General features: G+C 48.7%; 3 protein-coding genes across 3 annotated transcripts in view; 1 reads left to right on the forward strand and 2 right to left on the reverse strand.

Annotated features, from left to right (window-relative positions):
• Window positions 1-610: 610 nt before the first annotated feature.
• Window positions 611-57,882, reverse strand: mapk8ip2 (mitogen-activated protein kinase 8 interacting protein 2). Its single transcript, XM_056281531.1, has 14 exons — window positions 57,663-57,882; window positions 34,110-34,215; window positions 13,867-14,097; window positions 13,702-13,780; window positions 13,377-13,580; window positions 10,576-12,850; window positions 9,406-9,614; window positions 8,830-8,905; window positions 7,368-7,540; window positions 6,366-6,475; window positions 5,781-5,903; window positions 4,412-4,482; window positions 4,213-4,311; window positions 611-1,152 (listed from the first exon to the last, which is right to left on the reverse strand). Exons 1-14 carry the CDS (start codon window positions 57,725-57,727, stop codon window positions 1,080-1,082), a joined length of 3,894 nt encoding a protein of 1,297 aa, XP_056137506.1. The 5' UTR covers window positions 57,728-57,882; the 3' UTR covers window positions 611-1,079.
• Window positions 39,325-45,938, forward strand: LOC130113855 (gastricsin-like). Its single transcript, XM_056281532.1, has 9 exons — window positions 39,325-39,380; window positions 39,529-39,670; window positions 40,303-40,420; window positions 41,988-42,106; window positions 42,936-43,135; window positions 43,562-43,678; window positions 43,878-44,025; window positions 45,262-45,360; window positions 45,500-45,938. The coding sequence occupies exons 1-9, from the start codon at window positions 39,325-39,327 to the stop codon at window positions 45,662-45,664; spliced, it is 1,164 nt and encodes a 387-aa protein (XP_056137507.1). The 3' UTR covers window positions 45,665-45,938.
• Window positions 57,883-66,776: 8,894 nt separating the features above from the next.
• LOC130114388 (zona pellucida sperm-binding protein 3-like) overlaps window positions 66,777-71,442 on the reverse strand; it is a 21,232-nt gene continuing 16,566 nt past the window's right edge. Inside the window, exons 2-9 of the mRNA XM_056282252.1 lie at window positions 69,423-69,890; window positions 69,108-69,226; window positions 68,818-68,921; window positions 68,503-68,680; window positions 68,201-68,318; window positions 68,022-68,104; window positions 67,216-67,376; window positions 66,777-66,979 (exon numbers count right to left, since the gene is read on the reverse strand). Of these exons, the coding sequence (XP_056138227.1) occupies window positions 66,918-66,979; window positions 67,216-67,376; window positions 68,022-68,104; window positions 68,201-68,318; window positions 68,503-68,680; window positions 68,818-68,921; window positions 69,108-69,226; window positions 69,423-69,869 (1,272 nt within the window). The 5' untranslated portion in view covers window positions 69,870-69,890 and the 3' untranslated portion in view covers window positions 66,777-66,917. The remainder of the gene's footprint in view (window positions 66,980-67,215; window positions 67,377-68,021; window positions 68,105-68,200; window positions 68,319-68,502; window positions 68,681-68,817; window positions 68,922-69,107; window positions 69,227-69,422; window positions 69,891-71,442) is intronic.

The raw sequence follows: 71,442 nt of genomic DNA on the forward strand, positions 1-71,442 counted from the left end.
ACTCTGCGGACCGGACTAAAGGGAACGGTGCCGTTACGTGTTCCGGCGGTACCGTCAGCGGCTGCGTCTGCTCATGCTCAGGAGGAGAAACACAACTTCTAACAGGCGGAGCACCACGTCTGCAGGGGACTTGAGAGTCATTCGGATTACTTGGTGTCTGAGTATTATTGTACTATCCTGTACGGTCATTTCCAGCTTCTCTCAGTCAGCGTAAAGCTTGGCACCCATGTCACCGATGGAACATATCTTAACATATTTTCCACAATCCCTTCAAATCTCCATTGAGCCCCTTGGCCACTCCAGTCACCTGTTTCTCCATCCTGAAACCCAAACCCGTTCCCTTTCCATCGTGCTCTCTTGTTATTACGCTTGTATCGTCCTTACACCGCTTGTATGCGAGGCGCCGGCATGTCTTTCCTCTCTATACATGTATTTACAACACACACACACATACACACACACACACACACACACACACACACACCTCCTGCGGGACACGGGGTAAGCTTGGACTAAGGACAGTTCACTGTACTCTACTCTGCTCCGGTGCCACCATCAGTAGAAATCAAATCAGCAGTTAATATTGAACAAATACATATTTACAATTCACCATCCGTGACTTGACCGATTCTACACGACGCCGTGGCTGAGCTGCGCGCCGTCCTCCTGAACACGTGTGTTGTGTGGCGTGTCTGTGTACATGAACCCTACCAGCCATGCATTGGAAAGTGAAACAGCAGTAGCAGGTAATATGATTGTTTCCAAACGGAAGAGGAATCTCTATATGAAGAGGTGCACGGCCTCTTACTTTTACATCATAGAAAAAGATAAAAGAAACAGGCAATCAGTCCATCGGGGTGATGGGAACTAAAGGAAAATAAAGAGAGGAACGCTGTCAGTCAGAGGCCTATCATACTGTAGAAATGCAATGAAGAGCCCAGTTTTAGAGAGCAAGGGTAATTTACAATGGAGAGAAGAAAACCCCCACCGCCGTCGCCCTCTAGTGGCAAAGTTGATGAACATACACAAGCTGTGGAGGAGGGTGAAGAAAAAGAAGGCGGTTGTCACGGCAACGCTTCCTATTCCAGGTAGATGTCCTCGGTAGGGCAGGCGTACTCCAGGTGTTCCTGGTAGTACTCCTGGAAGGCTCGTCTGGAGACAAGACCAACACGTCAAGTTATGACTCGAAATGAAAGGAAATACCTTTTTCTCAGCCACACCCGCACCCCAATTCACAAACCGGCGAACAGCGGCCCCATAAAGTATGGGTGATTCTTCAATTAAGGGGCTTTTCTGTCGCCAGGGTAGATTTTCAAGAAGAAAGCGTTATTGTATTTGTCAGAGAGAGGTTGTGTTAGCTATGAAAAACAGACTTGTGTCTCAGCGACGACATTTTAATACTTTTTCAGGATGTTGAAAATTCAAACGTGTCAGAATATCCCTGTTGTGGGCTTGTCCCCAACCCAGACTGCTTAACCCCCCTCTATAATAAAGTCTTAAAATGGGTTAAATTCATTAAAGCTTTACTTTGCATTTTCTCATAATAATTTAAAAAGACATATTTCACATTCATATGGGTTATACATGTGCAGTTTGCACATTTTTATAGTTAAATATGGCTGTCCCTCATACATCTGTCATCACACCCAACACTGGATGGTTATTACACGTGTAAGTAATGATAGGGTTTATATGTCCTGATCTGACAGGATGGTTATTACACATGTAAGTAATGATAAGGTTTATATGTCCTGATCTGACAGGATGGTTATTACACATGTAAGTAATGATAAGGTTTATATGTCCTGATCTGACAGGATGGTTATTACACATGTAAGTAATGATAAGGTTTATATGTCCTGATCTGACAGGATGGTTATTACACATGTAAGTAATGATAAGGTTTATATGTCCTGATCTGACAGGATGGTTATTACACATGTAAGTAATGATAAGGTTTATATGTCCTGATCTGACAGGATGGTTATTACACATGTAAGTAATGATAAGGTTTATATGTCCTGATCTGACAGGATGGTTATTACACATGTAAGTAATGATAAGGTTTATATGTCCTGATCTGACGGGATGGTTATTACACATGTAAGTAATGATAAGGTTTATATGTCCTGATCTGACGGGATGGTTATTACACATGTAAGTAATGATAAGGTTTATATGTCCTGACAGGATGGTTATTACACATGTAAGTAACGATAAGGTCTATATGTCTGGATCTGACAGGATGGTTATTACATATGTAAGTAACGATAAGGTTTATATGACCTGATCTGACAGGATGGTTATTACACGTGTAAGTAATGATAAGGTTTATATGTCCTGATCTGACAGGATGGTTATTACACATGTAAGTAATGATAAGGTTTATATGTCCTGATCTGACAGGATGGTTATTACACATGTAAGTAATGATAAGGTTTATATGTCCTGATCTGACAGGATGGTTATTACACATGTAAGTAATGATAAGGTTTATATGTCCTGATCTGACAGGATGGTTATTACACATGTAAGTAATGATAAGGTTTATATGTCCTGACCTGACAGCATGGTTATTACAAGTCATTACCAAACACGTTACTAGCTGAGTATTTTAGTTCATAAATAAGAAACCTCACTTTATTCACGTATATTCATTGTACATTGTATGCTAGCTAACAAGTTAGCTTAGCAAGTCTAAGACTTAGCCAACTTTTTCTCCAAACAGTGAAAACTGTCATGACCATCACGTGTCATGACGTCACATGTTGCTGTTACAACTTTGAAAAGAGCATCATGACGTCACACTTATTCTGCAGGACGATCAAAGCTACACTAAGAAGTTTCTTCCACACCACTTAATAATAGATATAATATAATATAATATGATATGATATTAGATATAATAGAGCTTCTGAAAAAGAACAAAACAGATTTTAAAGAAATTTATCATTTATGTTTTTCAAAATGTTGAAAGCCGAAAGTGCCCCAAATTGAAGAATCACCGGTGTACTACCTATTCTGCAGGTAGCTGCACTAGCTGTCCATCTTTATATTCCTGCACTGAATGCTGAGCAACGTGCAAACAAAGCATACTGTGATCATAAAGGTGGGGAGAATACAGACATTGTTTTGTCTTTCTAATATTCCAGTAAAGAGATGGCTGTGTGACAGCTTTTGTGTTTGTCATTGGGATGCCCCCGACTCCCCGGTCAGGTCTAAGTCGATCAGTGGAACCGTCCGGTACACCTTCTCCCGGCTCGGCTGATGTCTTACGACACTGAACCATCAGCATGCTGAATGATTTAAACCCAAAATGCCTGATTCAGACTAAGATTAAAAACACTGAGTTTGCAGTGATGACTTCACCTCTAGCTCACACACGCACACATGCAGTTCTCTCTCTCTCTCTCTCTCTCTCTCTCTCTCTCTCTCTCTCTCTCTCTCTCGCTCTCTCTCTCTCTCTCGCTCTCTCTCTCTCTCTCTCTCTCTCTCTCTCTCTCTCTCTCTCTCTCTCTCGCTCTCTCACACACACACACACACACACACACACACACACACACACTCATGGGAAAATGTGTTGCCGCCCACCACTCACAGATAAAATAAGAAAAGGCTTTCTAAGCAAGAAGCTGGCTCAATACTTTATACCCCCCCGCAGTCGCTTTTCTTACTGTTTTTTTCTCTCTCCATCAATTCAAAAGAGACTTGTGGGCAAGATGCACTTAAACCCACTTTGAGCTCTGTCTTCCAGATCAGTACAGACCAAGGAAGCTCGGACGGGAAGCCATATCGCAGTACTTGAAAGCTGGAGCTCAGGTACTTTCAAGGTACAGTATAAATATATTGTAACGACCACGGAGAAATAGACTCACGGGCCCTTGGCTAACGGGTTGGACCCTTTAGTCGACTGGTTAGTGTAGTCGCCCATGGTAAAGGGGGCCCGGGTTTATGTTCTGGCTGCCCCCCGAATCCACTACAATATATATATAGCCAGCGAGCTTATGTCGCTTCTCACCTCTCCTAAGCCCTGTCAGCATATTAGCTATTAAACATTCCTCTTCTGCAGTTTGTTGAAAGCACATAATCATATAAATGCTAACCTGGCTAACATTATGAGGGGCTTGGTTCACCAACAATGTGATCCTCCTTAACCCTTCCTCTCAGCGTGTATCTGTGCAACAACTGACGTACGTGGCGAAGATGACTCACCCAACACACTCTGCTACACGCCGCATTGACTCCTGGGACACAAACACGTGACAGGCAAACCTGTTCAACATCGGGTGCTTGGTGATGAAGCCGAAGTAACTGCAGACGGAAGGAAACAACAGTTGGTTCAGAAGGTCGGACTTCACACTTCCATACATTTCACACTGGAGAACAACCGACGTCCCGTGTGTCTGCTCACCAGTTGTTCTTGGGATGGCATCCACAGAAGGAGATGTTCTTCATCTGGAAGAAGTGACTACATCTGTCAAACTAAAAACAAGCACATAAATATAGAAAGGCAGGAAGAGAGGTGAAAAAAAGGTGAGATGGGTCAGCATTTATTTTTCTGGCTGATGATATTCATGTGCAGCTCCCCGTGGTGAACTGTTCCCCACATGGTAAACGGGCTGCATTTATATGATGTTCACAGTGTCCGCCTCACATTCACCCGTTCACACACACTGATGGAGGAGGCTGCCATGCAAGGCGCCAACCTGTTCACCAGGAGCAGTTAGGGGTTCACTGTCTTGCTCAAGGACACTTCGACACGCTCTCTGGAGGAGCCAGGGGGGAACGAACCAGTGACCTTCCTGTTACTAGACAACCCGCTCTACCTCCTGAGCCATGCCGCCCAATTACTGACCCTGTGGGGAAACGCTGCTCTGCATGTAACCCGTCCTAGATGGGTAGCCAGGAAAAGTGGGCAGCTGCCGTGCAGCGCCCAGGGACCAACTCCAGTTGGTCTCACCATGCCTTGCTCAGGGGCACAGACAAGAGTATTAACCCTAACATGCATGTCTTTTTGATGGTGGGGGAAACCGGAGCACCCGGAGAAATCCAACCACAGACACGGGGAGAACATGCAAACTCCATACAGAGGACGGCCTGGGATGACCCCCAAGGTTGGACAACCCCAGGGTTCGAACCCAGGACCTTCTTGCCATGAGGCGACAGCACTAACCACTGGGCCACCGTGCCGCCTAATTTTCAGCAATCAATGAATCGTGTAACTCATTAATTAGTTAAAAATGCCAAACCTTTGCTTGCTGTAGCTTCACAAATACTGAGCTGTGTTTGCCTTTCTGATTTCTGTCATCATAAAGTGAACACGTAAGGGCTGCGGTCGGACCAGACAGACTACTTTCAGACATCCTCTGGGCTCTGGCGAGTTGTGATGGGCGTTTGCCATTATTTTTGACATTTTATAGACTAAATGGTTACTTCATTAATTAGAAAATTAACACAAGATTAACAAATAATGAAAATAATTGTCAGTTGCAGCCTGAGTTCTGTTATAAATTGTTCACTGTGTTGACTGTAAACGTTTACACAACGGCCCCTTGCTGACTGATCCAAACAGAATTTCTGAAAAGCAACAAAGGAGGTAACGTACACCCCAAAAACCGTGACAAAGACGAGCGCAAGAGGACGAACATGAAGCTGCTTTTCACTGGACCGCGACCTGTTCGGGGTTTAATCACAAACGTTACGGCCACGTCACCCATTTTAATGCCGCTGTTCAGGAGCGGCTCATTTATTTATTCCCTGACTGCCTCCTTCAGTCTCACCTCGTCCAGAGTGTCGTATTCGTCCTCCAGGCTCATGATCAGCTTAACGCCTTGCAAGCTGATCTCCAACTCACACAAGGACGGTGGTCGGACATGTACTGTCCGTTTCCTCGAAATAGCGATCTAACACAGAAAAAAACAGAAACACAAGATTTCTCTTAAATTACAACGTTTTATAGTCTGTGTGTGTGTGTGTGGTCTGGACTTCTAGAAGTCCTAGGGCGATATGTTTTTGTCCCACCCACTACAACAGCAAAATATGATTGGCTGATTCACCTGTCACTTTCTAAATAACCACACAAGCACAGGACTTCTAGCAGTCCTGACCAGTGAGGAGCCACCAGCTAACCCTTCCTCTGCCAGGAGAAAACAACAACAAGATCTGATTGGATAACTCGAGTTTCATAGTTTCAGGACAGTAACCCTCTCATTACTGAAGCGGACTTGATAGAAACCAGGGCTAAAATTAGAATTAGAAGAGAGGTTTATTATTAAATGAAAGATTTTAAAGATATGGGCCTTCTCTGAAGTCCTAGAAGTCCCTAAGGGTTTGCCTCTGCATGCACAGGGTTGTTTTCCAATCACCTTCTGCATCGCAGCACAGAGGATGCCATTGCCCTGATGATAAGGTACCTCCACAGAACCCAGGAACTGAACATTGAAAGTCTCAATCCATGCCGGGTTCCTCTTCACACCTATAGGGAACACACACACACACACACACACACACACACACAATGAAAATGGATTCTAGCACCAATTTTGCACTTTTTTGTGTGTTATATTGCAATACATGAGGGCATTTAGGAATCAGGAACACTTTGTCATTTCACCTCATGTACTTGTGCACATGAAGTGTAGCGAAATGCCATTTCCCTCAGCCCACAGCAGAGCAACACAAAGACAAAAACACACTCAAGAACTGCAAGAACACACATATTCAAACTAACGCACATATCCAAACCACAAAAAAATAAAAATCACTGTCCAAGGGAACGAACGCCAGCCAGGATGACTGTCGGAACCACCGGTCTGCATGGGCTAGCAGTTAGCCTAGCCTGTCCCGATTACACGTCCTGTCAGACCGCCCTCCGTGTTTCCTCCTCAGGCGCAGCTCCAGGCAGGGGCCATGGTAACCAGACGAAGCAGACCAAGCCCTCCCAGCCGATCCAGTGCCAGCTCTCCCAGCCAGACACCCTCAACACACCTCCCCGCACTCCTCACGATGACATCAAAAACACCACAGTCAACACCAGGTGAGGCCGCCGCCAGACCGCCCTCAGGGTCAACTCCTCGGGTGCAGCTCCGGGTAGGGCCGTGATCTCTGGGCCCACAGCACAGCAGACCAAGCTCTCGCAGCCGATCCAGCGCCAGCTCTCTCAGCCATCAAACGAAGACAAAACTTAGACACGGGCGTGGACAAAGACACTGCATGGATGGTACTGGGTGAGGCCGCCGCAAATGTGAATGCGCGCCACCATCTTCCCACTTAGGTTGGTCGTTTTCATAATGGCATATCAAAATGCTAAAAAGGAGACATCTGAGTTGCACATTGCCATTCATGTTATACAGTGTCTGTCCACTCACCCAGCAGTTCCTTCGACTGGCCTATGACCTCATGGGCGTAGAAGGCAGGGAATATGCCCCTCTCCCCTGTACGCATGTTGTATCCTCTATACCAGTAGTCATCCTCCTCCTCCTCAACGTATAAAGGATCGTCCACATCCAGCTCCAACTCATCTGCATGTCTGGGAATGAACCTGCAGAGGGCAGCACAGAGTGTAGATAAAAATCAATGATAATCAGCTTTGCCATAGCTCAAATCGCGTCCTTGCAGGACGTCTCTAACAGCTGAGATGATCTGTGCACTGGGCCAAACCAGAGGACTGCTCTCGATGCTCTAGTAATGTAAAAACCCTGCAGGCCTGTGTTTATCTGATGAGGAAGCATCTGCCTGGGTATCAGGTGACTCCCAGTGGAGAGCCAAAAGAGCTGCGATGAAGCAGCTCACATTTAGCCAGAATAAAAGGGAAAGGATGGGGGGAGGGGGAGGCTGGAAAGAGGAGACAAAAGACTGTTAATGACATCATGGCAAAAAAAGGATATTGAACAACGACCATGGCAGAAAGAACACACACTCCTACATGCACGGCATGTTCTTGTGCACAAGTGAAACACACACAGATTGCTGCCCAGATATCCACACAAATGTATGCTCACACACAACAGAGGGAGAGAATAGAGGTAAAAGTGAAAAATGGAGAGACAGAGAGAGAGAGAGAGACAGAGAGGGAGAGAGAGAGAGCGATTGCAAAGCACATGGGAGGCAGTGTGGTTATCATTGGCCATCTTGTGGTGCTTCTAGAGAAACAGCTGTAGCTAGAACATCTGCCTCCTACACTAACATCATGATGAAATTTTCGCTACAGTGCACAAAAATCCCAACATCTTTAAGAAATAATATTGCATTCACCTACTTGCTAACCTTCTCAAAACAGTTCCCAGACAGCATCCGGATGTGGGCCACTTCAGGCAGTGATGCAGCACTGATGGCCTTCTTCTGGCCCTTACAAAATGGATGTGAGCCTGAAGTGGCCCACATGTATGATAGCAAATATGGCCCAAATATGCCAAATCAAATGTGGGCCTTTTTTGGCAAAGATGTGGTGCTCTGGGCAACATGTGATCTGGATGTGACCCTGAAGTGGCCCGTGTGGTAATGGTGAATATGGCACAAATGTCACAAAACAAATATGGCCACCTTTGGCAAATATGTGGCACATGCGGCATTGCTATGGCTTGGTTCTGGCCCAGATCTGGCAAACAGGAGCGGACCGCCCAAGTGCCAACAGTCCATGCGGTATGTGGGCCGGATGAAGTGTCGGGTGTTGGACAGGTCCGCTCCTGGCCACAGCAATTTTTCTATCTGGGTAATCGCCAAAATGCAAAACTTGCACTTTAGTTCATTTTTTTCAGGTTAAATTTTAGTACTTGCACAACTTTTGTTGTGTTTCTGCTATGTCATATAACACAGACTGTTTTGCAGTACCTGTAGACCGCTCTGTGTGTCTGGTCCCGTTCTTCTCCATTGATTGTACAGGAGAACAGTCCGAAAGACTCTGTACCTGTATAGATTAAAGGCACAGACTGTGAGATCAGTGAGATCAGCATGTATTTGACTTCTACAGTACTTGTTGAGGAAAATTTCTCTGATACACGTTCCCTGGACAGCGCAGATGAAGGCTGACTGGGTTTGTCACAAGTGAAATAGCAGTGAAAGCCTTTGTAATAAGGGTTTATTATGCTAATCAGTGTTAATTAGAGATGCAAGTCTTGAAGCTATAGCCATTATTGATGATACATGAACTGGAAAGCAATGCCCCCCCCCATAGATTATGCATCGCCCCCTTCCATATTTAGCTCACTCGTTCATGCAGAACGCTGACAGCACCGAGTTAAATCACTGTAATAATGCTAAATTGATAACATTAGTGATAACACTGGCTCAAAACATTTGGAGCACAGCCACATTATGCAGGCTGGTGTAAGCTAGTGACAAAACTGCAAGAACACATCATCACAGAATTTTGCAGTAAGGTAGCAGTGGTAGTTTTCTCTGACTTACTGGAGGAACGGGAGGTGCTATTGACAAATACGTTGAGGAACTTCTTGGAGAAGGGTAAGTCAGCCTCAGGAGATGAGTCTTCTGAGGAGCTGAGAATTTCTGGCCGTACCTCCTCATTGCCGCGGCCATAGCCCACCTCAGCTGCGCCCAATGGCTCCTCGTCACAAAGTGTGGACAGCTCGCTGTCATCACTCAGAACAGAGGTGCACCTAGGGGGGAAAGACAACGTTGAGGCTCATTACATACAAGTCTTCCAGTGACTCTTTGGCTCATGTGACATTGTGTTTCTTATATTTTCCCAAATTTACAATTTTACAGTTATGTGAAATGGATCCTCTTGTTATATTGTAAAGGAAGAAATGATAAGGCAATATTCCATTAATGCTCCATTTTCCATGCCCACAAGAAAGACAAAGAGCTATTTTTATTGTGGACCACAGCAGGATATAAGATACAAAACACCTGTCAGGGAAAACTCAACAACATTTTTTTTTTTGGATTTTTCCCAATTTTTCTCCCCAATTGTAATTGGCCAATCACCCCACTCTTCCGAGCCATCCTGGTCGCTCCTCCACCCCTTCTGCCAATCTAGGAAGGGCTGCAGACTACCACATGCCTCTTTTGATACATGTGGAGTAGTCGCCAGCTGCTTCTTTTCACCTGACAGTGAGGAGTTTCACCAGGGGGACGTAGCACGTGGGAGGACCACGCTATTCCCCCCAGTTCCCCCTCCCCGCTGAACAGGCGCCCCGACCAACCAGAGGAGGCACTAGTGCAGCGACCAGGACACATACCCACATCTGGCTTCCCACCCATAGACATGGCCAAGTGTGTCTGTAGGGATGCCCGACCAAGCCAGAGGTAACACGGGGATTCGAACCGGCGATCCCCGTGTTGGTAGGCAACAGAATAGAATGCTATGCCACCCGGACGCCCACTCCACAACATTTAATCTTTTTTTTTTGCTCAAGGATATCATCCATCCTTCCATCCATTATCCAAACTGCTTATCCTGCTCTCAGGGTTATGACAAATGAATAATGTTGTAAGTATTTCAAACTAATGTGATTGTAACACTAGTTAGGGCACTACTCCACTTATATATTGTTTCAGCTTCCACACTCAATGGAACAGTTTTTCATTTATCTGTACATTGCTTAAAGTGCATACCTTCTGAGGCTGACCAGTTCCAGAGTGGTATTCTCATCCACCACCAGTGTGTACTTCATGGAGTCATAGGCCAGTCCATCATCATCACTCTGCTGCCTTAAAGCCAGGTCTTTCTCACATAGTGGAAGGTCCTGGTCTGACAAGGAGAGGTTACATACGCTCTCATCAATTGGCGGTGAACTGTCCAGATACATGTTACTATCCCTGCAGGATGACCGCTTCTGCAAGCTGGCCAGGAATGGGGACGAGTCCTCCTCTTCATCATTGTCTGTGGAATAAGTGAGGCTGAAGCAGCGGTTGGTCTGGACAGTAGGTATGTCAAGGGTCAAGCTGTGTTTGACCTCGGTGATACGCTCAAGAGAGGTTGAGGAGCGGCCCACAGATTTGGACTCTGTTTCCCGCCCTTCATCCTTGTCACTGACCACACTCTCTGTCAAGCTGGGCGAGTCCAACTCTTTCCTCTCCTCCAGCATCATCATCAGGTCATTATTAGGCTCTGTGACATCCTCATCTTCCTCATGTTTTCTGGTATTTTTGGATAGTTTGGTGGCGAGATTCTTCATAGACTCTTTAGTGGAATGGGTGTGTTTAGAATTTGTAACTTCCTTCCCACTTTGGACGCAGCGCTCAATGATTACTGGAATTATGGTGTCATCGGTGGGGTTGCTCATGTACAGGCAGGGACTGAACCTGTCATTGCTTGACAGTGTAACTTCTCTTGGAGGCTCAACCCTCCTCCCCCTCTCCTCTGCATCCTTCTCATCTCTTCTTAGGCCATTACCCTCACTATCTTCTTCCTCTGATTCCTCCATTTCTGCTTTTTTCCCTTGTTCCTCATCATTGAAGCCATCTGCTTCAATGTCTGATGATGGAGATATGGTGTCAGACACAGACACCTTCCTCTTGAAGCACTCTTCAGGACAGCTGATTGGGTAAGAGCCCTCTGAGATCATCTTGTTGACTAGATTGCTGAGCAACCAAGGTGAGTCTGAATTCTCACTCAGCTCATCTTCACTCTCCGATTCAGAGTCTCCCTCACTAGTTCCATCGTAGTCATCCGTGCTTTGCATCAGCCTGGGTCCCACTGGCAGGTAGAAGGATCGTTTGAAGCTCTCCATGCTGTGGTCTGGTTCTATCTCCAACACCATCTGTCTGGATAGGTTGTCCTCACAGTCCTGGGCTGCGGGTAGAGTCTCATCTGGGTCAGCTTGGTGCTCAAAGGACAGGTCATCATCCACATTCTGCAGCCCCATCAGAGCTTGACCATCATCATAGGGCTCTGGGGGCAGGATGGGTGAGTCAACAGGGGATGGGGTAGCCAGTGTTGGGGAGGGTAAGGGGGATGGTGAGGGTAGTGGAGACCCTTCTTTGATTGGGTCAGGCTGGCCCAGGAGCAGAGAGGCCTTCAGTCCCACTATGCCACTGTCCTGTTCTAACTCTGTGTCTGGGTCCAGCTCCTGGTCCGACGTGGGTGAACTGGCTTCTTCAATGGAGTTGGTGAGGTGGGAGGAGCGCCCACTGCTGCTGTCATCACTGGTTAGGTCTAGCTCTGTCTCTGAGATGGAGGATATCATGTTGGAGACCAGAGGACCTCCACAGGCAAATGCTGCCTCCAGTTCCCCCTCAATGTCAGAATCAGATCCTGGAGAGCTCAAGTCTTGGTCCTGGTCTGACGTCACATAGCCATGCTTAGTGTGCATGTCTGCTATCCCAGGATCTGAGGACGGTGAGGTGGAGTCATTTGCTGCTCCCTCATTGACTGTAGATTCTGGCGCATCTGAACTGTTAGAGTGGTCAAGAGCATCAGAGCGACTGGAGGACACGTAGCTAGAGAAGGAGGCAGGCTCTAAAGGCTCAATGGAGGGAAACTCCACATACGACAAGTCATGATTTTCCTTACACACCAAATCATAGGTCTCCTTACACATGAATTCAGTTTCAAAGTCCTTCTCCAGCTCCTCATCAGACAATGGAGTTTCAGCACCGTCATTGGCACCAATGGGTGCAGTGGATGACAAACAGCGACTGGTTCCATCTGGGTCCAGGTCATTCTCTGGGTCCATCCCTGACTCACTGGTGACTGTGTAGGTGTCATTGGCGCGCCTGTTTAAGTGTTTGTGGTTGTGGCCGCTGTTGAGGTCATGATCCACCTCAGTGTCAGAACACTGGGAGTGCTCATCTACAGAGGGTACCCTGGATGTTTGGATGGGAGAGTCAGCCTTGGTCTCTGTGATGTCACCGGAGCAAGGGTGAGACTTGTGTTGGCCAAATGACCCTGTAGGGAAAACGCGTGGCAAAACAGGAAGGAGATGAAGGGATTGGAATGAGGAATGAGGATGTAGTGGACAAAGTAAATGCAAAAGGAAACGGGAAGCATGTCAAAGAGGAATTATTTATGAGGGATAGACAGCATTGTGGGAGCCAGGTCAAAGAATGATAGAAAAAAAAAAAGTAGACACGATTAAAAAGTATGAGTGAGGGAGAGATTCAAGGTAAAGGGAGGAAAAGATGAGATTAGAGAGGTAATAAAAGTTACTGTTCCCTCACATTAATAGTCAGCGGAGGAAGAATGGGAAATGAACAAGGTACGAATATTAGATAAAGAGAAGGAAACTATCCTCCATAAACTAATTTACTTTCCCTGATTGGCCTGTGGACATTTTGCTTAATTTTCCCCACAAAGCAGCTAAAATTCACATCACCTCACAGCACAGCACAGCACAGCACAGCACGACACACCACCACACGACATTCATGTATATGGGATGAATCTGATCTTGGAGGGTCGGCCATTTTGTTACCGTATTCGGGCCTCTCCCGCCTGTTGCCCTCCATGTCACAAAGGAGGGGTCTGCAAGGGGACTGAGGGTGCCCGCCCTCCCCTGCCTGTTTTGAGGGAGTACCTTTGCTCTGGGACCCTGGTGCCTGCGAGACCGGAGCAGCTGGGCACTGGCCTGTCACGTGGCTGCCATCCTCCAGACATGAATGGGTTGGAGACAGACGGCCTGAAAAAAATAGAGCAGAAATTGGTAAAATGTGGAGGTAATCGCCTGATCATGTGTTAAATCCACCAGTTGTAATAAATTATTTGTGGCGGCAACTCCAAATATCTAATCCTGTCTTTACCTTTCAAAGCAGGTTTGCGTAAGGAGTCCTGCCAGCTTCCTTTCTTTGGGGACAAGCTGCTGTTGTTGTTCAGTGAATCCTGCAGGCAAGCGAGAGGGGGGAGGGGGAGAGTTAACCAGCTCATCTGCATACAAATTGGCTGCACTGTGTTATATTTTTACTGACCTGTGACACAGCAGTAGTGAGGTTCAGCGTAGTGGGTCTGCTCTTCAGAGTACCAAGGGTTGGGGAGAGGGGAGGAGAAGCGGAGGGGGAGGGAGGCGCATCAGGATCAACCTCCTCTTCTTCCTCCTCCTCTTCATCGTCCTCGTCATCAATCATCTCAAACTCCTGGAAGTCGTCCTGGAAGGAACATACTGGGTGGTGCATCTCACTCTTCTCCAGAATTAGGGAGTCCTAATGCAGACAGAGAGACAGACGAAGATGGAGGGAGACAGAAAGAGAGAGAGAGAGAGAAATTCAAGGTGTTGTTTTTATACCGTGTCAGCAGGATTTAAAGGATAGCCACACTTGTACTGGTAGTGAAACAACAGAGAGAAAGAGGGATACACATATCTTCATACCCATTCGTTGGTGAAACTACCATATAAGCAGATAATGCAGCGGCACTGGGGCTCGCATGCACGGACCCTCCTTATCTCGCCGCCATCATATCAGAGATCTTGAGCACTGTGTCTATGATATACAGTACACTCAAAAATGTGCCAAGTGTGTCCGCGCATAATTATGGACATGCGTGCTACGCGGTGGAATAGACGACTTAAAGCCAGAAGAGAGTGCCTACGATGTATACGTACAACTTATTTATTATTTATTTGACTAACAATCAACCTGCACTCTTTGTGTTTTTTGTTTGTAAGACCTATGTGCAGACATGAAAAATGTTGTCTTTGTGGGAGTGCACCGTCACCCATTATGTTTTCATCTGTTATGGTGCCATGGAGACACCCTGGACAGGCTGGACACCCCCCCCCACATACACACACACACACACACACCTAGAGACAATACAGTATGGCCGATTCACCTGACCTACATGTCTTTGGACTGTGGGAGGAAACCGGAGCCCCCGGAGGAAACCCAGGCAGACACGGGGAGAACATGCAAGACGACCTGACGACACAGAGGACGACCTGGGACGACCCCCTAGGTTGGTCTACCCCAGGGCTCGAACCCAGAACCTTCTCGGTGTGAGGCGAATGCATTAACCACCGTGCCACCGTGCCGCCTCTGTTGTGTTAAGTAGGCTGGTCTATCATTATCTTGGCCTTACTTTTATGTCTCCTCTTCTGTAGCCCGGCGGTCCGTCTTCCTCGTAATCGTTTCATTTCGGCGACAGCTGTGCAGTGCGTGTCGCTGCTGCTGCTGGTTTTGAAGCTGCGTGCTTTCACTTCTTTCATCCGCTACTGACACGACGTTATGTTAACGTCTGTGATGGGCAGGCCGGGGCCGCTTTCACCATCTTGCATTGGGACCGGGCACTGACTCATTACACTGCCGGAACCATTGTTTATTTATTTAAGGAGCTTAGTTTAGAACGAGGCTCTCTAAAATAAGAACATTAGAGACCATCATGATAGATGCCGCACAAAAAGTTATTTGATTACACAGAAAGGGAATTAAACTAACTACACATGTACACACACACACACACACACACACACGCACACACACAAACACACACACATTCAAACACAAAATTAAAGCACCGGACTAAGCCTGGCTCATGAGAAGTGAAGAAGAGGGTGCAGGCAGGGTGGAGTGGGTGGAGAAGAGTGTCAGGAGTGATGTGTGACAGAAGGGTACCAGCAAGAGTTAAAGGGAAGGTTTACAAGATGGTAGTGAGACCAGCTATGTTGTATGGTTTGGAGACAGTAGCACTGATGAAAAGACAGGAGGTGGAGGTGGAGGTGGCAGAGATGAAGATGATAAGATTTTCACTGGGAGTGATGAAGAAGGACAGGATTAGGAAGGAGTATATTAGAGGGACAGCTCAGGTTGGACGGTTTGGAGACAAAGCAAGAGAGACAAGATGGAGATGGTTTGGACATGTGTGGAGGAGAGATGCTGGGTATACTGGGAGAAGGATGCTGAATATGGAGCTGCCAGGGAAGAGGAGAAGAGGAAGGCCCAAGAGGAGGTTTATGGATGTGGTGAGGGAGGACATGCAGGTGGCTGGTGTGACGGAAGACGATGCAGAGGACAGGAAGAGATGGAAACAGATGATCCGCTGTGGCGCCCCCTAACGGGAGCAGCCAAAAGTAGTAGTAGTAGTAGTAAGTAGTAGTAGTAGTAGTAGTAGCAGCAATAAGCCTGGCTCATGTGAATTACCCACACCACAACGGACTGCATATAAAGCATCACACTAGGTTCTGCTCATGAGAGTGGGAGTGTCTTTAAACACACATATTCTGAGATGGCGTGAGGACCAAGCCAAGTGTAGTACTCGTCCTCTGAGGTGTTTGTAGACAGCAGAGATGGGAGGGGTGGCGAACAGTAAAGGCACTTCATATCACGACCTCAGTGTGCAGTGTGCTATCAGTGTTTTCAGTGGACTGGATAGTGTAGAAAGATCCCCACTTTGTGTGTGTGTGTGTGAGTGAGACAAATGAAAGGGGGGGGGCAGTGAAACAAGAGTGGATCAATAATACTACTTTGGTTTCTCTCTGGCTGCTTCCGGCTTTGTGAGATCGATAACTGCCGTTTACTCTCTTACGCTAGCCTCTTCTATATTCTGCTCTACTGACTATGCTAGTTTTCTGTGCTTACTTTACTCATCACTGGATTCTCTCGTTTTCGTTCTCGAGCGACTCGTATTTAGTAGGCAGCCTCTCGTTCCTAGTTTGTTACTAGTGTAGAGAATTCGGGGGGCAGCCGGGAACCGCCACAGCCGGGACGCGAACCCGTGTCTTCTGCACCACGGGCGACTATGTTAACCAGTCGACTAAAGGGTCCGGCTGCACTATTGCTGGTATCCCACACTAGGAACGTCATGCGAGCCCCAACTGGAACTGACGTCATACCATGGTGTCTGTGTAAAGACGCCATCTTGGGGAGGTCAAGTCACCCTGGCATGCCGGGATTCATAACGCTACAATGCCTGATAGAGCTTTAATAAGGGCAATGAACCTTAAAAACAGTCAGGTTTATTACCCTTTTGTTTACAGTCATGATCTGCACTCGCTGCTTGCCACTCAATCCAAATCCTAAGCCCCCCCTTCCGCCGAACACCCCCCTAAAAACCCTTAAAAAGCCCACCCCTAGTGGTTGCCTAGTTCCCATATCAGAAAGTCGATATGCTACACTAGCTTCGAGCTTAGCCTAGCTTAGCAGTTAGCTCTATTACAGTCACAGTCAAAGCAACCTTGTTAAAATGATGGTTTGTGGGGACTGTTCTGTAGCAACAGATAGGTTGTCTCCATTAGAGAGACGTGTCCGTGAGTTAGAGCAGCTTCTTTCAGCTAGGATTACGTTAGATGTGATGGGCACTTCAGATAGCCTTTGCCCCCGGCCTGATAGCAGACCTGCTATTGTTAGCACTAGCTCAGCCTCATTGGTAGATGCGGCAGGGTCTGTCTCTGTTTACTGGTGTGGGAAGGTTCGCAAGAGCAAACCACCACTGGTCGTGTGGCCTGGTCTGCAGTCACCTCTCCCGACTGCAAACCGGTTTTCGACACTCACCAGCCCTGTTGGTAGTCCTATCGGCCAACGTGCTTCTCCTGCTCCTGTCGACGGAGCAAAGCAATGCACGCTACCCAGACAGCATCTGGATGTGGGCCACTTCAGGCAATGATGCGGCACTGATGGCCTTCTTCTGGCCCTGACAAAATGGATGTGAGCCTGAAGTGGCCCACATGTATAACAGCAAATATGGCCCAAATATCACAAAACAAATATGACCCACCTTTGGCAAATATGTGACACATGTGGCATTGCTATGGCTTGGTTCTGGCCCAGATGTGGCAAACACGAGCGTACCGCCCATGTGCCATCATGCCACGAAGTATGTGGGCCGGATGAAAGTGTCGGGTGTGGGACGGGTCCGGGCCACAGCAATTTTTCTATGTGGGTAGTGATAGGAGACTCCATTACCCACAATATTAGATTAGCTTCGCCAGCCTCGGTTCACTGTTTACCCGGGGCCAGAGTCTCCGACATAGAGGATAACTTAAGGGTGCTGGCATCACAGAGGGAGAACCAGGGAACCCAGGCATACAGCACCACTACTTTCAGCAACACCGTCATTCATGTCAGCACCAATAATGCCAAGATGCAGCAATCAGGGATCACAAAAGCCAGCCTAGTCAGGACGCTTGAGTTGGCCAGAAAGATGTGTGGGCATTGACTAAGTCTTTAGTCCCTTACCCGTGAGAGGTAATGATGAGATGCACAGTAGGCTCACCTCAATGAACTGCTAGCTGGCTCGTTACTGTCATGAGCAGGGATTTGGTTTTGTTGATAACTGGCCTTCTTTCTGGGTCTGCCCTAACCTGCAGAAAGTGGACGACATTCACCCTACTGGGGATGGTGCCACTCTTTTGTCTAACAATATTGATAGCCATCTGTGTTTAGTTTGACTCTTGGGACTTACCATTGAACAGGGTGCAGGTGATTAGAGAGCCTGCTAGGCTTAAACCTAGTGCGGCTGTGGAGTCAACTAGTTTAGTTAATGTGTCTAGTCGGGGAGTTTCTCAGGCTGAAAGCTTGGTTTATAACACTGAGACCATCTCCCTTCCCTGCTGTATTGCTCACAAGCGCTCCTTCCCTAAATGCGTGAATCACAATAATCTAATAATCATTCCTACCATCGGTGGTTGTGAAATGTGCAATGAAGCACCTAATAATAACCTACAGAACCAAACATCTAATGTTATCAAAAGTGTGACCACATACCGTCCAAAGTGTAGGTCTTCAAATTTGTCAACTAATATAGAAAGTGTCCAAGACCATTAATATTTCATTTAGTGGTAGCTCCACAGTTCTGCCTAGTCAAGTCAAGTCAATAGCCCATTATCACAAATTACAAAAAACAGATTCATAATATAGCACTGAATTTTCTCTACTGGATGGTTCACGCCATCCCACAGGGTTATATGTATATATAATATGTATATACCAATGAGTGTTGAAACTGCTTTTCCTTTTTATCTTGATTCATCTGGAAAATATACGGCACAAGCAAGTGCTACAATTACATCACTCTGATGCAGTGTTATCCCTGCACTGAACCTGACAGGGAGGAGAATGGAGCAGAATCCATTTAATCTGCTTTGCATTTCAAAAATGCACAGCAGTTTTCTGTGACTTTGACTCCTTCCCGGTGCCGGCTATGTAATGGAGGCATCACAGCTTACTCGCTCTACTCATCTACCCACACAATGCTGGCGATACCTTATAATGCTCTAGAAGAAGAAACTGACACGAAATCTATAGTCATGTGTGTCACATGAAGCTGGCGCCTCACTCGCACTCTGCTTCTGCTGTTGCCGTCTCCCAAATTGATCCTAAATTCTAAATCTACTCCCCTATCAAACAGCACAAATATTTTACAAGCTCAGCTAATAAAGCATCATCGGGATAGTTAACCTTTGACTTCTTAACGGTGTAACCACTGAGCGATCTATCAATAGTCTGGAAAAAGCCACATCTGTCTCAAAGAGGACTCTACAGCATGATGAAACATCACTATGAAGGCCACCTGTCAGACGAATGAGATGCTGGGGTTGGGTTGGAGAAACAGCACCTATAAATAAAAGCGTGCCTGGGAGAATTGATCCCCATGGTCTCCATTTCCAAGGACACCCCATCCAACTCCTGACTGTCCCTCCTCTCTCACCCGGCAGACTTGTGCGAACACAACTCATCTGCTGGCCAGGGTGTTGTTATGAATGAAGTTTAGCCTTCTGACATGCTCCCAAGGAAAAGGAAGAATTCCCACCATCAGTGGAAATGAAAATAATCTGAAGTCAAACTGGTGTCACTTATTTCACATGCAACCGCACTTTCATGTGTGCAAACCGTGTAGTGACACACACTCACAAGCACACACACACACACACAAGCCCATGTATTATTCAAACATTTATCAAATATATTTCCTTACAAACATAAATGTATGCATTAGTTGCTGCTTTAAGACATTGGCTCACCTGTTCCCAAACCGGAATGCTGTCAAGTTTGTTGGAATACGTTGGGAGAGCTACCGGCAGAGCAGAATTTTGGTTTCTGATAAAGCAAGAAGTGGATGCTAGTTCAAGACGGCTAACGCTGCAGCTGTTAGCTGTGTTGCTGCAGATGAGACAGTAAGTTGGGGCAGCTTGTCAGTAATGCACCTCCGCAGAGATGGAGGATCCATGATAGAAATGTGCAGCAATCACTGAGCTGCTCCCAATGGAGAGAAACGCTGAACAGATGAGTGAGTGAAAATGAGATAAGAAGGGTGTTTCACTAGACAGACACCAAGTCAGCACGTGGCCTTTAGCTTTGCGCAGGGAAAATACTGACGATGTTGAACAATTTGGTCCAGACTTGTAAAACCTACGGAAATGGAAGCTGAGGAAGTTGTTGTTGTTGTTGTTGTAACAGAAAGGCTTGTCAACAGCAATGAATAAACTGTTGTACCCTGAACTCCAACAAGCGACTGGCGGGACAGGTCCAGCCCGCGAGAGCCAAATATCTGGCCCACGCTGACCCATTGGCACTTACGCACCTGTCATAACATGTGAAATAAAGTGCTTGCTGCTCTACTTTACTTTGACCTAACCCCACACCGTACACTTGACCTATGCTGTAGAGCACATGTAGACCTAAGACCAAGTCTGCACTCTCTACGGTCCTTGACTAGACAGAGCCACTCACCAGCTAAGTCACAGATGATCAATAACTGTTCTAAACCAATAACATGGCCTGCACGAAAAAGAGGAAAGTTGACCAGGAAAACCGTCAGTTCAAATCTGACTGGACTGATCAGTTTTGTTTTATTTTACCGGACCACGCCAATGCCAAACCGACATGCTTGATATGCATGCAGACCGTAGTTGCAGCCCTTCAACACTATGCATGCTGCAGTTTTAATGCCAACTACCCTACAGAATCACATCACCGCAACCAAAAAATGGTGAACATGATATCATCATACAAGCACTCCGTTTCTGCTATCTGTGACTCAACATCGGCTCAAGAGAGTGCAACAGCTGCATCACTGCATGGTTCATGGAGCCTTACTAGAGATAAGGAGCCATTCGCTGATGCTGAGTTGATTAAAACGTGTGCAACTGATATGGTTGGCGCCATTTTAAGTCATGATGAGAAAAACAAGAAAACGGTTGTGTGTTTTTCCAAACTACTCCCTGATCTTAAGAAAGCTAAGCCATATCACTAGCCATTGACTCGTCCTGTGACCAAACCGGTATGGAACAGCTGTCTGTATTTGCACGGTTTTTGATGGGAAGACCTTTCGGGCAGAGCTGCTTTGCTTGCTTCCTCTGCCTGGGTGCACAACTGGGGAAATCATCTTTAATAATTTAACACAGCTCTTTGAGAAGAATGGCTTGTGAGCAAAATTGTGTGCGTTGTCACCGATGGGGCTCCGTCAATGGTGGGACAGCCCAAGGGCTCGGTTAAGAGGCTTGACACTGTTATTCACAAATCAGTGTTTTGCCCTAAACTGTGTGGGGAAATGAAAGAGGCGATGGATGCTGAGACGAGACTGGTAAATTTCATTCGTGAGAGTTCTGGGCTGCGACATCACCTTTTCAGAGCACTGCCGGAGGAAATCGTCAGTGGAACACAAGGATCTTTTTGCTGCATAATGAAGTTCGCTGGCTGTCGGAGAGAGGGTGCAACCTGCGTGATGAACTTGTGTCATTTTCATCTGGACTGCAGAGCTAAAAAGCCCAAGAATATCAGAGGTTTTTAAGTGACAATAAGGTCACTTAAAAACCTCTAGACCTTAAGGCCTTTGTTATTTTTGTGTGTGACATCATCCATCCATCCATTATCCGAACCACTTATCCTGCTCTCAGGGTCACGGGGATGCTGGAGCCTATCCCAGCAGTCATTGGATGGCAGGCGGGGAGACACCCTGGACCCACCGCCAGACCATCACACACACACACACACACACACACACATTCACACCTAAGGACAATTTAGTGCGGCCGAGTCACCTGACCTACATGTCTTTGGACTGTGGGAGGAAACCGGAGCCCCCGGAGGAAACCCATGCAGACACAGGGAGAACATGCAAACTCCACACAGAGGACGACCCGGGACGACCCCCAAGGTTGGACTACCCCGGGGCTCGAACCCAGGACCTTCTTGCTTTGAGGCAACTGCGCTAACCACTGCGCCACCGTGCTGCCCTGTGTGACATCATGTCTCATCTAAATCACCTTCATCTGCAATTCCAAGGCAAGAACCACACTGCTGCAGACAAGTACGAGGCGGTTGAAGCTGAACCTTTTGGAGGGACACGTTCATGGGGAAAGTTGCACTTTCCACGTCTGTGGGAACATTGCGAGAAGAATGAAATGCGGGAGGATCCAGCGATGAGACTTCGTGACGAGCCTGGCAGAAAAATTCAAGGAACGATTTGAAAGCTCTCCTGAACTCTCAGGTGACATCCTCCTCTTCCTGAGACAGCCGTTCTTCGGTTTGGCTGACAGCCAGCGGACTGCAGAGAACAAAACACAGGTACCTTCCACAGATGAGGCAACTCTTCAGATGGAGGTCTAGGACATGGGAACATCTGATTTAGTCAAAGTACAACACAAGGACATTGGGGTGAGGGACTTTTGGATCAATGTGGTTCCCCAAGCTCCATTCAAAAACGTGAGAGCTACATGTCGCAATGCTCCTACTCACAATTTTCCCGTCCACGTACACATGGGAGTCATGGCTTTCTTCAATGAACTCGATCAAGAACCAGGAGAGGAACACTCTTGCCCAGTGCCTCAGGCGTGCCACAACAGAACACAGGCCCGCCATCAGAGGGATCGCCTCATCCCGCCGCTCGCTCTCCCTTCTCTCACTGACTGGTGAATAACCATCCATTTACTTTTGTCCGTTCGTCTGTAATTAAATGGTTGGTTTTGTTTCGAGAGTGCTGCATTTTTTTTCATGTGTGACCCTCAATACAGGCTTTAAGAATCCAAGGCCTACATGATTACTACCACCACCACCGCCACCACTACTAATACTACCACTACCGCTACTACTACTACTACTACTGCTACTACTACTACTACTACTAGCACCACTACTACTACTACCGCTGCTACTACCACCACCACTACTACTAATACTAATAAAAATATAAATAATGAGACATGAAGGTCAGGTGAAAGTGTACTAAATTGTCCCTAGGTGTGAATGTGTGTGTGTGTGTGTGTGTGGGCCCTGTGTGTGTGGGCCCTGTGATGGCCTGGTGGTCTGTCCAGGGTGTCTCCCCGCCTGCCGCCCAGTGACTGCTGGGATAGCCTCCAGCATCCCTGCGACCCTGAGAGCGGGATAAGCGGTTTGGATAATGGATGGATGGATGGATGGATGGATGGATGGATGGATAGTTTTGTAGACACAACACTGGCCTCTCAGCCAGGCAAGAGTACTAGCCTATATGCTAGCATGTACGCAAACATCTATGCACACATCACTGTCGATGCACAGCACACGCTTGTAAATGCAATGGTGGAGTTTCTCGTATCTGGAGTAATTTATATTCTTTGCAAAACAGGAAAATCTGAAAAACATTCATACAGTATGCCCCTCGTTTATCTCGTGTTGTATTTCAAACACGTGTGTGTCTGCAGCATACTATGTATGCATGGTGAGCTTCAAAACCTTCATCATGCTGCACAGACTGCAACTGGTCATCAAGACCTCCAAGTGACTGACGTAAATAATGCATGTTGTGGTGTGAGGTGTTCGGCCAGTGCTCAGGGGACGACAGACGGATACTAGAGAGGGACGGGCGGGGAAGAATCAGAGGAGAGATGGCAACGAGGAGACGGAAGGCAGCGGGGTGTGTGTGTGTGTGGAGGTGAGAGAGATAGTGCCACCAGAAAACCACAAAAATAATGAGGGAAGAAGCAGCATAATGGACAGGCCGCCAGCCCACCACAGGGCCTGATCAGAAATGAACCTCAAATATGTGTGAACTGTGACTTGTCATGTACGGACTTTTCTCTGGCTGCACAAAAGCACAAAAGACAAAAGACTGCCTGAATCAGTCAAGAGCATTAAAAAATAACCATGGAGAAAGCAGAATTGCTGAGCGGAGGCATGCCCCTCTTTTCCTCTTTTGCATTTAAATGCTGTTGTTGTTGTTGTTGTGAGGGTCCAAGTTGTGATTTCCAACTTACACATGGTTTTAGTGAATAAGAATATGAAGCATTCACTCCCCACCACCGTTTGTGTACACAGAGGCAGCCCCTTCTGTGAGTCTCTGCTGTTCGATTCCTCTGCAAAACCAAACATCTTCATTTTGTCACATGTAGCCACGTCTCGACAGTTCCCACAGCAAATTTTGTGTTTCCACCCCCCCCCCTTTTTCTCCTCAACTGCACCCGGTCAATTACCCCACTCTTCTGAGCCGCCCCAGGGAGGGCTGCAGACTACCACATGCCTCCCCCGATACATGTGGAGTCGCCAGCCGCTTCTTTTCACCTGACAGTGAGGAGTTTCACCAGCGGGACGTAGCGTGTGGGAGGATCACGCCGTTCCCCCCAGTGCCCCCTCCCCCCCGACCAACCAGAGGAGGCGCTAGTGCAGCGACCAGGACACACATCCACATCCGGCTTCCCACCCGCAGACACGGCCAATTGTGTCTGTAGGGACGCCCGACCAAGCCGGAGGTAACACGGGGATTCGAACTGCCGATCCCGTGTTGGTAGGCAACAGACAGACCGCCAAGCCACCCGGACGCCCCTGTGTTTCCACCTCTAACAGAAAACCTTCTGTGGTGCTTTTCCTTAACACAGTAAATATAGCTGTTAGTCATTAAGGGGTTAATAAAATAAAACTGGAGGGACAGCCATGTTTTCAGGTAGTCAGTTAAATTCAGAGCAGAGAAGACGATGTGTCCCCCTGATCCCCGGATAGACTAACAGGACAACAACACTTACTAACTGCTGCCTTTTGTCCCCATAAGAAAACCCTGCAATAGCTCCATGCTGTTGGCATACGTGGGTGTACATATGTGATGTACATATGTCTGTGTACATGTGTGTACATACGTACGTGTACATATGTGTACATACGTTTGTGTACATATGCGTACATACGTACGTGTACATATGCGTACATACGTACGTGTACATATGCATACATACGTACATGTACATATGTGTGTACATATGTGTGTACATACGTACGTGTGCATATATGTATACATGTGTGTACACGTGTGTACATATGTATGTGTACATATGTGTTTGTACATATGTGTGTACATATATGTATGTGTACATATGTGTGTGTGTACAATAGGCCATTCGAGCTGTCACTCAAACACAGCTGTAGAGAGATGCTCCATGGATTTTTCTGTTGCTAGGCAGAATAAAAATAAAAAAGCCACAGACCAGAACAGACTGTCAGAGGGGTGAAGAAGGACGACCTGGGCATATTTGCTCTGGCATTGTGACATTTAGCAAGCAATCAGTTTTTCTGCTCAGAACACCAGCCGTCTGCACACCCGCCGTCTGCACACCAGCCGTCTACACACAACTCTGTGTGAGTGATGTGTAATCACATCTTTGCCCTTGGAAAAAACAGAATATAAAAAGGAAATTAAAAGTCTAAATCTATGACATGATAAAGCCAGTTTGACACACACTGGGCAGCATGGAGGTGGTGTTTGTGGTGGGGTGGGGGGGGGGGGGGGTCAATGTTGTCCTTTCTGTGTGTGTGTGTGTGTGTGTGTGTGTGTGTGTATGTGTGTATATATATATATATATATACATATATATATACACGTGTGTGTGTGAGTGGCAGTGAGAGAGTGAGAAGTGGTTGTGTGTAAGTATGTGTGTGTGTATGTTTTGTACGTTTCTAACACCACAGAGGTTAAGCAATGATCTAAATGGGTTATGGCGATTAAGAACCTGAGCTCTGTGACTGAATAGGAATTAATCAGATGGGGGTTGGGGGGGGTTGGGGGGGGGCTGGATAATCCCGCTGTCCGTCCTACACATCAAACACGCCGCCTAATATGATCGCACCATCCTGACATAAAAAACCCCAAAGCCTGTCACATCTCTGTGTTATCCTATGAAGAGCTAGACAGTGCAGTGCACTGGGGGAGGTGGATAACTGATGATGATGATGATGATCATGATGATGAGGATGACCTGACAAAGTGTCATCCTGCTAAGAACATGTGATCACATGCATGCAGGGTGATGTGCACATGGGATGTTCTGCCTGTCTTTATTTCTCTCAGGCAAACGCACCACAGACCTGACGATTCAACAGTCTTCACTTGTTACGTGTCATTATAAAGACAGGAAAGAGAGGATAGAGAGAGTAAAGAGAGTATAAAGAGGATATAAAGAGAGTAAAGAGAGTATAAAGACAGTAAGGTGAGTATAAAGAGGGTAAAGAGAATATAAAGAGAGTAAAGAGAGTATAAAGAGAGTAAAGAGAGTATAAAGAGAGTAAAGAGAGTATAAAGAGGGTAAAGAGAATATAAAGAGAGTAAACAGAGTATAAAGAGGGTAAAGAGAATATAAAGAGAGTAAAGAGAGTATAAAGAGGGTAAAGAGAATATAAAGAGAGTAAACAGAGTATAAAGACGGTAAGGAGAGTATAAAGACAGTAAAGAGAGTATAAAGAGAGTAAACAGAGTATAAAGACGGTAAGGAGAGTATAAAGAAAGTAAAGAGAGTATAAAGAGAGTAAAGACTATAAAGAGGGTAAAGAGAATATAAAGAGAGTAAAGAGAGTTTAAAGAGAGTAAAGAGAGTATAAACAGAGTAAAGAGAGTTTAAAGAGAGTAAGGAGAGTATAAAGAGAGTAAAGAGAATATAAAGCGAGTAAAGGGAGTATAAAGAGAGTAAAGACTATAAAGAGAGTAAAGAGAGTTTAAAGAGAGTAAAGAGAGTATAAAGAGAGTAAAGAGAGTATAAAGACAGTAAAGACTATAAAGAGGGTAAAGAGAATATAAAGAGAGTAAAGAGAGTATAAAGAGGGTAAAGACTATAAAGAGGGTACAGACTATAAAGAGGGTAAGGAGAATATAAAGAGAGTAAAGAGAGTATAAAGAGGGTAAGGAGAATATAAAGAGAGTAATGAGAGTATAAAGAGGGTAAGGAGAATATAAAGAGAGTAAAGAGAGTATAAAGAGAGTAAAGAGAGTGTAAAGAGAATATAAAGAGAGTAAAGAGAGTATAAAGACAGTAAAGAGAGTATAAAGAGGGTAAAGAGAGTATAAAAGAGTAACAGAGTATAAAGACGGTAAGGAGAGTATAAAGAGAGTAACGAGAGTATAAAGAGAGTAAAGAGAGTATAAAGAGGGCAAAGAGAGTATAAAGAGAGTATAAAGAGGGTAAAGAGAATATAAAGAGAGTATAAAGAGGGTAAAGAGAGTATAAAGAAAGTAAGGAGAGTATAAAGAGAGTAAAGAGAGTATAAAGAGAGTAAAGACTATAAAGAGAGTAGAGTATAAAGAGAGTAAAGACTATAAAGAGAGTAAAGAGAATATAAAGCCAGTAAAGGGAGTATAAAGAGAGTAAAGACTATAAAGAGAGTAAAGAGAGTTTAAAGAGAGTAAAGAGAGTATAAAGAGAGTAAAGAGAGTATAAAGAGAGTATAAAGAGAGTAAAGAGAGTAAAGAGAGTATAAAGAGAGTAAAGAGAGTAAAGAGAGTATAAAGAGAGTAAAGACTATAAAGAGGGTAAAGAGAGTATAAAGAGGGCAAAGAGAGTATAAAGAGAGTATAAAGAGGGTAAAGAGAATATAAAGACAGTAAGGAGAGTATAAAGAGGGTAAAGAGAATATAAAGAGAGTAAAGAGAGTATAAAGACAGTAAGGAGAGTATAAAGAGGGTAAAGAGAATATAAAGAGAGTAAAGAGAGTATAAAGAGAGTAAAGAGAGTATAAAGAGAGTAAAGACTATAAAGAGGGTAAAGAGAGTATAAAGAGGGCAAAGAGAGTATAAAGAGAGTATAAAGAGGGTAAAGAGAATATAAAGACAGTAAGGAGAGTATAAAGAGGGTAAAGAGAATATAAAGAGAGTAAAGAGAGTATAAAGACAGTAAGGAGAGTATAAAGAGGGTAAAGAGAATATAAAGAGAGTAAAGAGAGTATAAAGAGAGTAAAGAGAGTTTAAAGAGAGTAAAGAGAGTATAAAGAGAGTAAAGAGAGTATAAAGAGAGTATAGAGAGTAAAGACTATAAAGAGAGTAAAGAGAGTTTAAAGAGAGTAAAGAGAGTATAAAGAGAGTAAAGAGAGTATAAAGAGAGTAAAGAGAGTTTAAAGAGAGTAAAGAGAGTATAAAGAGAGTAAAGAGAGTATAAAGAAAGTAAAGAGAATTTAAAGAGAGTAAAGAGAGTATAAAGACAGTAAAGACTATAAAGAGAGTATAAAGACAGTAAAGACTATAAAGAGAGTATAAAGACAGTAAGGAGAGTATAAAGAGAGTAAAGAGAGTATAAAGAGAGTAAAGCAGGTCTCAGTGTGTATCAATATCTTCTGGGCATTGCTTGGGCAGAGCAGCTCTGAGAGTAGCCTGGAGCTGTTCTCGAAAGGTGGTGTCACCCAGCCGTTCGATGTTGAGCTTTGGCCGGCACTGCCTTTTCTGCACCCCTTTTTTCCACGTGAGACTGATGGACATGATGGAGCGGATGAGGCAGTGGTTTGTCCAGCAGTCATCTACACTGGTCATCGCTCTGGTGTTGAGCATATCATGGCGATCTTTGGTGCGGACGACTATGTAATCAATGAGGTGCCAGAGCTTAGAGCGAGGATGCATCCAGGTAGTTTTGAGTTTACTATTTTGGCGGAAAAGTGTGTTGGTGATGACCAGGCTGTGTTCTGAGCACTTTGATACCGTTGGAGTTTGTGTTGCCAACTCCTTCCTTCCCTATTGTGCCTCGCCATAGATTGTGGTTTTGTCCCACCCTGGCATTGAAATCTCCAAGCAGGATTAGCTTGTCCTCCTTGGGGACTTTGGTTAAGATGTTGTCCAGGTCAGCATAGAAAGCCTCCTTCACTTCATCCTGTGCATCAAGTGTTGGAGCATAGGCACTAACAACAGTGGCCTTTTGGCCGCCTGCATGTGTCAGGCGTATGGACATTAGGCGTTCATTGATGCCCACAGGGAGTTTGGAGAGGTGGTCGATGAGGCTGTTCTTAATAGCAAAACCCACACTGTGGATCCTTGGCTCATCAGCAGGTTTTCCTTTCCAGAAGTAAGTGTATCGCCTTTTTCCTCCTTCAGCTGCCTTTCATTAGCCAGTCGGGTTTCGGAGAGTGCTGCGATATCGATCCGGAATCTCCTTAGCTCCCTGGCGATGATGGCAGTTTGCTTTTCGGGACGATCACTGTGTTTGTTGTCCATGAAGGTCCGCACGTTCCAGGTTCCAATGTAAGTTTGCTTCCGTTTATGTTGCTGACTGCTTAGTGGTGATCCCTCTGGGTGCGGTAGCCCAGACAGGAGTTTTGGAGGCAGCCTATGTTTAGGGCACCTTTTCCAGCCCCTTCCCCTGCTGGGGTGAGCAGAATGGATACTAAATAGGGCTGCTCAGTCGTGGGTGCGGCTGCCGAAAAGCTCTTTCTGCCTCAGCCCAAGAGCTTAACGACTGAATCAGACACCCACCGCCTGTGTGTCAGATTGTGGCTAGGAGCTGCCAGACTTCACGGTCCTGCCCCCATCACCACTTCCTGATCACCACAGGGCTTTGTCCGGGATGTTCCACAGTTTGATTCCCCTTCGGGAGGATGCCTGTGCGTGGAATCTTTTAATGTGGGGAGGCTGGTGCACAGGCAGCCTCCACACAGTCCTTGGCATAGAAAGGCCAGGATCCAGTGGTATGGAGACCAAGACGACTAGGGGCCCTTCTTCGCTGCAGCCTTCTTCCGCCATTGCAGCCGTTGTGGTGCTCCTCACAGCCACCATCTTCCGCCCGCTCCGCCGTTGCTATTAGCCCATAGCTGGGGCAGCGGTTGAGAGACGCCAGGGCGTGTCCACACACCGGTGGGCCTGCGCATCTTCTCTCTGGGGCCCACTGCTGCTCCAAGATCCCCTACAGTTTGGCCTGGGACTGCAAAGTACCCATTTACCGTGTTTGGCCACAGGAGGCACTGCAGGAGTCTTGGCGATGGAGAGGCTATGTACCTGCAGGAAGAGACTTACGCACTTGGCTCCTCTTTTCACCCCCTACACGAGGGCTAGCCGGTGGCAGGAGCTGAAAACAGAAAGTAGCAAGCAGAAGCAGCATGCAGCATGCACTATAGCTACAAGCACTACTACCCCAGTATTACTGCACTGACGCATCACACATGCCCTGTGTGCTGACACACACACACACACACACACACACACACACACACACACACACACACACACACACACACACACACACACACAGATTGGCAGGGCAGCCTTGGCCTGTGTCCGTGCTGTATAATCTAGGATGTGTCCATCCTGGGTCAGCAGGATGAGCTCCTCTGGACAGTGAGGGGGAGACAGAATGTAACACGGACTGACACTGTCTCTGATCTGTGCTGCGATGTCTGTAAAATGAGCAGTCAGGGCATGTCCGTGTGTGTATACGTGCACACTAGGTGTATGTGGGTTTGCTTGTCTGTGTAAATGTGTATGTATGTGGTCTGAATTTGGGTAGAAATTGAAAGTCAGAGAAAAAGGGAGTGAGAGTGAGTGAGAGAGACAGAGAGAGAGAGAGAGAGAGAGAGAGAGAGAGAGAGAGAGAGAGAGAGGCTTTTTTGGCTACCAAAAGAGCAAAGAATATGTGGTCACTGTACGGCAGGTGAGGTGGAGACAGAGATGCACTTCCTGCTAAACTGTGAGAATTCAAGAACCTAAAGAGAAAATACCAGGAGGCATTTGAAAACTAGATTCCAAATGTTCTACTCCTGGATGAGAGAGAACAATGGCCACTTATTTTAGCAGAGGGTCAAAGCCTAAGTCACTCAGACAGACAGACAAACACAGAGAGAGAGAGAGAGAGAGAGGAGAGAGAGAGAGAGAGAGAGAGAGAGAGAGAGAGAGAGAGAGAGAGAGACACACACACACACAGAATGTTGGCATGTGTTTTAGGATAACCTTTTTGGCACAGAGGTATCCTCATATATCTGAGGTGTCTCTCCATCTGGAGTTTTTAGGGCCGGGACTGGTCTCACATGCTACACAAAGCAGCTTCGGTGGAACTGGCATCCATAGTAGAAATATGGTTTGATCGCTCAGGCTTTTTCCTGTAGATTAATGTGGAGTAAGGAATGTATCAAGCACAGATTTATGTCATGAGCTTAACACCAGAAACCAACCCTTGCCTGCCTAAATCCCTAGAGCCTGACCTTTGAAAAGGGAGGAAGAGGCAGAGAGAGAGAGAGAGAGAGAGAGAGAGGAGAGGAGAGAGAAGAAGAGCTGGATGAAGAATGAAGGTGGCGGATTGGGAGGAGAGAGAAAGATGGCAGAGGGAGGGAGTCTGAGCTCGGTTTCCGAGCAACGTTTTGCAGTTTTGCATAGCGGCGGGGGGGGGGGGGGCTGCACTCTGTGGGAGGGAGGGAGGGAGGGGGAGACATGGAGTGGGAGGAGTGGCTTGTCTCTGCATAGCAGCAAACTGCACTGGGTCACCCACCCTCTGCTGCAGCTGTGGCTCCAAGCCACAAGCATTAAACATTGATATCTCACCAGAGAGAGAGAGAGAGAGAGAGAGAGAGAGAGAGAGAGAGAGAGAGAGAGAGAGAGAGAGAGAGAGAGAGAGAGAGAGAGAGAGAGAGAGAGAGAGAGAGAGAGAGAGAGAGAGAGAGAGAGAGAGAGAGAGAGAGAGAGAGAGAGAGAGAGAGAGAGAGAGAGAAAAGAAGGGAGGTAAGAAGAGCCAGGATATGAGATGACAATTTTTTTGAAGCGGTATAATTGGGTCCAAGATGGTGAGACGTGGAATAATTAGCTGATGACTTAAATCTCTATGTTTTACCGTGGAACACAGTGTGGGGTGGGACAGGTTATGTTTTACAGCCAGGCGAGGAACACATATCCCGTCTTCATGGATATGCATGAGCTGCTCTGGGGATACCAGGGAACTTTAAAGAGAAGGTACATCATACACACTGCCCACCTGCATGGAACTACTGCTAATCACGATACGGACACCAGGCGCTCCGAGCTGATGGTTACTAACAGCGGCGTTGTAGTTGGGGGGGGGGCCTACCAGGGCCCAAGAAGGGAGGGGGGGGCCCTCGGGAAGCCTGGAATTAAAAGTTTGTTTTGGTTTGCAATTTTTTATTTCTAACTAATTAGTGTCATAACTTCAGTTAAAGTTGGCCCAATACATGGGTTGAGGGACTTAAAGAAAAGAGGGGAGGCACTCTGAGGCCTCTCTCCCCCCTTACAAAAGGTGTAAAATGGTTTAGTCCGCCCCTCACGAGGATCTCTCAGTGCAGCTCATCTAGTCCTGTCGCGAGTGACTGCTGACACAAGCACAACACACAGTCACGTCCCTCAAAGAAAGCAAAATCTGGGTTCCAGAAAAGAAAAGAAGGAAAGGGAGAGAAGGCAAAATGAGGGAAAACAATTGGACTCTAAGATCCAACCAATGACTTTGCAAACAAGAAGACTCGTCAGTGGGCATTTACTGTGGAATAAACATCACGGGTGTCAGCATCAGTACCCTAAGATGCATCAAAGCGTGAAGTGATGTGCTATACATTTTTTTAATCGCTGCAAGATAGTTAAGTTAGGTTAAGTTAGGTTCAAATAGATTAATGTACTGCGATCGTTCTAGCTTACCCCCCCCCCCGCCGCCGCCGCCGCCTTGTGGGATAAGCTATTTAGCCAAAGGCTAAGGGCGGGGCAAACCCCAACGGAAAACCTCCGGAGGAGTAAACCCCTGTAGACCAATTACTATGGCCCACTTGAACGTGGACGTGTCCTGGTAATTGAGTCAAGGTTACCCCAGTTATGGGTTAAACAACAAAACAAACTACTTCCTTGTAGACGCCCTGGGAGGGGTAAAGTCTATGGGGCCAACCCAGACAGAAACTGGGTTCTGAAGGAGTTGCGACCTCGGTCTACTATCAGCAAACGACAAGCCTTTGCTCGACTGTGGTCGAAGGATGATGATGAGAACTCAAAACAGTGACACGTGAGAGACAAAAGAGGAAAGGGGTCCACAGACACTGCTTATGCATGGGGCCCAGAATTTTGCGCTACACCCCTGGTTACCCATGTAATGACAGGGCTAAATCAAAGCCAGAGGCTACAGCAAAGCTTACATAAGAGAGCACTATGCAAATGCACAGTTCTCACCTCTACTGGCTAAAGAGAAGGTCAGTCTGAGCCTACCTCTCTCTCTGTCACTCCGTTTCACTCTTTCTTTGTCGTCCTCACTTTTGCCTGTGCAAGTTTTTGCATTTCTCTCTTTTCTCATTCGTCTGCAAGTTGCTACCATTGATGAGCCGTCACATAGGGAAAGTGTGGAGAAGCGTCTGAATATAAATTGTGTTATTCCTCAAAGGAAATCATTAAGAGTGCAATTACCCAGACAGCCACCTACAACTCAAATAAGAATTTAGCAGCTAGCTAGAAATAGTCGATAACTTTGCAAAGTATGGAAAGTCTTGCATCATTTTAAAACCTCGCTTGACTGGACTTGTATTAGGGCATGTGTTTGTATAAGTGTGTATTTGCATATACAAGACATAAATTAGGCTGTGAGAAAGAGTAACAGAAAGGGTAAAGCATCCAGGTAGCGTGGCGGTCTATTCCGTTGCCCATCAACACAGGGATCGCCGGTTCGAATTCCCGTGTTACCTCCGGCTTGGTCGGGCATCCCGTCAGACACAATTGGCCGTGTCTGCGGGTGGGAAGCCGGATGTGGGTATGTGTCCTGGTCGTTGCACTAGCGCCTCCTCTGGTCAGTCAGGGTGCCTGTTCGGGGGGGGGTGTGAACTGGGGGGAATGGCGTGCCCCTTCCACACGCTACGTCCCCCTGGTGAAACTCCTCACTGTCAGGTGAAAAGAAGCGGCTGGTGACTCATCTTGTATGGGAGGAGGCATGTGGTAGTCTGCAGCCCTCCTTGGCTCAGCAGAGGGGGGTGGAGCAGCGACCGGGATGACTCGGAAGAGTGGGGTAATTGGACGGATACAATTGGGGAGAAAAAGGTGGAAAAAAAAACAAAAAAAAAAACAAAAAGGGTAAAAGAGGATAAAAAAGCCCAGCGGGCCTCACCTTCTCGTACGGATCAGAGTCGTAGTTGAGTCCAATCCCACAGTCATCCGTGATTTCAGAGAGATCCTCGTCATCGAACTCCTCCAGACTGATATCGTGGGCAGGCCTGGAAACGCACAAGAGAAATGGTTGGTTCCACAGTGTACGTTACACACCGCGTTCAGCGTTACCCACCAGCTCTTCGATCACTGCACCCTCCAGAGAGGAGCTGCTCATTGACTCACACCCACACGGACAGTCTGGCCACAGGAAGTGTGTCCTGAGTTATGTGGCCTGACACGGTCTCTCCGGGCTTTAGCCTTGTGTCACACACACACACACACACACACACACACACACACACACACACACGCACACATCTCCGTTCCTCTGCTTCCTTCGAACGATTGCCAGTGACAGCTCGTATTGATATTTGGGGTCCCTTCGACGGCCGTCTGACTGTAACGGCGAGGAACGACAGCAGGCACGCTGAAGACATGAAATGAAAAAAGAAATATGGTTTTCAGACCACCATCCACCAATCCTACGTTAAGGAGGAGGTCGATTCCCCTCGACCCGCTATTGCTTCTATTGGAAATATCACATGAGCGCTTGTTTACCACACGCCAGCGCTATATACTGCACGTTTTGTTGATGGCTGCAAGAAAAAATAATAACCAGGATAAACCGGATGAAGTCTAACCCACATGACTGCCCAGCCACAACTTCACCTGCCTGCTTCTAGGAGATGGACACCAGCTCTTAGCTACCTCAGCACCTCCGCGAGGAAACGTGTACTGTTCTGATGTATAGTTTATGGAGGCATATGTATGTGTGTTCCCTCCATGTATGGTGTTACGTCATGTATACGTGCATGTATGTCAAGTGAAGCCCCACCTCAAGCTGATTATTCTGTGTTGTTAATTGCCTGTTAACTTACATGGCTGGCAATGAAGTTTAAAAAAACAAGTTTGATCGCTGTTGCATTTCTGCTCCGGAGTTTCCGAGCTTCCATTTACCGCGGGAAACCTGGCGACTCCGAAATGATGGGCGGCATTTCCTGTTGTCCTGATTAGTTTCTGCCTCGTCTCTTCCTCATTAGTTTGAGCGGGCCCGTCTCTCTACAGCTGTTGCTCTGTAATGTGTAAAAGCTCCGAATGAAAATGCTGCAATGCAGCTTTTTCCACCGAGGACAGGACACCCCACACATCACCTATGGATGTGTAGGGCTTACATCACGCGGCGGTCCAGGGAAGTGAGAAGCACCTCGCTTTCTCTGGTCTGAATCATCTCCGATCACCGCTAACTGCTCAATTTCCTTTTCTCTTGTCACTCTAATGAAAAACAACCACCACAACCCTTCCATCCATTATCCATCCAGCCATCCATTACCCAAACTGCTTATCCTGCTCTCAGGGTGGCAGGATGCTGGAGCCTATCCCAGCAGTCATTGGGCGGCAGGCGGGGAGACACCCTGGACAGACCACCAGGACATCACAGGGCCCACACACACACACACACACACACACACACACACACACACACACACACACACACACATTCATACCTTGGGGCAATCTAGTACGACCGAGTCACCTGACCTCCATGTCTTTGGACTGTGGGGGGAAACCGGAGCCCCCGGAGGAAACCCACACAGACACGGGGACAACATGCAAACTCCACACAGAGGACCACCCGGGACGACCCCCAAGGTCGGACTACCCCGGGGCTCGAACCCAGGACCTTCTTGCTGTGAGGCCACCGCGCTATCCACTGCACCACCGTGCCGCCCAACTCTTACACTTCTCTGTGTTAATTACTTGGGCTAGCACTTCCTGATCACCGTCTTACAGCGAGGAGGCTTTTGTCAGGCTACCACAGACCTCACCACTTTACTTGTGTTGGCTTGTACTTGTGGCGATATATGTGAGGGCGAGCTCTGTCCTGCTGTTGCAGGTCGTCCTGGAGAACAGTTTCAGTGGACCGTGTAAAGGAAATATAGCAAGCCAAGCCATACAGGCCTTACTGACACACTGCCTTTGGTGATATGGAGCATCTCTGGGTATGCTGACGCAGGCGAAAGGAGAAATAACTGGATTATTGATAAATTGCCACGGCGGGCGTCCAGGTGGCGTGGCGGTTTATTCCGTTGCCTACCAACACGGGGATCGGCATTTTGAATCCCTGTGTTACCGCCGGCTTAGTTGGGCGTCCCTACCCAGATAGCAGACACATTTGGGCCTAATTCGGGGTACTTTTGGTACTTACGGCTCAGTAACAGCACTGGCAACTGTTGTGTGGGCCAGACATGGCCCAAATGTAATGAACCGGCTTTACTTGGTTACAGATGTGGCCCAAATGTGGCTGAGTTGAGGCAGCCACACTCACCCTGAGTCAACGCCGTCACTCAAGGCCAGATGTGGGCCATAAGATAACTGCAGTTGTGGGCCATATTTGGGCCAAAGATTCTTTGCTATCTGGCTACAGACACAATTGGCCGTGTCTGCAGGTGGAGGCCAGATGTGGGTATGTGTCCTGGTCGCCGCACTAGCGCCTCCTCTGTTTGGTCAGGGTGACTACTGGGGGGAGGGGGGATAGCGTGATCCTCCCACGTTCTACGTCCCCCTGGTGAAACTCCTCACTGTCAGGTGAAAAGAAGCGGCTGGTGACTCCACATGTATGGCAGGAGGCATGTGGTAGTCTGCAGCCCTCCCCGGATCAGCAGAGGGAGTGGAGCAGCGACCCAGACAGCTCGGAAGAGTGGGGTAATTGGCCAAGTACAATTAGGGAGAAAACGGGTGGGCGGGGAGGGGTAAATAAATAAATTGCCATGGCAATTGGAGTGATATCCCCAAACACTATAATTCCTGAAGAGTTCAAGCACCGATAGGTCCAATACAGTAAGCACCTGCTTACAGACAAGCAAAGCTGGGAAGAGGAAATCTGATAATCATACAGGAAATATTAGGAGGTGGGGGGGGGTGCAATTGATGCTTCAATATGCACTATCAAATAAATGTCATCCACTGCCACATGCCCTGGGTCCATTAGGCTGGCCTGCAGTTTAACGTCAGAGAAGCAAATCAATCAGCTGATGAACAGAATCGATATTTTACTGCAACAGCTGCATGGTCTCATACTGTATAATACATGCGGTAATATAACTATCACTGTTCAAAATACACAACCCAATCATTGTACAGGGTATTTAGCATATTAGATAAATAAAAACACAATCTCATACAAACACTTTTAGACGTCAATAACGTTGAGCAGGTGCAGAAACTTGTGCTACGGCTATCAAAACCTAGATATGACATATCCAATTTCCATCTGTGGAAAGTTCCAGAGGCAAACACGCTGCCAGAGTTGACCTTGGTGGCGTATGTCTTGGGTGTCGGGGTCGACCTTCATACATCAGGGTCGCTTAAGCTTTATTATGGCTGACATTCCTACTTGCGTTTGTAAATTCAGCTTTCTGCGTCAGCTATTTCAATTGTACTCAACATCTGTTAAGATCGTTCATGAAACAGTTGATCTCAAAGGGGTCAAAGAAGCGGGCTGGGAATACACCGATCAGCCAAAACATTAAAACCACTTGAGGCCACTGCCATCAGGGAATACCGCTGCCATGAAGGCAGGTACCTGGTCTGCATGTTTAGATAGACGGTACCTGTCAAAGTAACATCCACATGGACCCAAGGTTTCCCAGCAGAACATGGCCCAGAGCATCACACTGCCTCCGCCGGCTTGCCTTCTTCCCATAGTGCATCCCGGTGCCATCTCTTACCCAGATAAATGACGTACACGCACCCGGCCGTCCCCATGATGGAAAAGAAAACGTGAGTCATCAGACCAGGCCACCTTCTTCCATTGCTCCATGGTCCAGTTCTGACACTCACCTGCCCATTGTAGGCGCATTTGGCAGGGGACAGGGGTCATCATGGGCACTCTGACCAGTCTGCAGCCCCATACACATCAAGCTGAGATGCACTGTGTCCTGACACCTGTCTATCATAGCCAGCATGAACTTCTTCAGCAATTTGAGCTACAGTCAGTGTGTTTACATGCACAGTGAAGTGGAGCTATGGTTACAGCTCCATTAGGCCATGTAACTGGACTGCTGTCGTTGTCCCGGTACACAAGAACCGGGGATAATCCATTTATTGACAGAAGTATGTCTGACCCCGGTAGGGTAGGTGGCGATATGCCCCCTTTCAGCTGGTTGCTACTGGGTGAAAGACCACTGCGGGAACTATGGGGCTGATTGAAGCGTGTACATGCCAGAGTAAATCCATCCCTAACCGCATCATCTAGGTGTGTTAGTCCCACTTCCATAAATCTGATTTAGTACAATTTCAGTGGGACTAACACGTTTACATGCATTTTAAAAGTCCAGTTTTAGTCGCACTAACACAATAAATCCACTTTTTCCTAACATCATGTGAACGTAGTCAGTAGCTCTTCTGTGGGATCAGACCAGACGGGCTTCGCTCACCACACGCATCAGTGAACCTTGGGCGCCCATGACCCTGTTGCTTGTTTGACGGTTGTCCTTTTTCAGACCATTTTTGGTAGGTACTGACCGCTGCATGCCAGAAACACACCAAAAGACCTGCCGTTTTGGAGACACACTGACCCAGTCGTCTAGCCATCACAATTTGGCCCTTGTCAGAGTCACTCAGATCCTTACACTTGCCCATTTTTCCTGCTTCCAACCCATCAACTGCATGAACTGACTGTTCACTTGCTGCCTGATATATCCACCCCTTGACAGGTGCCACAGTGACAAGATAATCACTGTTATTCACTTGCTTGTCAGTGGTTTTAATGTTTTGGCTGATTGGTGTACATACACACTTGATGTGTTTTCAAATTAAGGGACAGACTGTGCATGACGAAAGCAGGACTCTGTCAGCTGCAACTTGTATTATGAATATACGTATTATGAACAGGCACTAACGAAGTTCTTCAGTCATGATCCTAAATCTGGCTGTACTGACGTTTTGTGAGGTTGTGTTTGTTGATCAGAACTACCAGAAGAAAGGCGGCTCCACGGTGGATAGCAGAGGGTTGGGTTACAGCACTTGGAGAGCGAGCTGAGGGTCACCCTGTTTCAGCTGATATGAGGGCAGTTCTGATAAGTGTCTGGCTGATACGAGGTTGAGCACCTGTATATAAGGCCCTCTTTGCTGCTAGCCGAGGTGTGTTCATCCAGCTGTGTACAGGACGGATCATGAGGTGCCTCATTGCTGTTTTGGTGTGTGCCGTGCTCGCCGAGGGCCTTGTCAAGTAAGGAACCGTTTTCCTTTCCACAATTAAACATTTCCTTTTGCCTTAAAAACACTTTCTTTTCTTTTCAGGTGTTGACTATGTGACGTTCCCTAACAGCTAAAACTAAAGAAATCATTTGGAGTGTGGTTGTTTCCTCTGTTCCCAGGGTCCCCTTAGTGAAGCACAAATCTATGCGCGAGGCCCTGAGAGAGAAGGGAATCGAACTGCCCTACCAAGACCCAGCTCTCAAGTACCAGCCGGTTCAGCTCGCCCGCTCCACCAACATGTACATCAACAACTACGCCGATGTAAGAAATCCTTATTTAAAGTCACTACACCACCTAACTTTATACAAACAACACAGTGGCGCAGTGGTTACCTGTCTATCTTGCTGTCGCCTCACAGCAAGAAGGTCCTGGGCTCGAACCCCAGGGTTGTCCAACCTTGGGGGTCGTCCCAGGTCGTCCTCTGTGTGGAGTTTGCATGTTCTCCCCGTGTCTGCGGTGGGTTTTCTCCGGGTGCTCCGGTTTCCCACACCATCAAGACATGCATGTTAGGGTTAATACGCCTGTCTGTGCCCCTGAGCAAGGCATGGCGAGACCAACTGGAGTTGGCCGCCGGGTGCTGCACAGCAGCTGCCCACTGCTCCTAGCTACACAGCTAGGATGGGTTAAATGCACAGCGTAATTTCCTTACAGGGATCAATAAAGTATCTCCAAATCAAAAAATCAAAACCCGTCTTTAGTGAAAATGAGTTTTAGACTTGGTCATCTTCTTCCTTGGTGATTTCTTAAAAGAGCAATGACAGAAAACAGAGTTAATCCTGCCAAGGGGGACTTTTTCTGTGACATAGTTAACTTAAAAGTCAGGGTAGGGTAGAATGCGGTGTGTTTTGGGTCTATCTGCATCTTTGTGCACCTCTAATTCATCTCTTCTCCAGACCACTTACTATGGGCCCATCAGCATCGGAACACCACCCCAGTCCTTCCAAGTGCTCTTTGACACCGGTTCATCCAACCTGTGGGTTGACTCCATCTACTGCAACACTCAGGCCTGCAGTGAGTACAAACTCACATCTGGATTGATGTGGTGAACACTAAGGGGCTTTGTCCTATCAATAGTGTCTTCTGTTACTCTGTCTTTCATATCACAGAAAGCTGAATCAGTTCATCTGGACATTTGTTGGGAGAAACGTTTCATCACTCATTTCAGTGACTTCATAAGTCTCAAATGACTGCAGGTATCCCCACCCTTATAAACAACACAGTGGCATAACGACCCAAACCAACGATTGGTTTCATATGCAAATTGAAGTGACATTTAACTACAGTTACAATGGCCATGTGTACTATTCACAGAGGATTTGGGAATAGTTGCAATCACAGCATTGTAAGATGGTGACAGATGTACTCTTAGCCCCCCCCCACTCCTCGGCTCAGGGATGGTCATCACCTCTTCACGTAGATGGCTTCTTTGACACCCCGTTCAAACCAGCATTCCTCCCTATCAAAGATGTGCACACCCTCATCTCTGAAAGAGTGGCCACTGGCCTGTAGATGGGTGTAGACTGTGGAGTCCTGGCCTGACGTGTTAGCTCGTCTGTGCTGTGCCATCCCAGATAGCAAAATGACTGTGGCCCGGACCCGTCCCACACCCGACTTTCATCTTTCTTTCATCCGGCCCACATACCGCATGGAATGACGGCACTTGGGTGGTCTGCTCCTGTTTGCCAGATCTGGGCCAGAACCAAGCCATAGCAATGCCGCATGTGCCGCATATTTGCCAAAGGTGGCCCATGTTTGTTTTGAGATATTTGGGCCATATTCACCATTTACCACACAGGCCACTTCAGGGTGACATCCAGACCACATGTTGCCCAGAACACTGCACCGCTGCCAGAAAAGGCCCACATTTGACTTGGCATATTTGGACCATATTTGCTATTATACATGTGGGCCCCTTCAGGGCCACATCCGTTTTGTCAGGGCCAGAGGAAGGCTATCAGTGCTGCATCACTGCCTGAAGTGGCCCACATCCAGATGCTGTCTGGGATCCTCTTGGCCAGTGTCTTGCAACTCTAGTTAATGGTCACGTCAATTTGCATATGAAACCGATCGCTGGTTTGGGTCGTTATGATACTGTATTGTTTATAAGGGTGGGGGTATCTGCAGTCAGTTAGACCGAAGAAGTCACTCAGATGATGATGACACATTTCTCTCAATAAACGTTGTGTCCTGATGAACTGATTCAACTTTCTGTGGTTTCCTTACCTGGATTATTGAGCATGCATAAAGACATTTTGTGTTTCATAGCATGTGCACATGTTAAGCATCTTCAGAAGCTTAAACGCTACTGGCTGAGCTCCAAGTGCTCGCAGTTTTTCCATCATATTTCTAAGATTTCATACTCGTACTTACATGAGAATTTAGATTTCAAGCATAATTACATGCCAAGTCAATGAGTTTTTTCCTCTTTCGGTAACCTCAGCTAGCATGTAGAGCGGGGGCCCTTGAATTCTGCTATTCAAATGAATTAATGTATCTCAGCGTTTAAAAGCTCTGCAGCCATACAAACATGTTCAAATGGCAGGGCTCCAGAGATAATCCTGATTTTCACCATTTCCAGACACACACAAAAAGTTCAACCCCCAGCAGTCTTCCACCTACTCTGTCAACGGCAAGAGATTCTACCTGCCCTATGGAGCTGGAAGTCTCTATGGAGTCTTTGGATATGACACTGTCAGCGTAAGTCTTAAAAACTTCTTAACCCCCCCCCTCAACCACCACCACCACAAAAAAATTAACCTCATCAGCAGTAAAGTTGTCCATATACCCCAGCTTCATGTTGGAATGCCACAGGACCAGACTAGGTACTGAAATACAGTATAGCAGGCACAGTAGTACCAATAGCACTAGTAGTAATATTGGTTGTAGTAGTGTTACAAAACTAAACACAAAATTGAAAGTACCAGATCTCATTATAAGTTTATCGATAACTGCTTGGGAGCCCGGGTGGCGTAGCGGTCTATTCCATTGCCTACCAAAACGGGGATCACCAGTTTGAATCCCCGTGTTACCTCCGGCTTGGTCGGGCGTCCCTACAGACATAATTGGCCTTGTCTGTGGGTGGGAAGCCAGATGTGGGTATGTGTCCTGGTCGCTGCGCTAGCGCCTCCTCTGGTCGGTCGGGGCGCCTGTTTGGGGGGGGGGGACTGGGAGGAATAGCGCGATTCTCCCACGCGCTACGTCCCCCTGGTGAAACTCCTCACTGTCAGGTGAAAAGAAGCGGCTGGTGACTCCACATGTATGGGAGGAGGCATGTGGTAGTCTGCAGCCCCCCCCCCCCCCCCCCCGGATCAGCAGAGGGGGTGCAGCAGCGACCGGGACGGCTCAGAAGAGTGGGGTAATTGTCCAGATACAACTGGGGAGAGCAGGGAGTCCCAACCTGTTTGGGCAGCATTTATTCTTCACTGTGCTATGGTTTGTTAACACACAACTACAGCACGGGGGTATATTAGCCATACATACCGTAGCACATGTTTTATGTGCCACTCATCATTTTGTTGCCCTGTAGGTTAGCGGCATTGTGATCAACAACCAGGAGATTGGTCTGAGCACAGATGAGCCAGGTGAGAACTTTGTGGTGGCCAAGTTTGACGGCATCCTCGGCCTGTCCTACCCAAGCATCTCAGCTGGAGGGGAGACCCCCGTCATGGACAACATGATCTCCCAGAAACTCCTGCAGACAGACATCTTCTCTTTCTACCTCTCCAGGTATGTCGAGACACCACAACTACTACCCAGATAAGCAAAGAATCTTTGACCCAAATATGGCCCACATCTGCAGTTATCTTACGGCCCACATCTGGCCTTGAATGACAGCATTGACTCAGGGTGAGTGTGGCTGCCTCAACTCAGCCACACTTGGGCCACATCTGGCCCACATGGCATGTGCTGTAACCCAAGTCAAGCCTGGTTCATTACATTTGGGCCATATCTGGCCCACACAACAGTTGCCAGTGCCGTAACTGAGCCGTAAGTACCAAAAGTGCCCCAGATTAGGCCCAAATGTGTGTCTGCTATCTGGGTATTCATAATAACATGGCTAGAGAGCTGCACATATATAGTCTACAAACAAACAGCTGCTTGAGTGCATTGGGCTGAGAGCCATGTTGCGGTGTGGTGTTTTCACTTGTCTAGTGATGAACAACAGGGCAGCGAGCTGGCCTTCGGAGGAGTAGACAGCACCAAGTTCGAGGGTCAGATCCACTGGACCCCCGTCACCTCTGAGACCTACTGGCAGATCGGCGTTGAAAAGTCTGTGCCTTTTTTAAACTTCACACAGTCTGGAAGGATTATTTTCTTTAAATTAAACACAACGCTACCTCTTAAGTACCAAGTAGATCATTGATTAATATTTTCCTTTCAAATATTCACTTTAGCTCGCCATGTCTGAATACTGAAGTACAAAACAAAACTTGAGAAAAGCTGACGTTGTGTGTGCGGTACCCTACAGATTCCAGATCCAGGGCCAGGACACAGGCTTGTGCTCCCGTGGCTGCCAGGCCGTTGTGGACACTGGAACGTCCATGCTGACTGCCCCATCACAGATCCTGGGACGCATCCTGCAAGCTATTGGAGCCGAAAGGAACCAGTATGGAATGGTAAGACCACACGCAATGTATGAGTATTTACGCACACACACACACACACACACACACACACACACACACACACACACACACACACACACACACACACACACACACACACACACACACACACACACACACAGAATACAGTATATCACGGTTCCATACATACACATGCTCAGAAACACACTTTTAGTGTAAACCAGTATTATTCCTCACCTAATAGCTTGGAACATGGAAAAACTGGGCTGAAAGAGTCGTTATATAAGGCCGTCCGGGTAGCATAGCGGTCTATTCCGTTGCCTACCAACACGGGGATCACCAGTTCGAATCCCCGTGTTACCTCCGGTTTGGTCGGGCATCCCTACAGAAACAATTGGCCGTGTCTGCAGGTGGGAAGCTGGATGTGGGTATGTGTCCTGGTTGCTGCACTAGCGCCTCCTCTGGTCGGTCCCCAGATAGCAAAGAATCTTTGGCCCAAATATGGCCCACATCTGCAGTTATCTTACGGCCCACATTTGGCCTTGAATGACGGCGTTGACTCAGGGTGAGTGCGGCTGTCTCAACTCAGCCACAGGTCATGACATTTGGGCCTCTTCTGGCCCACACAGCATGTGCCTAGACTAAAGTCAAGCCTAGCTCATTACATTTGGGCCACATCTGGCCCACATAGTATGTGCTGTAACCCAAGTCAAGCCCGGTTCATTACATTTGGGCCACATCTGGCCCACATAGTATGTGCTGTAACCCAAGTCAAGCCCGGTTCATTACATTTGGGCCACGTCTGGCCCACACAACACATGCAGTAACCCAAGTCAGGCCAGGCTTCTGACATTTGGGCCACATCTGGCCCACACAACAGTTGCCAATGCCGTAACTGAGCTGTATGTACCAAAAGTGCCCCAGATTAGACCCAAATGTGCCTGCTATCTGGGTTGGGGTGCCCGTTCGGGGAGGAGGGGGAACTGGGGGCAATAGCGTGATCCTCCCACGCGCTACGTCCCCCTGGTGAAACTCCTCACTGTCAGGTGAAAAGAAGCGGCTGGTGACTCCACATGTATGGGAGAAGGCATGTGGTAGTCTGCAGCCCTCCCCGGATCAGCAGAGAGGTTGGAGCAGAGACCGGGACGGCTCGGAAGAGTGGGGTAATTGGGCAAGTACAACTGGGGAGGAAAAGATAAAGGGGGGGGGGGGGGGAGTCATTATATAGCATTGTTTCCATTCCTCTCTTTCTCTTTCTGTTTCTAGTACATGGTGGACTGCAACCAGGTATACAATATGCCAACTCTCAACTTCGTCATCAGTGGAGTTTCCTTGCCTCTGGCTCCCTCTGCCTACATCTTGCAGGTAAGCTTTGCGTCTCTCTTGTGAGTATGTAATTGTGTGTGTGTGTGTGTGTGTGTGCACGCGCATTGGCAGACATGTCTGTACTTGTTTATGAACACACACCCACGTCACGGTGTGTGTCCTCCCTCTCTACCTGCAGTCCTACCAGAACGGCAACACGTTCTGCAGCGTTGGCATCACTCCCACCTACCTGCCCTCATATAACGGCCAGCCCCTGTGGATCTTTGGAGACGTGTTCCTCAGAGAGTACTTCTCCGTCTACGACCGCACCAACAACCGAGTTGGCTTCGCCACGGCTGTGTAAGCATCACCGCTGGAAGCTGAACGTGACCCAAACCCTGTCCGGATAATCACCACCGTCTTCTTGTCACATCCACATCATGTCATATATACTGACATGTCTTTTACTCATCATCTGTCAATCATGTAGTAAAGAAAACCTTCTCGCAGCATTTCTGGACTCTGTGGAAACGAATTCTCTGCCGTCAAAACCAAACCTGCTCTCTTGATAGCGTTTATCAAGGCAGCCCGGGGGCCACGCTGAATGCTGCCTAAGGATCAGGTATCGCCAGGAAGGGTAGCACCTGTTCTTATATGTGCCCTAAACTCTTAATTAGCCAATGTAGATTGAGTTCATTTGAAAAGTGCACTTGTTAACGAAAATTAAAGTCTATCATAAAAAATGAATCTTGACTATCTGGATTTTTTTCTTTTTTGAACGTTTTCATTGGAATACACACACACACATATATATATATATATATATATATATGAAATACAGTTTAACTTGAGTCATATATATGTATTGTGCATCATCTAAATGGCAAACCTTCAAGAAAGGAGTTGACTTTATATACTGTGCAGAGTACAATGTAAAATTAATTATCATAGTTCTTCAACAGTGTAAAGAGGAAAGGGTTAAATTAAAGCTATCTGTAATTACCCACAAGCACCTATCGCTGATGCTGTTATTGTGACAGCATAGGGCCTGGGCAGAGAGATGTGAATAATTACTCCGTGTGTGTGTGTGTGAGAGAGAGAGAGAGAGAGAGAGAGAGAGAGAGAGTGTGTGTGTGTGTGTGCGTTTCCATAACAAGTGGGGAACGGATGCCACTTTAAATTGCTTATTTAGCTTGGAAATACGGCCACAATGACAACGATAAGATCCAATCTGCAGAAAGTGTGCTTGCCTGCTCTGTGTGTGTGTGTGTGTGTGTGTGTGTGTGTGTGTGTGTGTGTGTGTGTGTGTGTGTTTGCGCCCGAGGACGTGCATGCCATGTGTGCACAACTGGGCAGGTGAGTGAGTGTGTGTTTGTCTGATTAAAATTAAAGCCCGTTAACGGCATGAGTGGGATTCAGCACCGACACAGTTTCAGCACATGAAGTACATGTGAGCCTGTGGATGGTGCCAGCAGGGCGACTGAAGCCCGGAGACCTCGACGTCAACGTAGCGACAGTTATCACAGAGCAGCTTCTACGCTGCCCAGGCCGTACATGGAGGAAGGACGCCACTAACGAGCCCGATGCTAATCTCAGTCTTCAGGGAACCTTTGCTCTGTGTGTGTGTTAAACTCTGGATAAACACCACATCACTTGCAGCTGTGCCACGCTGCGTCTCCTAGGCAGCTGCCAACACAAAAGCGGAATAAAAGCCCCATGATGAGCTCGCTGGATGAGGAGATGTAGAATAAAGATGGATGGAGAGGCTACGCAAAGGGTTCAGGGAGAGAGAGGGGAGAGTAGGGGAGATTCAAGGAGGGTATCTATCCATAGGAAAGGTAAAAATATCCCCTAAAACGACCCCATACGTCGTTTGTGCGAACAGCTTATTCGACCTATAGTGACGTTTTACAGTTAAGCGACCTCTAGCGGTCGTGCTGCCAATAGCAATCTTAGTTACTATACAAGACGGCGAAACAACACAAAAACGCACCGACTACATATTCTATTGTTTTTTATCAGTATTTACTGGCTACTTCCCTTTCTCAGTCCGTCTATGAGGCCTTGTAAAAAGGATGTTAACAACTAAATGAAAACCACAATGCACAGAGGCAAAAAGTATGTGTGGCATATCTCCTGCCGCCGCTAGGGGCGCTAATGTAGGAAACGCTCCTGTGGGTCGTATTAGAGGGTGTACGACCTATGTGGTCGTATGGGCTGGAGGACTTGCAGGTTTTTTCCTCAGTAGAAATGTGAATGCTGTATGCATAGCGCCATATGTAAGACGCATCCAACAGCAGTCCTGACAGAAAAGGACAACTGCAGAAGCTTTCGTCTCAAACGCTCGGACACTGTAAACGGCAGCAACATCCACCCTATGTCCTAAACCTTGCCCGCCATTTCAGTATCCCACATGTTGTCCACTCTCCGTCGCGTCCACCCGCTTTCGCCGTTCCCGTCTACAAGTCTGGTTTTGGACTCCTTCTTGTTCATCCGTTCATCTCCCAAGTGTCACGTCTGTTGTGGGGCTGCGCAATTCGCTTGACAACAGAAAGTGGGAATATTTTCCTCCATCCGCAAGGCCTGGCAAACTTGTGCAAGTGAAAAGCTGCAATCTCTGAACAATGTTCGACATCAAACACACACACACACACGCACACACACACCTGTATGTTATCACGTATGTATGAATAATCATGTTAATTCCCCTTTTTTTATCACTCCCCTGGTTTAAACTCAGTGACTTCTTCAAGTCTCCTTCAGCGTGTCCCCAGCTGGAGAGGGGATGGACTCCACACTGAAACACTACGATACGGTGCATGTCAACCGGTCTTCTCAGTGGTTTGCCAGGCAACACGTCCTCCAACCCATACGACCACACCCTCTACAGGGGTGGGCAACCTTATCCAGAAAGGGCCGGCGTGGGTGAAGGCTTTTGTTCCAACCAAGCAGCTCCACACCTGATCCCACCCATCAGCAGCCAGCCCAGTCTTTGCTGAGGACTTGATCAGGAGGCACGGGGGGGGGGGGGGGGGGAGGGACTGCTTGGTCAGAACAAGAGTCTGCAGCCACACCGGCCCTTTCTGGATAAGACTGCCCACCCCTGCTCTAATACGACCCACAGGAGCGGTTCCTACATTAGCGCCCCTAGCGGCAGCAGGAGATATGTCATAGACACGTTTCGCCTCTGTGCATTGTGGGTTTTTATCTACTCGCTGACGTCCTTTCTTTACAATGCCTCATAGACAGGCGGATAAAAGTAGTGTAACCGGTTAGAGCGGTTCCTAAATTAGCGCCCCTAGCGGCAGCAGGAGATATGTCATAGACACTTTTCGCCTCTGTGCATTGTGGGTTTTTATCTACTCGCTGACGTCCTTTCTTTACAGACAGGCGGATAAAAGTAGTCAGTGAATAGTGACGAAAACAACACAATATGTAGTCCGTGGGTTTTTGTGTTGTTTGGCCGTCTAGTATAGTAACTAAGACTGCTGTTGGCAGTGTGCTCACCTATGAACAAGGTTATAAGAGCTGACTTACCGTTAGCCACATGTTAGCAAGTCGGCTAGCGTGGACATTATAACCGCTATGTGGCGCTAAACTTCGCTTTTATTCATATCGCTTCTCACGAGAGCTTATGGAAGAGGCGCCTATTGTTACAGCGGAAGTGACGTGTTATGGTGACGGAGGCGCGCGAGGACGGAGCTTAACGTATTGTAAGCGGTTATTTTGTTGCCTGGTGCGGGATTCGATACGGGGTGTACTGCACCACAAGGCAACGCCACTAACCGCTCGGCTAAAGGGTCGGACCCGTTAGCTAGGGGCTAAAGGGTCGGACCCGTTAGCTAGGGGCTAAAGGGTCGGACCCGTTAGCTAGGGACTAAAGGGTCAGAGCCGTTAGCTAGGGGCTAAAGGGTCGGACCCGCTAGCTAGGGGCTAACGGGTCGGACCCGTTAGCTAGGGGCTAACGTGTGTTATTAGTAGTTTACAGTAACATAGCGGGGTGTAAGGTCATGTGACTGAACACAACGTTACTTAGCAAACACCACCAAACACAGTTAAACACTGCTACACAAACCCGCCAACTTACCAGCGCCAACACGTTCAGTGACATGTGTAGACCGCCGCCGCCGGCCCGTCCCCGTCCCCGGCCCGGCTCGTCGCGTTTTGATTGGTAACGACGGTCAAAGGTCATATGACGACGAGGCACGCGACTCACCAGAGTGTCGTCATTTACACGAGCGCTAGGGGTCGCTCCACGTAACTACGGGTGTAATCAGCTGCAGGTACTAACCACCTATGGGGGGCGTCGTGCCGGTCGTTGCCTACCAACACGGGGATCGCCGGTTCGAATCCCCGTGTGTCCTCCGGCTTGGTCAGGCGTCCCTACAGACACAACTGGCCGGATGTGGGTGTGTCCTGGGCGCTGCGCTAGCGCCCCCTCTGGTTGGTCGGGGTGGTCGCCGGTTCGGGGGGGGGGGAATAGCGTGGTCCTCCCACGCGCTACGTCCCCCTGGTGGAACTCCTCACCGCTACGTTTACACCACGTTAGAAAAAGAGGATTTATTGTGTTAGCGCGACTAAAACTGGACTTTTAAAACACACGTAGACGTGTCGGTCCGGCTGAAGTCGGACTAAATGGGATGTGTGGAAGTGGGACCAACACACCCACACGACGCGGCTGGGGATGGATTTACTCTGGCATGTAACACGCTTCCGTCGGCTCCGAGCTGCCCATTGCCCGTCTCACAATGACGTCATCTATACTGGCAAAGGACGTTTTGTAGTCATTTCTGACTCATTCACAACATCAGCGTGCCACCAGCCCCTGCTCCGCCTGCAGGACCAATCACACACCGACATCCTCGCCTGCGCGCACGCACCCACGTGCACGTACACACACACACACACAACTATATATGCACGTACACACACACACACACACACACACACAGTCCTTTGACTATACACGCCCAGGAGCGCACCAGAATGAGTCATTTAATCAAGTGAAGCACCTGCATCGGCTGTGTCAGACGTTAACGCGCGGCTGAAACCGGAAGCGGATGATGCATGAGTCCGCTCACAGCGGGTGACTTGTGGTGATCTCAGGTTGTATCACGAACCCGTTATGATTTTTGGAACGTGGCCAAATGACGCAAGGGAATGAATGGTGCAGATCAGCAGACAGGACGGCCAGGGTACAAATGATGACCTGCATAAACATGACCTGTCAGTCATGTCAAACGTCAAGAGCGTTACTGTTTCTGTTGTCCCTGCTGACATGGCTGCTCTTGAGAATTACAAAGAGGGGGGGGGGCTCGCGGGGGGGGGGCTCGCAGACAGACAGAGAGAGAGAGGAGGACAGAGGGAGAGATGGAAGGTTTAAGCTAAAATGAATGTGTGTTTGCCATAAGCCTCTTAGCCCATCGTAACCAGCATCCTGGCCCCAACGGTACACAGCGTCCCCACCCCCACCCACTCCCCCATGCTGCCTCGCTCTCGCTGGCTTCCAGGACTCAGCATGTAGAAGTGGATTAAACACGGCCAGTAGCATGCTAGCTGAGCAGTAGCTGAGCAGAGGCATGCTAGCCGAGCAGTAGCATGCTAGCTGAGCAGTAGCTGAGCAGAGGCATGCTAGCCGAGCAGTAGCATGCTAGCTGAGCAGTAGCTGAGCAGAGGCATGCTAGCCGAGCAGTGGCATGCTAGCTGAGCAGTAGCTGAGCAGAGGCATGCTAGCCGAGCAGTAGCTGAGCAGTAGCACGCTAGCTGAGCAGTAGCTGAGCAGAGGCATGCTAGCCGAGCAGTAGCTGAGCAGTAGCATGCTAGCTGAGAGAGGACAAGGTCACCAGAGGAGAAAATGTGTGGGATGTTTACGGAAAATATTTTCTCTAATGCACCTTGGGTTGAACATATACTACAAGTCCTCCAACCCACGACCACATAGGTTGTATACCCACCCTCTAATATGACCCACAACAGCGTTTCCTAAATTAGCGCCCCTACCGACGCTAGAGGTCGCTTAACTTTAAAACGTAACTCCATCCATTATCTGAACCGCTTATCCTGCTCTCAGGGTGGCGGGGATGCTGGAGCCTATTCCAGCAGTTACTGGGCGACAGGCGGGGGAGACACCCTGGACAGGCGGCCAGGCCATCACAGCCCCCCCCCCCACACACACACACCTATAGGTCGTAATAAGCTGCTTGTATAAACGACCTATGGGGTCGTTTCTTGGTGGAGGACAGTCTCTGATTTTATGAATTTCCCAGTTCAAAAATGTGAGAGAGATATAAAAACTTTATTTTAAAGTAGGTATACATAGCCGCTGCCGACTCCATATTATCAATTTCTTGATGTAAAGATGGATAATGACTTGGCTTCCAAAGTACTGTAGCGATTTCGGGGGGGCAACCACAGGAACTGCCGCAGACGGGACGCGAACCCGTATCTCCCGCAGCGGGTTCGCGTCCCGGCTGCGGCAGTTCCTGTGGTTGCCCCCCGAATTCACTACATTGCCCCCTTCCTTCGGGATTCGCGTCCCCGCAAATTGCCACAGCCAGGACGCGAACCTGGGGCTCCCGCACCGCAAGCGACGACGTTAACCAGTCGACTAAAGGGTCCGACCCGTTAGCCAAGGGCCAGCGCGTCTACTGATCCATGCCCGTTACAGTATTTTCAATGCAATCGTCGTGATAGCGTCAGACTTTTTCAAAGGGAGGACATCTCTGGTTTTGGAATTAGCCTGTGTCATCTGTACTGCCAAGTATCCGCAGCCCAAATACCCCACCGTAGGACGTGTGGCGTTATGGACTCAGGAATCAGGACTCAGGAATTTGCCATTTCACTTCATGCACTTGCGTACATGAAATGAAGCGGCGTTTCCCCCAGCCCACAGCAGCACAACACAAAGACAACAACCCACCCAAAACTACAACAACACAAACACCCAAACTAACACACACATCCAAACTAAACAAAAAAACCACTGTCCAAGGGAACGAACGCCAGCCAGGAGGACTGTGGGAACCGCCGGTCTGCATGGGCTAGCAGTTAGCTTAGCCCGCCCCGCTTCCGCGTCCTGTCAGGCCGCCCTCGGCGTGTCCTCCTCAGGCGCAGCTCCAGGCAGGGGTCGTGGTCCCCGGGCCCACCGGACAAAGCACACCAAGCTCTCCCAGACAGACACCCTCGACACACCTCCCCGCACTCCTCACGAACAAAAACACCACAGTCAACGCCAGGCGAGGCCGCCGCCAGGCCGCCCCCGGTGTTATCGGAACCGCCGGTCTGCATGGGCTAGCAGACGTGGACAAAGACACTGCATGGACACCGGCACTGGGTGAGGCCGCCCCCGGTGTTATCAGAACCGCAGGTCTGCATGGGCTAGCAGATGTGGACAAAGACACCGGCACTGGGTGAGGCCGCCCTCGGTGTTATCGGAACCGCAGGTCTGCATGGGCTAGCAGATGTGGACAAAGACACTGCATGGACACCGGCACTGGGTGAGGCCGCCCCCGGTGTTATCGGAACCGCAGGTCTGCATGGGCTAGCAGACGTGGACAAAGACACCGGCACTGGGTGAGGCCACCCCCGGTGTTATCGGAACCGCAGGTCTGCATGGGCTAGCAGACGTGGACAAAGACACCGGCACTGGGTGAGGCCGCCCCCGGTGTTATCGGAACCGCAGGTCTGCATGGGCTAGCAGACGTGGACAAAGACACCGGCACTGGGTGAGGCCACCCCCGGTGTTATCGGAACCGCAGGTCTGCATGGGCTAGCAGACGTGGACAAAGACACCGGCACTGGGTGAGGCCGCCCCCGGTGTTATCGGAACCGCAGGTCTGCATGGGCTAACAGACGTGGACAAAGACACCGGCACTGGGTGAGGCCGCCCCCGGTGTTATCGGAACCGCCGGTCTGCATGGGCTAACAGACGTGGACAAAGACACCGGCACTGGGTGAGGCCACCCCTGGTGTTATCGGAACCGCAGGTCTGCATGGGCTAGCAGATGTGGACAAAGACACTGCATGGACACCGGCACTGGGTGAGGCCGCCGCAAATGGGAATTCGCGCTGCCATCTTCCAACACCGGAAGCGGAAGTAGGAATTATGGTATGTAGTCCACGTCCCTCCAGCCAACGTCTGCACACTGAATGGCCAAGTCACTCTAGCTATACCTTCAAAGACCCGAATGTATTTATTTATTTCTTTGTTTGTTTATTTATTTTGTATGAACTGTTCTGCTGATTTGTTGTGCCGTCACCCATGTCCTGTTTTCTCTGCTGCTGCTGCTGCGATGACCCACTTTCCGCCTTGGGATCAGTACAGTTTCATCCCGCACACTGCTGCGGCCGTTAGGCCATGGGACCAAACACTAGCCCCGTGGTAACGCCGCAGGTACGAGCCCGTCTGGAACACAGTCCATGAGGTCTCTACTCACATGCACGGCACCATGTCGGAGGAACACGGCCTCATGATGTCGTGTCCTGGCAACGGAGCTCTGAAGTGGTGGCGACGGTCTTGGCACCAGTGGATGGTGTCGTCTCTAAGCAAGGTGTGCAGGGCCAGTCCCCGTCAGGAGCTGGACCTGTCTGACATGCGCAGTTCCATCGCCCATTCAAGAGGGGGACTGCGCGCCAGTGCGCGGTGCGCATGGGGGACACACAGCAGCTCTCCGAGGGCTTACGTTGTATGCTGGCTTTTGAGGTTATGTAAGGCAGATTACTGCACACAAACACCACCAAACGACCAGCGGCTTCATCTGCGGATCTGTCCTCAAACACCCACGCACACGCACACGCACATCCACGCACGCACTCACGCACACACACAATAACAATGTACTGCCTGCCACATAAACTGGACTACATGCAACGGGCGTCGTCTGCTAAATATCAGTCTGTGGATGATCTGATTTACATATCATACCTCAGAGTAAATAATCAATAACTGCTCAAAGACAATAACAATAACAAACTCATGTATGCACACACGTGGGCGGCACGGTGGCGCGGCGGTCAGCGCTGTCGCGTCATAGCAAGAAGGTCCTGGGTTCGAGCTCCGGGGTTGTCCAACCTTGGGAGGTCGTCCCGGGTCCTTCCCGTGTGGAGTCTGCATGCTGTCCCCGTGTCTGCGTGGGGTTTCTCCGGGTGCTGCGGTTTCCCCCGCCATCAAAAAGACATGCATGTTAGGGTTGATGCTGCTGCCTGCGCCCCTGAGCAAGGCATGGCGAGATGAGCTGGGGTTGGTCCCCGGCCGCTGCACGGCAGCTGCCCACTGCACACAGCTAGGATGGGTTAAATGCAGAGGGGGGGGGGGGGATTTCCCCACGGGGATCAATGAGCAGTAAAATAAAATACAATAGAAACGGTTGAACAGCATGCTGGGAACTTCTGCAGCGGACACGTCCTTTACAACTAATACTGATCCCTTCCTTGTTTGAATCCGTAGGGGGAAACGGACCCCACCCCTTAACCGCCATAAAGTGGATTAGCCATCATGTCATCATGTACACGCTACGTTCCAGTGGCGGCTGGTGCTAAAAAAATTGGGGGGGGGGCGTTTACCTTGGTGCAGCCCACCTGACAGCTGCTTTAGTGTCCACACAGTCACCGAGTTATTAAGAAGGACCATGTGGCCTATAGAGTCTATCAGGGTTGGTAGACGGTGGATGATTGACAGTCGAGACGAGGCGTGGTGGTGGGTGTGAACATGATTGACAGCCACGAGAATCGTCCAATCACATTAGATCAGAAAACATTTAAACAATACCAATTCACTACCAATAAAAGTGGGGGTGTCTGGGGCAGCACAGAACAGCGCCCCCTGGAAAACCTGAAGAAACCAGTCAGACAGCAGCCTCGGGTCACCTGCTCGCCACAAGTTTGAGGGCTTACATAAGGTATGGTTTGGCCGGCGCCCCTCACCCAGGAAGTATATGTATTCAGACAGGAAGTATATGTATTCAGACAGGAAGTATATGTATTCAGACAGGAAGTATATGTATTCAGACAGGAAGTAATGTATTCAGACCGGAACCAACCAAACACCATTTGAACCAGTATTTAATGCTGCTGACAGGCGCTCACAGACTGAACAACACTTCTATTTCATCATTATTTGCATTATACAACTAAATGATATTTAACGTGTTTAAGTAGATTTCCATCTCTTGGTATTTGAAGGGGGCGGCGCCCCCAGTGCCCTGTACTGGCCAGCCGCCACTGCTACATCGCTGTTTTGGCACCAGGCTCTGTCTTGCAGGCCAGACTCAACATCTCAAGACAACGGCAAGTAGAATCAAGCAGGGATATTATTATTATTATTATTATTATTATTATTATTACTTGGCAGATACGAGGTGGATCTGGATCCAGGCAGGCCTGCATAAAATAAGCAGGTCATTAGTAAAATGTGGGCAGGGTTATGGTGTCATCACCTCTGTCGTAGTGAAACAAAGGACTTCCAGCACGAGCTCGGGAAGGTTCCGGGCAGCAGAGGGACGACGTGGCTCCGGATCTGCTCCACACTGACATCATTGGCATCCATGCAAAAGCAGAGGCTCGCTGATCTGATAGAAGCCTGCTGTGCCATGAAACCACGTGACTAAGTCCCAGACCAGTGTTTTGAAAAGTGGATTTGTAAGATTCACCCAGTTTGGATCAAATCGGTCGGGCTCTAACACGATTATGCCACTATTTATATGATTTCATCCCTGGCCAGGGATGAGGCCTGGGCCGGGGGTGAAAGGACCCCGGCCCTGTGATGGTCTGGCGGCCTGTCCAGGGTTTCTCCCCGCCTGCCGCCCAGTGCCGGCTGGGAATAGGCTCCAGAATCCCCGCGACCCTAATTAGGATAATGGATGGACGGATGGATGGATGGATCCCATGCTAATGTCGGGGGGGGGGGGCATCAAAGTGGGAGCAGTGGGTGCAAAGCCAGGTTCAGTTGTGTGAGCCACAAGTTTGCAGAGTGAAGCAACATGCAGACACCTGGATTAGCATTGCTGGTAGGAGCAGTAGCACTGATTAACACACTAGCAGCAGCAGCAGCAGCAGTTGGGGTAATGGCAGCATCATGTTGAATGAGAGCCAATTATCCATGGAGTCAGAGCCACACGTGGGTAGACTACTGTAAATCTACAGTCAGTTCAAACCTCCACATCCATCCATCCATCCATCCATCCATCCATCCATCCATCCATCCATCCATCCATCCATCCATCCATCCACCATCCGGACCGCCCGTCCTGCTCTCAGGGTCACGGGGATGCTGGAGCCTATCCCAGCACTCACTGGGCGACAGGTGGGGAGACACCCTGGACAGGCCGCCAGGCCATCACAGCCCCCCCCCAACCACCCACCACCACCACCACACACAGTGTAGTGTGGCCGAGTCACCTGACCTCCATGTCTTTGGACTGTGAGGGGAAACCGGAGCCCCCGGAGGAAACCCACACAGACACGGGGAGAACATGCAACCTCCACACAGAGGACGACCCGGGACGACCCCCAAGGTTGGACTACCCCGGGGCTCGAACCCAGGACCTTCTTGCTGTGAGGCGACCGCGCTGACCACTGCACCACCGTGCTGCCCACCTCTACATCTGGACTGATGTAAAACCTGATTATTCTAACACATGATACCACACCCAGGCTCAAACGCTCTGATCCACTGAACTAAAAGTCCTACCAACCTTGGAGGTAAACCTGCGCCTCACCCGCGTCTCCTAAACAACCAGCCAGCCAACCAACCAGCCAGCCAAACAACCAGCCAGCCAGCCAGCCAGCCAGCCAGCCAGCACCGAGCCGGGCTGATGCGTTGTGGTTACTGTGGACGGTGTAGTCATGAAATAACCAAGACACACTTCCAACATGTGTTGGTTTTAACAGTGGGTTCGGGTTGCTCGCACGCGTCACGGTCCAGATGGTGCCGGGCTCTCCACAGGGCGTGGGCCTCCGCTCGGAGACTGCGCAAAGACGGTGCAACTGACGTGACCATTTAAAAGTCCATCATCAGCCCCCACGGTGACCCACTCACACCACTGTGTGTCCGCGAAACGCGTCTCTGTCAACGACTGCACCGAGGCTGACACACGCACACGCACACGCACGCACACGCACACACGCACAAACAAACGACGGCCCCTGGCCACGAGCCCTGTAGGACGACGTGGTGCGCTGCGCCAGGCGGCTGCAGGACGCCACACGGACCGTAGCAGGCCCACAACACCTCGTCTGTCCCCGTTTTGCTGCAGTCTTCCCAACACCAAATCACACATTTCCGGTGCCCCGCCCTCCGCCTGCCCGGTGGCCGCACGCGGGACCATGCACGTACGTGTCCTCCGTCGGGATGTCGGAGCGCTCACCTGCAGCCGGGAGGAGAGAGGGAGTGGAAGGTGGAGAGGGAAAACATCTCGGCCCTGTCCGCCATCTTCTTCTTGCAGGAGCGACTCGAAGCGACTGCAGGAAATCACGGGAGGGAGGCGCCGTCCATCCACGGGCGGAGGGCGGAGAGAGCGGAGGCACGCGCGGGCAGCAGCGGTTTGCTTCTCCCCCACCCCCTGTGTTCCGACGCCCCTGGGCCCGCAACCGAACGCAGACGGACGAGCGCGCACGGCACCGTCAGCTCCGCTCCGAGCCGTCCGCCGTGCAGCAGAGGACCGGGGGGGGGAGGGAGAGGGAGGGAGGGGGGGCACCGGGGTATCAAATTAAAGAGAACGCGCGACCACGCGAACAAAAACAGGAAGCCCTCTTCACCCAATACATCCGAGATCACGCGCACAGCCGCAGGTTCTGGTTCTGGTTTTGGGGTTTTGTTTTCTTGCCTCTCCAAATGTCCGCTGCTGTGATGCGTATGACACACGACGCAGCGGCGACGGGCCAGCAGTGCAGAGACTGGGAGGAGAGGAAGGGGGGGAGGGAGGGAGGAGGAGAGGAGGGGGTGCGGAGGTGGGGAGGATGCAGCGTCAGTGCGTGCCGTGTGATAAACACGAGCCGGAGGAGCGTCGAGGAAAGAGCGCTGGTTCGAGTGCGCTACATCCAGTCTGCGTGCAAATAACACCACGTTACACGTTCCTCCCAATGCAACACGCCAGTCCTCCCCCTTAAGTCCGGGGGAGAGCTGAGGCGTCCAAAGCAGAGCCAAGTATGGGGGGGGGTCCTACGGGACAGTGGCTAGGGGGCTATACAGTGGCTAGGGGACTATACAGTGGCCAGGGGGCTATACAATGGCTAGGGGGCTATACAGTGGACAGGGGGCTATACACTGGCTAGGGGGCTATACAGTGGCCAGGGGGCTATACAGTGGACAGGGGGCTATACAGTGGACAGGGGGCTATACAGTGGCTAGGGGGCTATACAGTGGCCAGGGGGCTATACAGTGGCCAGGGGGCTATACAGTGGCTAGGGGACTATACAGTGGCTAGGGGGCTATACAGTGGCTAGGGGGCTACACAGTGGACAGGGGGCTATACAGTGGCTAGGGGGCTATACAGTGGCTAGGGGGCTACACAGTGGACAGGGGGCTATACAGTGGCTAGGGGGCTATACAGTGGCTAGGGGGCTATACAGTGGACAGGGGGCTGTACAGTGGACAGGGGGCTATACAGTGGACAGGGGGTACACAGTGGCCAGGGGGCTATACAGCGGACAGGGGGCTATACAGTGGACAGGGGGCTATACAGTGGCTAGGGGGCTACACAGTGGACAGGGGGCTATACAGTGGCTAGGGGGCTATACAGTGGACAGGGGGCTATACAGTGGCCAGGGGGCTATACAGTGGCCAGGGGGCTATACAGTGACTAGGGGGCTATACAGTGGACAGGGGGCTATACAGTGGCCAGGGGGCTATACAGTGGCCAGGGGGCTATACAGTGGCCAGGGGGCTATACAGTGGCTAGGGGGCTATACAGTGGACAGGGGGCTATACAGTGGCTAGGGGGCTATACAGTGGACAGGGGGCTATACAGTGGACAGGGGGCTATACAGTGGCTAGGGGGCTATACAGTGGACAGGGGGCTATACAGTGGACAGGGGGCTATACAGTGGCTAGGGGGCTATACAGTGGACAGGGGGCTATACAGTGGACAGGGGGCTATACAGTGGCTAGGGGGCTATACAGTGGACAGGGGGCTATACAGTGGCTAGGGGGCTATACAGTGGCCAGGGGGCTACACTAGGGGGCTATACAGTGGCTAGGGGGCTATACAGTGGCTAGGGGACTATACAGTGGCCAGGGGGCTATACAGTGGCTAGGGGGCTATACAGTGGCTAGGGGGCTACACAGTGGCTAGGGGGCTATACAGTGGCTAGGGGGCTATACAGTGGCCAGGGGGCTATACAGTGGCTAGGGGGCTATGCAGTGGACAGGGGACTATACAGTGGCTAAGGGGCTATACAGTGGCTAAGGGGCTATACAGTGGCTAGGGCGCTAAACAGTGGTTAGGGGACTATACAGTGGCTAGGGGCTACTCAGTGGCCAGAGGACTATATAGTGGCTAGGGCGCTATACAGTGGACAGGGGATTATACAGTGGCTAAGGGGCTACACAGTGGCTAAGGGGCTATACAGTGGCTAGGGCGCTAAATAGTGGTTAGGGGGCTACACAGTGGCTAGGGCGCTAAACAGTGGCTAGGGGGCTATACAGTGGCTAGGGGGCTATACAGTGGCTAGGGGGCTATACAGTGGCTAAGGGGCTACACAGTGGCTAGGGGGCTATAAAGTGGCTAGGGCGCTAAACAGTGGCTAGGGGGCTATAAAGTGGCCAGGGGGCTACACAGTGGCTAGGGGGCTATACAGTGGCTAAGGCGCTAAACAGTGGCTAGGGGGCTATAAAGTGGCCAGGGAGCTATAAAGTGGCTAGGGGGCTACACAGTGGCTAGGGGGCTATACAGTGGCTAGGGGGCTATTCAGTGGCTAGGGGACTATACAGTGGACAGGGGACTATACAGTGGCTAGGGGGCTATACAGTGGACAGGGGGCTATACAGTGGACAGGGGACTATACCGTGGCTAGGGGGCTATAAAGTGGCCAGGGGGCTATAAAGTGGCCAGGGAGCTATAAAGTGGCTAGGGGGCTACACAGTGGCTAGGGGGCTATAAAGTGGCTAGGGGGCTATAAAGTGGCCAGGGGGCTATACAGTGGCCAGGGGGCTATACAGTGGCTAGGGGACTATACAGTGGCCAGGGGGCTATACAGTGGCTAGGGGGCTATACAGTGGCTAAGGGGCTACACAGTGGCTAGGGGGCTATAAAGTGGCTAGGGCGCTAAACAGTGGCTAGGGGGCTATAAAGTGGCCAGGGGGCTACACAGTGGCTAGGGGGCTATACAGTGGCTAAGGCGCTAAACAGTGGCTAGGGGGCTATAAAGTGGCCAGGGAGCTATAAAGTGGCTAGGGGGCTACACAGTGGCTAGGGGGCTATACAGTGGCTAAGGCGCTAAATAGTGGCTAGGGGGCTATAAAGTGGCCAGGGGGCTACACAGTGGCTAGGGGGCTATAAAGTGGCCAGGGAGCTATAAAGTGGCTAGGGGGCTACACAGTGGCTAGGGGGCTATACAGTGGCTAGGGGGCTACACAGTGGCTAGGGGGCTATAAAGTGGCCAGGGGGCTACACAGTGGCTAGGGGGCTATAAAGTGGCCAGGGAGCTATAAAGTGGCTAGGGGGCTACACAGTGGCTAGGGGGCTACACAGTGGCCAGGGGGCTATAAAGTGGCCAGGGGGCTACACAGTGGCTAGGGGGCTATAAAGTGGCTAGGGGGCTACACAGTGGCCAGGGGGCTACACAGTGGCTAGGGGGCTATAAAGTGGCCAGGGGTAGAGCAGGTCGCCTGGTAACTGCAGCGTTGCCCGTTTAGTTCGATCCTCGGCTCCTCCTTGCAAAATTGTCAAGGTGTCCTTGAGCAAGACACCTAACTGGCCCCCGACGAGCTGGTTGTTTTGTTGCACGGCTGTGTGTGTGTCTGTGTGCGCGCGCATGTGCGCGCGCGATTGATTGTAAAGTGCTTTGAGTGTCTGTTGCAGGCGCTATATATATATATATATATATATATATATATATATATATATATATATATATATATATATATATATATATATATATATATATATATATATATATATGCAACCCACTGCCAGTAATCGGAGCTGCAGACAGGAAGGGCAGATTGTGGTGTGGAAACGGGGCGTTGTGTGTCCGCTGCTCAGTCAACCTTTGGGGAATAGAGGCGCACAGCATATTCATGCTGGTCACCTGTGCCACAAAGCTCAGTTTGTGGAAACGTGAGCGTTCAGTCACAGGGATTTACCCACATGAGGGCTGCAGAACGAATCCGGCGTCTTTATACACGCGCCTCACCATCCATCCATCCATCCATCCATCCATCCATCCATCCATCCTGCCACAGTCCAAAGATCTACTTGTCTTTGGACTGTGGAAGGACGCCGGAGCCCCCGGAGGAAACCCACACAGACACGGGGAGACCATGCAAACTCCACACAGAGGACGACCCGGGACGACCCCCAAGGTTGGACTACCCCGGGCTCGAACCCGGGACCTTCTTGCTGTGAGGCGACCGCGCTAAACTGCGCCCCCGTGCCGCCATATACGCGCCCGTTCCTCCATAAAAGAACCTGGCGCTGTGGAGCTGTTCATGGTTCGTGGTGCTGAAATGGATCTGCGCAGGTTGTATGGTTTACCTATAGACCCTCTTGCAACGGTGGCGTGTAATAAGAGGTGTCGTCACAAGGGGGCGACAAACGCTAGCAGACTAGTGATGATACCCACACATACGGCGTCCCGTCCATCGGCCGTCGTGTCAGCTGGAGCAGCAGCAGCAGCAACTGGAGCAGCTGGAGCAGCTGGAGCAGCTGGAGCAGCAGCAGCTGGAGCAGCAGCTGGAGCAGCAGCTGGAGCAGCAGCTGGAGCAGCAGCTGGAGCAGCTGGAGCAGCAGCAGCAACTGGAGCAGCATCTGGAGCAGCTGGAGCAGCTGGAGCAGCAGCAGCTGGAGCAGCAGCTGGAGCAGCAGCTGGAGTAGCTGGAGCAGCAGCAGCAGCTGGAGCAGCAGCTGGAGCAGCAGCTGGAGCAGCAGCTGGAGCAGCAGAGCGCTCAGGTGGAGGCCGTGAAGGTGTGGGCTAGGGCGGAAGGCGGGAGGCCGCCACCGTCTCTCAGCAGGGCAGGTCCGGACACGGTGTTTGAGCAGATCAGCACGTTATTCCGCGGCTCAGAGACTGACTGTGACGCAGAGACGTCCTGCTACACAAGCCAATGTAACGCTTGTTGTCTGATAAGCGCTATGGCCCCGACGACCTAACAACACACACACACACACACACACACACACACACACACACACACACACACACACACATATATATATATACTATATAAAATCCAGTGAGTCAAGTAAAGCACAAGCCTGTGTCAACGAGGCAATCATCAATACAATACAACACAATACAATACAATACAACACAATACAACACAACACAATACAACACAATACAATACAATACAACACAATACAATACAAAACAACACAACAGAATACAACACAACACAATACAATACAATACAAAACAACACAACAGAATACAACACAACACAACACAATACAACACAATACAATACAATACAATACAATACAATACAAAACAACACAACACAATACAACACAATACAATACAATACAAAACAACACAACACAACACAATGCAACACAACGCAACGCAACACAATACAATACAATACAACACAACACAAAACAACACAACACAATACAACACAATACAATACAATTTAACACAACACAACGCAAAGCAACGCAACACAATACAATACAACACAATACAATACAATACAACACAACACAATACAATACAACGCAACGCAACGCAACGCAACACAACGCAACGCAACGCAACGCAACACAATACAATACAATACAACACAATACAATACAATACAATACAAAACAACACAACACAACATAATTCAATACAATATAATACAATACAAAACAACACAACACAACACAACACAATACAATACAACACAATACAATACACTACAATACAATACAACACAACACAACGCAACGCAGCACAATACAATACAACACAATACAATACAACACAACACAACACAACGCAATACAATACAACACAATACAATACAACACAATACAATACAACACAACACAATACAATACAATACAGTACAACACAATACAACACAATACAATACAACACAATAAAATACAATACAACACAATACAACGCAACACAATACAATACAATACAATACAATACAATACAATACAACACAATACAAGCCATTTCAAAATCTAGCCAGTTGTGACATCACATTGGGAGGTGACTGATCACATCTAGCCAATCAGTTCACAGAGTTACTGTTTGAAGGCAGTCTCTGTCCCAAATATGTCCCTCATCTCTGTCCCAAATATGTCCCCCCTCTCTGTCCCAAATATGTCCCTCATCTCTGTCCCAAATATGTCCCCCATCTCTATCCCAAATATGTCCCTCATCTCTGTCCCAAATATGTCCCACATCTCTGTCCCAAATATGTCCCACATCTCTGTCTCAAATATGTCCCACATCTCTGTCCCAAATATGTCCCTCATCTCTGTCCCAAATATGTCCCCCATCTCTGTCCCAAATATGTCCCACATCTCTGTCCCAAATATGTCCCTCATCTCTGTCCCAAATATATCCCACATCTCTGTCCCAAATATGTCCCACATCTCTGTCCCAAATATGTCCCTCATCTCTGTCCCAAATATGTCCCTCATCTCTGTCCCAAATATGTCCCACATCTCTGTCCCAAATATGTCCCACATCTCTGTCCCAAATATGTCCCTCATCTCTCCCAAATATGTCCCTCATCTCTGTCCCAAATATGTCCCACATCTCTGCCCCAAATATGTCCCTCATCTCTGTCCCAAATATGTCCCACATCTCTGTCCCAAATATGTCCCTCATCTCTGTCCCAAATATGTCCCTCATCTCTGTCCCAAATATGTCCCACATCTCTGTCCCAAATATGTCCCTCATCTCTGTCCCAAATATGTCCCTCATCTCTGTCCCAAATATGTCCCTCCTCTCTCTCTGCATTCTCTTCACAATATGCTACATGTTCACAGCCGTGCAGATCTAACATTTTCCATCCATCCATCATCCGAACCGCTCATCCTGCTCCCAGGGTGGCAGGGTTGCTGCAGCCTATCCCAGCAGTCACTGGGCGGCAGGTGGGGAGACACCCTGGACAGGCCGCCAGGCCATCACACACACACACACACACACACACATTCATACCTAGGGACAATTTAGTGCGGCCGGGTCACCTGACCTACAGGTCTTTGGACTGTGGGGGGAAACCGGAGCCCCCGGAGGAAACCCACACAGACACGGGGAGAACATACAAACTCCACACAGAGGACGACCCGGGACGACCCCCAAGGTTGGACTACCCCGGGGCTCGAACCCAGGACCCTCTTGCTGTGAGGCGACCGTGCCAACCACTGCGCCACCGTGCTGCCTAATTTCACATTTTATGTCATTTATATGCATTGACACGTGAGCATAGTATAGGATTACTGAAGTGACAGCAGGAGGACAGTTAGTCAAGGTGAAGAGGAAAAAGAGAAAGTGTGTGTTGTCAGTGAGCGTATTCTACAGGCCAAGTGACACAGACGTTGACAAGTTCTTTAAATTTCTGTTTAATTGATTGATTTACAGTTTATAAACTGGGCAAAGTAAACGTTGTATGGTTGGAGACAGTGGCCCGGATGAAAAGACAGGAGGTGGAGCTGGAGGGGGCAGGGCTGATTTTCATTGGGAGTGATGAAGAAGGACAGGATTAGGAACCAGTATATTAGAGGGACAGCTCAGGTTGGACGGTGTGGAGACAAAGCAAGAGAGACAAGATTGAGATGGTTTGGACATGTGTGGAGGAGAGATGCTGGGTATACTGGGAGAAGGATGCTGAATATGGAGCTGCCAGGGAAGAGGAGAAGAGGAAGGCCAAAGAGGAGGTTTATGGATGTGGTGAGGGAGGACATGCAGGTGGCTGGTGTGACAGAGGAAGATGCAGAGGACAGGGAGAGATGGAAACGGATGATCCGCTGTGGCGCCCCCTAACGGGAGCAGCCGAACGTAGTAATAGTAGTGGTAGTAGCAGTAGTGGTAGTAGTAGTAGTAGTAGTGGTAGTAGTAGTAGTAGTAGCAGTAGTAGTGGTAGTAGTAGTAGTAATAGTAGTAGTAGTAGTAATGGTAGTAGTAGTAGTAGTGGTAGTAGTGGTAGTACTAGTGGTAGTAGTAGTAGTAGTGGTAGTAGTAGTAGTAGCGGTAGTAGTAGTAGTAGTAGTAGTAGTAGTAGTGGTGGTAGTAGTAGTAGTAGTAGTAGTAGTAGTAGCGGTAGTAGTAGTAGTAGTAGTAGTGGTAGTACTAGTGGTAGTAGTAGTAGTAGTGGTAGTAGTAGTAGTAGCGGTAGTAGTAGTAGTAATAGTAGCAGTAGTAGTAGTAGTGGTAGTAGTAGTAGTGGTAGTAGTAGTAGTAGCGGTAGTAGTAGCGGTAGTAGTAGTAGTAGTAGTAGTAGTAGCGGTAGTAGTAGTAGTGGTAGTAGTGGTAGTAGTAGTAGTGGTAGTAGTAGTAGTAGTAGTAGTAGTAGCGGTAGTAGTAGTAGTAGTAGTGGTAGTAGTAGTAGTAGCGGTAGTAGTAGTAGTAGTAGTAGTAGTAGCGGTAGTAGTAGTAGTAGTAGTAGTAGTAGCGGTAGTAGTAGTAGTGGTAGTAGTGGTAGTAGTAGTAGTGGTAGTAGTAGTAGTAGTAGTAGTAGTAGCGGTAGTAGTAGTAGTAGTAGTGGTAGTAGTAGTACTAGCAGTAGTAGTACTAGCAGTAGTAGTAATGGTAGTAGTAGTAGTGGTAGTAGTAGTAATAGTAGCAGTAGTAGTAGTAGTGGTAGTAGTAGTAGTAGTGGTAGTAGTGGTAGTACTAGTGGTAGTAGTAGTAGTAGTGGTAGTAGTAGTAGTAGCGGTAGTAGTAGTAGTAGTAGTAGTAGTAGTAGTGGTGGTAGTAGTAGTAGTAGTAGTAGTAGTAGTACTAGCAGTAGTAGTAATGGTAGTAGTAGTAGTGGTAGTAGTAGTAATAGTAGCAGTAGTAGTAGTAGTGGTAGTAGTAGTAGTAGTAGTGGTAGTAGTGGTAGTACTAGTGGTAGTAGTAGTAGTAGCGGTAGTAGTAGTAGTAGCGGTAGTAGTAGTAGTGGTAGTAGTGGTAGTAGTAGTAGTGGTAGTAGTAGTAGTAGTAGAAACTGGGCAAAGTAATATATGGCCTACTTTGAGCCTGCAGGACCTTGCACAGGCTCCCCATGCCGTGGTGCGTCCGGATCGAGCCAGAACAAAGTGGGTCTTGCTTCGTGTAAGGAGTTTTATTTTCTTGCATCTTGTGCATATTTCTAATGTTTTGCATTGTGAACTTTTAGGGAACTGAGTCAGATCGCCTCTCCCCTTCTCCTGACCGAACCATCGAGTGCGTCAAACAAGATACAGCCAGATATGGACCATTGGTAATATTTATTTCGATAGTCATGGCAACAGCAGGTTCTTTCTTTATTAAAGCACCTCCTCCACAACAGCAATGGGGCCCACAGTGACGTCACCTTCCCATTCGACAACTGAGGAGGGAAGACAGACACACACACACACACACACACACACAGACACACACACGTTTAGGACATCTTGGTATGACGGTGGCTGTTTGGCAACATCGCTAAGCGAGCTGTACGGCGAGAGGGTGGGGCCACGCTTCGGGGAGGCTAACTGAGTAGCAGCTAAGTCTGGAGGCGTAGCGTCTCTCTCTAGAAGCTTCTTGGTTTTTCATGCCGTTGTGGCGTCACAGAAAACATACCTTCACGCTTCGCAGCACGGATCTTCCTTCCTGGGTTGCTTGGAGAAATGGGTAAACCCGAAGAGCCACCAGAACCGGCGCCACCCGTCGAGGCGGAGTTTACCATAACCCCAGCTTCGCAGAGGCCGCAAACTCCGTCGGCTCCGCTCGCCTCCTTCCACCTTAGGAAGATCAGGGTTTAAATAGTGAACTTCTTCTTGGTGCTGTCTTACCCAGTAAAGCCCCCCCCCCCCCCCCCGTGATCCTAACTCCCGCCACGCTGCTGGCCAGACGTCTGACAACACACCGCTCCGTCCTCTTCTCACCGGGTCGAAGGTGCTACGCGTTTCTTAAATGTGGAGGAAGTTAGATACCCGCTCAGAGGGTCGTCCGGGACCTTGGCTAAGATATGGAGGCCCCTTTCTGGATGTCTACGACTCTACAGGAGCCCCTTGAAGGAGTAGGCTAGAAGCCGTGCATGTCCTATTACAGTAATGAGCACCCCCCCCCCATCTTTTCTCCTTTTGTTTGAATAATTAATACAAGTATTTGATTATCTGCCGTCTTCCCTCCCTCAGCTAAACGGGTTCTGTCAGCGGTGGTCCTGCGGGTCGGGGTGGGAACGGGGCTTTCAGCTTGTTCATGCATGTGAGGAACGACCCTCTGTATCTGGGGGGACGGGTAGCTGATTTGAAGTCGTACGTGTTTTGCAATTCTTGCGGGATGAAAATTTGGAAAATCGATAAAATACATTTGACAATAAAAAAAAAGGGGGAAATTCTTCAAACTGCCGACCGTCCCGTGCACACGCGCATCCACACGCTTACCCGTTGCTGTAGGAGCAAGCCCTGTGGTGGTCATCTAGGCCGTAGGCGGTGGAGGTCGCTTTCAGGTGACAGATGAGGTACATCTGTTGGAGTAAGACAGGGTATTGGTGGTGGTAAAGCACATAGTATTACACCTGCTGTGGCAGGGCAGAGACTGAGAGCGCCATGGGTGTCTTTACCACGCCAGTCTCTGCTCCCTGGAACCTGAAGGCCTCCAGCTGAAGCTGAAGCTTGTTCTCAGCTGTGCGTGTCCTAAACTTTGATTTGGAGCCAGTGATGTAAGCGTCGATAAAACACCTGCACAGGGGAACAGCACAATGGCGTCAGCTGGACGAATAGGGTTCGGACGTCGCTGACCGACAGACAAAATGACCTATCTTCCGGTGACCCATTATGGTCGCCTGCAGAGCACTTCCTCCTTGAACTGTGAGGGTTTGGGTGAGCCGTGCTGTGTCTGACGGGTGAGAGTAGGCCGTCTTACCCGTGGTTATCGATGAAGGCGTATTGTGGATTTGTGTTCAGGTCGGGCGTTAGAACAGCCACGCATCTGTCCACAAACACGCGGAGGGGCGCGTGGAAGTACTGCTTGACGGTCGCCTCGATATATATCATGTCTCCCAAGAAATACTGGTACATGGGTCTCTCATATTGCCAGTCCTCTGCGCCAAAAGAAACAACAGTTTAGTGACGCCATCAAGCACATGCTCTGTACAACAGTCAATGGGAGCCATCCAGCCGTCATGTAAAACCTCCTAGTTTAACAGTGAAATATTGTGTATATGCATCTGTCGCCCACCAGTCATGAGTCTCAGAGTGAAGTACAACACTTCCTCTGACACCTTAGCAGCGGAAAATGGGATCCAGAGGGGGTCCAGGGGGAGGCTGCTCACATTGTGCTTCCTAGATTACCAAAATAGTTGTTTAATATTGCCAAAGGTCTCGACGCTCTGTGAATTATAAATCTGCAATTGACAGCGTGATGTGGATTGGGTAAACCATTCTTACTGGATCCGTTTCACAGACCGCACACACTGCTGACAGACATTGAACCCCTCTGTTCTTATGTGTTATGGACTTCCTACACACCTGGGGTAGTAGCACTCCACAAAGACAGCAGCAGCGCTGGTCCTCAACACAGGGTAATTCCCGAAAGGTCGAGGTTTATAGTTCAGAACAAAGGTGTAGATAAGGGCATCTGCAGTCGTCTGTTAAAGACACCAATTAAAGTATGGACAAAACTACTACACAACTATATATATGTAGATATGGATATATATGTATATGTATGTGTGTGTGTGTGTGTGCATATATATATATATATATATATATATATATATATATATATATATATACATGCCCTTTATAAGTATTTACAGTATTTGGCTTCACGTTTATACTTACCATTGTTTTGCTGTCGCATTCGTGCAGCTCAGCTTCAAAAATCAGCACCTGAGCTGCAGGGTCCTCGCCGACAGCGTCACAGTTTCCCAGCAGGAGGTCGGCAGGATTGATAAATTGGCCAATCCCAAACATGTCCTTCTTTACTTCCACATGTGCAATTTTCTCCCTGCACTCGACGGCCACAGTGACAGCAGGAACAGGGCTCCTCAGCTCGAACGGGACGTCGACCTTGGGCTCAGGCTTGGGCGGGTCAGGGAAACTCCAGGTGACCGCTTTCTCAAATGTTTGCTTAGACTGCTGGGGGTCCAGCGGCACCTGTTTGCTTGGCAACTGTGGTGTGGACGGCTTCTGGTATCCAGGTTTACTTGGCATGCCCCACTGAGCATCACACAGGCAACCAAGCACGGCTACCGCCACGAGACACGTGGAAGTCCACTTCATCGCCATGACTTCACAACAAAGAGTGATCTGCAAAGTTCACCAGATGCTGTGAGGAGGGTGGAACGTGCTTCTACTTTTATAATGAAGTGGGCATGTTTACTTGTCTGACACTCCCGCCCCTTTCTTGGGCCATACCGCGCTACGTTACTGGCGTGTAGACGTTAGCCAATGGAGTGGGTGCATTCTGTAGCAATATCATAGATACGGCTTTAAAGAGCCATTTGCATAAACTGTCATGATTATTAAAATATTATCAAAATGGAGCCTTATTCAAAGTGCCCGAACCGTGTGTGCACCAAGAGACCGAGGGTCAAACAGCCTTTTACACAACAACGAAGTCATGTGACAACACACAAAACAAACAAGCCAAACCGGTGAAGTCAATGACTGCCTTTATCTTTAGTATGTATTAAAGCAAAGTCAATATTAATGCACACATGGGTATAGGGCAAGCCAATTTAGGGTGGCTCTTCACATAGGTTTAATTTTATGTAAATATTATGCAATCAAATGCCAATTCAACAGGTTATTTTTGTGTGAATCGACAAAATGTCATCGAGACCTTGATTTGGGTTAGGGTGACCCAAATTTGGCATACAAGACAAAACAGCTTGCCAACGTACATTTTGGGAGGAATTGCAAATAAACGTGACTGCAAAGAGTTTGAGGAGCTTTAAGCAGCTTTCTAAACTATACGGCCAGACGGTTTTCACGAGGCAAATCGTTAACACGGCACGGCCATCACGTTGGGCCATATTCCAATTCCTTCTGTTTTGAGCTTGAAAATCCCCAAATCTTGAAAATCCCAATTTGTATTGAGAAAACGTTGCTGTTTTGACCTGCACTGGTGGCACGGCCGTGCTTCCCAGGGGCAGATGCATTTCTACGGCATTCCCTCGCTCGCAGTCCAGTGCTATGGAATGACAGGAAGGGTGGTAGAGAGACTAGTAGGGTATTTAGGAAATGTCTCAAGCCAGAACTCAATCCAAATGTACTGCAAATAAAATGTGTGCACCTGAATCCACTGACCAGTCTTAGTTTCCAACCGCATGCTCATTTAGGCAGAATTGGAAAAATAGGTACATAAATGTGTGCAATTTTGTTGCTATGTTTTTTGTTTTTGTTTTTGTTTTGTTTGGTTTTTTGGGGGTAAATTTCAAGTTTTTAAAGGTATACAATTTCTTGTGCAAACCAAACATTATAATGCCAGCTTGGTCCACCATCTGTGGCCTTAGAGAAAGAAGGTGCTGAGCTTGTTCTAAGCCCTTCTGTGCTGACTTTGCATCCTTCTCTAAGTTGGTGTGACTCTTTGAGTGGTCTCGTTGCTTCTCACAGTCCAAAAACACACAAATCACATGAAATGGAGAAATTGCCAAGAGGCATGAATGACTAGGGATCTTCTCAACAGCACGACATTGGATTAACTGGGTACGTGGTAAAATTGAATAAATAAACGTCACATTTCTACTAGAATACTAGATGATAACAGCGAACCTATAGCACAGCAGCCTCCATATTATTTTGCTTGTTGGAGAGATTAGCATATCACTTCAAGCCTCAAATATGACTGTTTGGCTTG

The sequence above is a fragment of the Lampris incognitus genome, chromosome 6 (assembly GCF_029633865.1).
Source record: "Lampris incognitus isolate fLamInc1 chromosome 6, fLamInc1.hap2, whole genome shotgun sequence".
NCBI classification, from domain to species: domain Eukaryota; kingdom Metazoa; phylum Chordata; class Actinopteri; order Lampriformes; family Lampridae; genus Lampris; species Lampris incognitus.

Bases quoted from the DNA above. Each gene is read 5' to 3' on its own strand.
- mapk8ip2 (XM_056281531.1), bottom strand. From the start codon at position 57,727: ATGGCGGACAGGGCCGAGATGTTTTCCCTCTCCACCTTCCACTCCCTC. The intron at 8,906-9,405 runs GTAAGTCAGAGA...TAATCTATACAG, and splicing joins TAGCACCTCCCGTTCCTCCA to GTACAGAGTCTTTCGGACTG. The intron at 1,153-4,212 runs GTGAGTCATCTT...TCTTGTCTCCAG, and splicing joins CGTGTAGCAGAGTGTGTTGG to ACGAGCCTTCCAGGAGTACT.
- LOC130113855 (XM_056281532.1), top strand. From the start codon at position 39,325: ATGAGGTGCCTCATTGCTGTTTTGGTGTGTGCCGTGCTCGCCGAGGGC. The intron at 39,671-40,302 runs GTAAGAAATCCT...TCTCTTCTCCAG, and splicing joins ACATCAACAACTACGCCGAT to ACCACTTACTATGGGCCCAT. The intron at 42,107-42,935 runs GTAAGTCTTAAA...GTTGCCCTGTAG, and splicing joins TTGGATATGACACTGTCAGC to GTTAGCGGCATTGTGATCAA.